General features: G+C 35.9%; 2 protein-coding genes and 1 long non-coding RNA gene across 3 annotated transcripts; 2 read left to right on the top strand and 1 right to left on the bottom strand.

The window, feature by feature from the left end:
• The first annotated feature begins 12380 nt into the window (after positions 1 to 12380).
• Positions 12381 to 28112, top strand: LOC127900717 (uncharacterized). The gene is made up of 3 exons (XM_052435921.1): positions 12381 to 12922; positions 25105 to 26182; positions 26559 to 28112. Exons 1-3 carry the CDS (start codon positions 12381 to 12383, stop codon positions 28110 to 28112), a joined length of 3174 nt encoding a protein of 1057 aa, XP_052291881.1.
• A 2616-nt stretch (positions 28113 to 30728) lies between these two features.
• Positions 30729 to 31934, top strand: LOC107177050 (uncharacterized). Its single transcript, XR_008053463.1, has 2 exons — positions 30729 to 30980; positions 31594 to 31934. It is a non-coding gene; the product is annotated as an uncharacterized LOC107177050 (long non-coding RNA).
• Positions 31935 to 60090: 28156 nt separating this feature from the next.
• On the bottom strand, positions 60091 to 60618 carry LOC127900718 (uncharacterized). Its single transcript, XM_052435922.1, has one exon. The coding sequence runs from the start codon at positions 60616 to 60618 to the stop codon at positions 60091 to 60093; it is 528 nt and encodes a 175-aa protein (XP_052291882.1).
• Between the last annotated feature and the right edge of the window lie 11471 nt (positions 60619 to 72089).

Genomic DNA, 72089 nt, shown 5'->3' on the forward strand with positions numbered 1-72089 from the left:
AGTTGACAATGTTCATACGTGCTCTAATGAGGTTTTGCCTAGTGGCTTCCGTCAAGTTAGGAGTCGGGTTGTTGGTCATCTTATCGCGGATAAATTTATTCAGGATAAGCGGATATACACGTCGAATGACATTAGAGCAGACATGCAGCAAGAATACGGGGTCCAATTAACATATCAGCAAGCATATCGGGCTAAAGAAGTAGGTCTTGAAATAGTATGAGGGAACCCTGCAGAGTCATACAACTTACTTCCCAAATACTCTCACGTTTTGACCAAAGCGAATGAGGGCACAGTGACACACCTCCAGCGGGATGGAGATGATAATTTCTTATACTACTTTGTTACGCTTGGATCTTCCATCAAGGGTTTCACACAGTACATAAGGCCTGTGATCGCTGTATATGGCACTCATTTGAAGGGCCTATATCGTGGAAGCATGTTTGTAGCAACATGTCTAGATGGTAAGAATAAACTGTATCTGTTAGCTTTTGGGGTCATGGATTCAGAAAACAATGATACTTGAGAATGGTTTATGACGAAGTTACACGGAGTGATTGGCGATAGGCCAGAGTTAGTATTTATCTCTGATCGATGCACTTCCATCAAGAGAGCCGTTTTAAAAGCATTTCACACTGCTGGTCATGGAATTTGTTTTTACCATGTCAAAGGCAACATTAAGTCTAAATTCAGGATGTCCAAAGCTATTTGGGATCAATTCGAGCCAGCTTTTATTAATGCAGCAAAGGTATATGGACACGAAGAATTTAAAAGACAACTTGAAGGGTTGTGGATGCTCCACTCGAGTGCGGCTGATTACTTAGAGAATAATGTGGGCACGTGTAATTGGGAAATGTCTGAATTTGAAGGTAGGAGATACATCATACTTACCACCAACATTGCGGAAAGCGTGAATTCTTTAATGAGGGAACCGCGAAAATTTCCTGTTACTCATCTTGTTGATCACTTTAGAAAAACATTACAGCAATGGTTTTATGATAGAAAAATTGTGGCTGAATCAATGAGCACTCGTCTAACAACGTGGGCAGATGAGATAGTCAGCGAAAAGAGAATTTTGGCCGAAAGAATGACCGTTCGGCCAGTGTCTCAATATCGATTTCATGTTTTGGGTAGTGGTATGAAGGAAATGATTGTTGACATTCATGAAAGAACTTGCTCCTGTAGAGTATTCCAACTCGATCAGCTTGTTTGTGCGCATGCAATTGCTACTTGTCTGACCGTCCGTGTGGATTACATATGTCTTTGCTCTGATTATTACTCTAAAGATTCATTGGTCATGGCATATGCAGAACCAGTGGAGCCGGTTGGGGACATGACAGATTGGGACATTCCAGAAGAAATCCAGGAAATCAGAGTTAACCCACCGATCGAAGCACCACCACCTGGTCGTCGTCCAGAGTTAAGAATTCCTTCTATCGGTGAGGATGTGAACCGAAGAACTGTGAGATGCGATCGATGCAACCAACCAAGTCATAACCGCAAGAGATGTAAAAATCCCATTGTGTCGAATCCAAACTGACTGTGTCATTGTAACTAATTATGGATTCTGAACTCTTATTATAATTAATATTACAATTATATGTAATGAGGTATATTATGTTATGTTCATTTGCATAATGAGTACTAAAGTAGATCAATAATTACTTATAGCTAAATATATGAATATATCAAAAGTTTATATCTATTAGAAAAACAATCTACATCCATACATCAAGTCTTAATACAATACAATGACTTACAAGGCAATATCGCCCGTGAATATATCTACATCAATTTTCTTCCTGAAGTAATGCCCGTGGCTACTATCAAAATTAAGTTTTAGCCCGAACATCAAATACATTGTAAACATCAACATAAATACACCGCAATCACCACTTCCAGCTTCTTGTTGGGGCACATCCTTAACGATTCTTACTTTCCAAGGGTCGGCACTCTGCAGCTCAGGTCGAATGTTGTAGAATCCAACATCTTAAAGCCATTGAGGGAAGACGACCTGAAAGGGTTTGAATTAACGCAAATATGTTTTGTCCTTGCAAAAGGTAACCAACGAGTCGTAAATCCACATCCTCCTCGCGCGAAGGTCTGCTCGAGCTAGTACCCAATGATCGCCGCCCAAATTCATAGGGATGAATATCTACATAAATAAATTGCTAAATTAGTATATTTTATACACAATTACCATAAGATTGAGTGATAATTCTTACCATATTGACGTCCGTAAACGGTTTGGACATGAGAGCTTCCTGCCCATCCATATAGCTATTCAAGTTGCTGCCATATTGTAATGGATGGACATCACAACTACCATTGTTCCATAATTGCTTTAGGAACACCTATTACACGATGAGTAGAAAATTAATAACATTTTGAGATATTTAAAACATCGAAATTATAGTTAATGATTATAGAGTTCGGAAACATGCCTAAAAGTATGTATCTGTATGCGTGACGCGCTGCGGTAGTGCATTTGGAAACCGCCGTTGCTTCTTGCTGATCAAGCGGTAATACGTGTGAATATGCTGTGAAGGGATTAAACCAAGTAAATTTATATCATTATCCACGGCAGTGGAAATATTGTTGTGTATTGTAATGTACTGACCATTAAACACACTTACCTCGTCACCAAGCCACCCCATCGAAGCATTGCCCATGAGTATTTCAAAGAAATTTCGAGACTGTTGGACAGGCCGATCCACGGAAATGTTGCCGGCAAACCACTGATCAAACTCCTCACATATCCTTGAGTCGTCTAGTCCCCTAAGCGAATTCATATCCACACTCGATCTTTCATCAATTTCATAGTCCGTAATGTTGAGTGCGGGTAGAGGCCTGACATTCCTAACTCTCTTGAAAGGAGAAATGAAGTAAGGATTGCCAAATATATACGACAGTCGGTACGGACGCCCAAACTTACTAACTCCGGGAGGTGCCTCCGTGAATATCTGTACACTGTCATCACTTATGTCCCCATATAGACTGTACAAGGACATAGGGGTGTGCGCGTCGTCATTACCAGCATCAGTATGCATAGCATAGCCAGCATCAATGTTCGGACCATAGCCATCTGGGGCCTGTTGTTTTGAGGAGATGAACATATTAACATAATTTTGGGTTTGAAATCATAATAATATAACGAAAGCATATGAAACTTGTTCACCGTGTGCGAGGGGCCAAACGGAGAATCACCGTACGCGCCCTTTGAAGCACCCACGCCAAACGAATTCATAAACCCCATGACCGTTGCTCTATATTGTTGTGCTTCTCTGCGTTCCGCCATAAGTTCTTACTTCAGTTCGTTAATGGAACTGTGTCCAGTCTGAAGTTCCGACCTCAACTCGTGAATGGAAGACTCTATTTTATCCAGTCGTTGAATGAAATAATCATTGCGGAACTTAGTCCTTGCCTACAATTTATGCAAATAAGAAAGTAATGACAAAATGCCGGATAGGTATATGTGCATTGTAAATGTTCAGGATAACAGAAGTTACCTCTGGCTCATTTCTATCATCTGAATCATGTACGGATTCATAATGGTCGTCGGTAGCACCGGCATCCTCAACAGGACTCTGCTGCAATCCTATTTGGCTCGTGGGGTCAGGATCCACCTCGTTTGGCCCTGTAATGGATGGCGCATTGATTGAAGGCTGGTGCTGTACCAAGTAAAACAGAAAACAGTAAATACCAAAAAAACAAACATATAAATGACTTTGCATCCGATTTTCAATGATACTGTAGAGGATACCCACATTACGGACCCAACTTGGCAAATATGGCACGTAATCCTCGATACTCTTCCAATAATTTGTGGCTCTCTCCTTTGCATCCGGTTTGAGGGTTTCGAAAATGGTGCCATCATGTCGTAAAGATTACCAAATTTCCAATTAGTATAACCATATATTATGTAACAGTTATATACAGACATACATATAAATGACTTACAAGACGCTCATTGAGGTATGAATACACTTCGCCGAAGTTAATATTTGAAGAAGCCACGGGCTTCCATCGCACGATCCGAGGACCCTTCCTCCTAATTTTATCCACCCACTCTAATGGTAGTTCTCCAATCGCTTTAAAAATCCATGCCTTCAACAAGGAAAGATATGAAGTAAAAAACGTGTCATTAAATATTTATTATAACAAAACTAAGTTATAAAAAAAATTCTTCACTTACATGCACTGCAGACGTAAAGCCATAAAAATTGTATTTCTCAATTCTATGCAAGGGATTTTCTGTGTTTGCCCTCTTAAATTTATTGGCTTTGCCGTTCAATGCATTATCAATGCCCTTATATATTGTTTCCCATGACAAACGACCCCACGGAATACTTCGAAAGTGATTTATGTCATCTACCTCATTAAGCAAAATGAAATTGATTTGACAATGATCCTTTCTTCCGTGTAGTACTCTATCAGCAAAGTAAAACATGGCGATTTTTAGCGCATCAGTGTCATTCATAGTCTTGAAGTCTAAGTTCATAAATCTTTCCTCGAACTGGCCAAGATTTAAATCGCGATTCCTGCCGCCAAAGTACTTATTAAGTAACCTATGCATTGTTTTATGCTTCGTCAGGAACACATTTTTGCCATAGCAAAGTCCAGTTACTAGGCACCACTCTCCAATCTATAGCCGTATCAAATGGTCACCAACTTGAAACCATAACTCATCTTTGCCTTTTCCATCGCCATGGGACACTTGCCGAAGTAAAATATTATGCACAATTACGCCACTGAACGGATAGCTCCGACACTGTAGGAAATGCCCAAATATATTGTCTTTGAATAGTTTCAACTGTTGCCTTGTTAATTTTTCCCGGATGGCATTAACAACGACATCTAACTTGCACATACTCGTGATACGGTTGGGAAAGTGATCAACATAAGGTATCTTCATCATTCCCGATTCTTTCATCGGTCCGGGTGGGTTATGCAATGCTATTTTTGATTTGCCCATTTATCTGGTACAAGTAAAAAGACATGTTAATAAATTATGAATAAAAGAAAAAAAATAAAGGCAACACCACGCACTGTCTCATAGTGCGACGGGCACCAAGAGGCAGCAACAAGAGGTGCTGCCTCTTGGTGCGACAGGCGGGCGTGGGATGCGCGAGCTGTGCGCGTGAGTTGCTGCGCGCAGGCTGGCACGCTGCGCGCATCTCGCGTGCGACGCAGCGCCTATTGTACGCGAGATGTGCGCGGCTTGGGGATCTGGCACGCGACGCAGCGCCTGTGGCACGCGAGATGCGCGCGGCTTGCGCATCTGGCGCGCGACACAGCGCCTGTCGTACGCGCTGCGCGCATCTCACCCACATGCATCTACAACACCACACCACCAAAAACCGCCATTAAACACCACATCACCAACAACAACGACATTCCAAACAACAACAACAACCCAAACAACAACAACAACAGCAACAACATCAACAACATCAACAACAACAAGAATGGCAATAACAACTCACCTAGGGTTTTCAATTTCAGCCGCTGTGGGTTGAAATGCTGCCGATCTACGCCGCCGCCGACGATCTATACAACTTCCGGTGATACGATTTTGGTGAGAGGGGGAGGAATTTGCTTGAGGGAAACGTGAGAATGAGGAGGGCAATTTCGTCCACAATTTGGTGATTTGGCTAATGTTGATAGAAAAAAGTTTGAGGGGTTAAAGTTGAAAAATGCCTAATTGTTTTGGCTATTGTTGTAAATTTCCCCAAAAAAAAAAAAGAATTGATGGTAACAGGTTAATTTGACCGGCAAATTTTTTGAAAATATGTTGTTGGTACTTCAATGGTTCAACACCTCTCATATACAGCTCAAAGTTACAATTTTTCATCCAAATGGCAAAATTTTAATAGTGGCATATCAATTGAGATACAAACTATCTTAACTGAGAAAGCATAATATTATTCTTATATTCAAGTAATAATATTATACTTACTCATTAGTTGAAATATAAATAAACTGTATAAATAACTTAATGAGTAAGCATAGCATAACTCGTACTCATCAAGACTTCTCTATATTAATGGTAGTGCTAATTTAAATAGAATTATAAGCTTACAAAGAGCTTGAACCTAACAGAGATCAGGAGTACAATTAGACTCTATCAATCCTGAAATAATATAAACACAACACAACAAATAATTTTACTGGATAAAAACACACTTTGATTGCAACTAAAGAGACAAAGCAATTAAAAATTAATGAAAGGAATTTAAAAATAAATAAAAAATCTAGAATTATTTTGGAAGACCGTGTCAAGGACATATAGAGTAAAAAAAAAGGATTTATTAATTCCGACAAGTCCAATTAAAAGATAAGTAAATAATTTCTTTTGTCAAATTAGCCCTTTTAATATATGCTTTTCAGCTTCACCGAATCTACCAAGAACAAACCTTCACAGCACGACTACAATTTTCCAACATCAATTTGAAAAACTCAATGCACAAGGATTGACTGAATTTTCTAAGAAGTGAGTGACATGACGTGCGAAGTAGATTCACATGTGATATACGGCCACAGCTATTATCGAGGGATTTAAATTCCCTGCATTATGAAGGGGTTGACTTAAACGTTGGATTGGAATTCAACAATTACTATTTATTATTTTTCTAAGTATTAATAAATATTATTTTTTAATTATTTAATTTAATTAATCACAAAACATTAATATAATACAATGCAACACTAAATATAATCTAATTAAAAATTAATACAATATAGTGCATTACCAAATATTATACAACATTGTTATAATACAATGCTAACGCAATACAACATAATACAATACACCAATATTAAAATAATGTAATACAACATAATATAATACAGTGTGCCAAACGCATCCTAATAGCATTTAAGCATTCATCATAACTTACAAGATTGTCACACTTATAAGAGAAATTTTCAGCGTTATCTCTGAGGTCTAGAGTAAAATCCGATTTATCCCCTAATTTGAGGACCAAGAATGTCAATAAAAACCGTGATAGAGAAATTACAAATTAATTGGAGTTGGCTACAACAGAAAAGCAATGAATATATGGGGCCCAAATATAAATTATACATAAAAAATACTAATTAATTAACATTTACAGAAAGGGGGGGAGTGTTCATTTTCCTGAACCGACAAATGTTAGAGATTGAGTGTAGTATTAGCAATTCAATTTTATCCACAATATATGAGCAATCTCTTACAAGAAGTCTTCAAAAAAGAAAAAAAAAAATTCCAGTTTCTTTAGAGTTTTTTTTTCTTTACATTAACTTATTTTTCTTTTTCCCTTTAAGAATTTCATAATTATTGAAATTAACAATAGAAAGAAAAGAAGGTTAATTTGTTTACTACCAACTATATTTGAAAAACTAACTGTAAAAATAACAATAAATTGAAATTTATAAAAAAAAATTAAATTTGAATTTCAAAAGTCATCTAAAATGAGATGCATATCTACTCAAAGGAAATTGTTGATTACATTTGTATATCCTATATATATATATAGATAGTAGTTTTCTGGTCCAGAATTTTAAAGTGCGGGAAAGTCTAGGAAAATTTTAAAACCGTGCGGTTTAAAATTTTTCCAGACTTTCCCACACTTTAAAATCTTGTATTAGAACATTTCTATATATATATGTTCTAATCTAAGAATCTTGGACTTTATTAAAGTTTAGGAAAGTTATTAAACCATGCGGTTTAATATAGTTTTTTCAAACTTTAATAAATTCATAATCTTATATGTGTGTGTGTGTGTGTAGAATCCTGGATTAGAACATATATAACACTGTATTATATATATATACATATGTATGTATGTGTGTGTTTGTGGGGGGAGGGGAGGGGAGGGGAGGGATGTGGGAGGAGATTGCCAACTTCCTCCCTACTGTTATCAAGCCAATCATCCCCTGACATCATAATTTTATAATTTTATCCTTATTTTTAAATACACTTTTATCCATATTTATTATAAATTAAATAAATCTTATGAATGGAAATTAAGTATTAAAAAATAAGAAATCTATGTTTTGACGTAAATAAAAAATTAATAATAAAATATTTTTTGTTCTATTTTATAAACTTTTTCTTATAATAAATATTTTACAATATTTTAAAATTAAATGTAAAAAGTACATAATATTATTCATTTTATAATAATTTTTATTTATCATTTAAGTTTTCTATAATAATTTTTTTGTCATTTTATAATATATTTATTATAATAAATTGTTTATAAAATAGAAATGTACAAAGACGTTTAGTATTAATATCTTTTCACATCAAAATATATATTTCTTGTTTTTAATTTTAATTTTAATTTTTATTTATATGATTTTTTAATTTATAATAAATATGACTAAAAATGTATTTAAAAATAAAGTTCATATTGTAAAATTATGCTATCGGGTGTTATTAGTTATTATAAAAATAATATAAAAGTAAATAGTATGTATTGATTATAATGCGGAAGAAACTGACAATCTCTCAATATGTGTATTGGTGCTAATTATGGCATTAAATATATATTTTGAGGAGCTGATTTAAGAACCTCTGCAAGGTGGTCGCAATGGTTTCCTGACATGTGGGGTTTCAAATTTCAGAAGCAAGTATCGGCTGCAACTAAAACAAGATTTATATAGAAATTAGATATAAAATTTAAGAGATGGTCGTTCAATTTTATCAAATAGGTACGTACGAGTGATTCGAAAAAAAAAAAGAAGGTACGTACGAATGTTCATAAAACATCAACATTACACAAACCGATATTATCAATATTTGTTTTTTTATGTTATAGATTAGTCTATATCAAATACATTTTCTTTTATTACAGTTATAGATTAGTCGATGTTAAATGTATTTTTTTTTTACAGTGATGAAATTGCATTCTTAATTAATTTAAAGTCACTTCCAGTCAAATCTTCAGGGTGCGTTTGGCACACTGTATTGTATTATGTTGTATTGCATTATTATAATACTAGTATTTTGTATTATGTTGTATTACATTAACACTGTATTATAATAATACTATACAATATTTGGTGTTACACTGTACTGCATTAGATTTTAATTATATTATATTTAGTGTTACAATTGTTGTAACATAAACACGACCAAAATAAATTGTACTAAATAATCTAAGTAAGAGTTCTGTAGTATATGTAATAATACTATTTATATTATTATTATTAATTCTAAATTAATATTATTCAATTTTATTCCTATTTAAATATGTATTATTAGTTTATTAAATTATTTAAAAATATTTAATTTATAGATATTAATTATTGTAACTTAATTAAATAATGTAATGTTATATTATATTTTTATATACTATTTAAGTATTTATTATTAATTATATTCAATTATAAATTTATTAATAAATTATAATGTAAAAATAAAAAAATAAAAATTAATATTGTATAATATTCTATTAAATTAAAGTTTTATTTTTTTATTACTATTATTATAAAGTAAAAAAAAGGTTCAAAAGTCAGTAATACAGCCTAATCATGAGGGGGGGGGGGGTGGCGCGGGTTTTGATAATGCGGCAAAAGCTGCATTGTAATGCTGCTCAATGCAATCCATTTGATCACCAAACACAGGTATATTTTAACTAATGTTGGGCCCACAAGATAATACAATGCAATACCACGTGCCAAACATACCCTCAATGACTAATGCAGAAATTGTTAAAAGTGGTTATTAATTTCCACTGAAAGCCCACAAACTACTTTTATGAGATGCTCAAGACTTTTTGACGGAGTTTCTTAGTTATCTTTTCCATATATGATTAAAATAAATTCTTTTATTTGAACACTCGACATTTATGTTTTTTTATTAAAAAAGAGAAAAGGACAAACATACCCCCAACGTTTAGGTAAAGGGACAAAAATCCTCATTAATGTTTCAAAAAAGATATTTACACCCTAATTTATTATACTTTTACCATTATACCCTTGTAGCATATAAAATAACTATTAGATTATCCAATTTATCTATATATTGTTAATAAAATTATAAATATACCCCCATTGCCTCATTCCTCTATTTAAATTTTTATTAATAACCAATTTTCAAAAAAGACATCTACACACTTAAAAAAAATTGTAAATAAATTATAATTTTAAAAATAAAATTGGTTATTAATACCATAATAAATAACATAAAAAATTGATTATAAATGTACAAGTTTAAATGATTGACATGTGGATAATTGTTAAATATACAAGTTTAAAGTTTAAAAAAAATTGGTTATTAATAACTAATTTTATTTTTAAAATTATAATTTATTTACAATTTTTTTAGGTGTATAGATGTCTTTTTTGAAAATTGGTTATTGATAAAAATTTAAATAGAGGAATTGGGCAATGAGGGCATATTTATAATTTCTTTTATAATATCCAATTAGTCTATTTATAATTTTATTAACAATATATAGACAAATTGGATAATCTACTAATTTTTTTTAAATGCTAGAAGGGTATAATGGTAAAATTATAATAAATTGGGGTGTAAATATCTTTTTTGAAACATTAAGAAATTTTGTTGTTAGCCCGCTTGCAAGTTGTGTTACTAAGATACAAGGAAGGCTAGTAAGATGTCTCTCTCTGGCTCTCTTAGAGAAACAGAATGAGAGTTAAGAGTGAGTCTACATGACTAAAGTTGTCACTCACAAAAGTTGGGTGTTGTTTTATTTTCTTTTTCCTTCTTTTTCCTAGGATCAGTCTTGTTTTTTAAGAATTATTAAAGATCTTCTCAAGTTCAGTAGCACAGTTGTCTTTGCACTTGTAATGGACACCGACGAATTGATAAGGAGATGCCAAGAAATATCATTGGAGGGAGAAAAAAGAGGTAGAGTATCTTTTAAAAACAAAATGAAGATGATGGGCCAGAAGTTAGCGGAGGGATGTCTGTTGGGGAAGGTGCTTTTGAATAGAGAAATCAATATAGGGGGTTTAAGAGCAGCCCTACACCTAGTGTGGAAAACCCTTCGAGAAGTGCAGATTGAAGAAATGGGGGAAAATGTTTTCTTGTTCAAATTCGGAGCAGAAGCAGACAAGAGGAATATACTAGCAGGGGGGCCATGGCATTTTGATAGAGCATTAATAGTATTAGTTGAGCCAAGAGGCATTGGTGAGATAAACAAACAATCTTTCACCCATGCGTCCTTTTGGGTGCAAATACACAATATCCCTATTCTATGTATGAATGAAGAGACAATCAAAGAAATCGGGGGAGAAATTGGAAGGGTGGAAGAGGTGGGAACAAACACTTTAGGAGAATGTTTTGGCAAGTACGCCAGATTGTGAATCTCAGTAGACATTACTAAACCATTGATAAAAATTTTGGAGCTAGAAGCTGGAGAAGATGCAGAAATGGAGCTTGCTGTAGAAAAAGAATCAGGGATTGTGCACACACAAATGGTAGACCTGGAAGCTGACAAAGAGGAAATAGGAACTGTTGGGGGGAAAATCATCCCTATGCCAGTGCTATATGAAAGGCTGCCGGATTTTTATTTTGTTTGTGGCTGTATAGGACACCAGTACAGGGAATGCAAGCAATAGAAAAACCAAACTAGAAAGGAAATGGCGTATGGGCCATGGATGAAAGCTCTCACAACGGCTGAAAAAATCAGGCTGAATAGAGGCAAGGAGCGGTGGAAAACGGAAGCCGAGAAAAAAGATGGTAGAGTCCCTAATAATTCCAAATCAGAGGATACAACAGAGATGATGAAGAACCAAACCAGAAGCAATGGCAGTGTAAACGAGGATGAAGATGGGCTGACCTGATTACAAACAGCTACAAATTTGGATAATCCGCAGACTAAAGGGGCAGACATCCCAAGGTTGTCAGAGGAAAGATTCAAAGAGTCAACGCAGCCAACTGACATTGATACAGTACCTCAAAAACAGAGAAAAGAAGTGGGAAACAAAAATTCAAATGAGAGGGAAGGAGAAATAAGAGGTGAGCAAAATGAAGAGATAGAAAAAGAAGCGGGAGAAATAGGGCAGAAATCACAAGTGAATGAGGCCCATGTAGAAAAGAGCCCAATAGACACCCGTGTGGTGACAAGCCTTGGAGAGGATGAGAGGTTGAATAAAACAAAGGCTAAAGCAACAAAGCATAAATGGAAAATCCAAGCGAGAACAATCGAAAAAAGGTCAGTGAACGAAAATGGGCCAAAGATTGTAAAGAGGCTCAAAGGAGATGCAAATGGGACAAGCCCAAACGGAAAGAAAAGGAAAATAGACAAAGCAAACTACATTGACAGCTCCCTGTTAATTGCACAGAGCATGACCAAATGGGAGACACAGCATAACAGAGAGGTAGAGATGATAAGGGTGGTGGCTGGTGACCAGCCCCGCCCACAGCAATGAAGGTCCTAAGCTGGAATGTTCGGGGTTTGGGGAATGACCGAGCATTCCGTGAAATCACAAAGATTCTCCAGTTGAACAGGCCTCAGATTGTGTTTTTGTGTGAAACTAAGATGCGGGTGATAGGTAAGAAGTTAAATTTTGAAAGCTGCTTTGCCGTTAGTTGTAGAGGTAGGAGTGGGGGGTTAGCTCTATTATGGAATTCAGAAGTAGTTGTGGATATAAAGTCCTATAGCAGCCACCATATTGATGTAGTGATCCACTCCGAAAATGGTAGCTATTGGAGAGGCACCAGAATTTATGGCCACCCTGAAATAGACCAAAAACAGCACACATGGACTTTAATGAGGAGATTGGCTAGCTTAAGCTCATTACCATGGATTTGCTATGGAGATTTCAATGAAATTTTACGGATGAATGAGAAAACGGGGAAGAACGAAAGGCGTGTATCCAATGTAAATGAGTTTAGAGAAGCTGTCAAATTCTGTGGATTGAGAGATATGGGTTTTAAAGGCCACCCTTTCACTTGGTCCAATAGAAGGTTCGGTCCGTGTTGTGCAAATTTTAATGTACTCGCAAGCGCACGAATCTATTGTAGTATAGACTAATGGTGACGAGTGTCGATCCTACGAGGAGGTGGATTTTAATTGTGTATAGAATTAATTTTGTAAATGAGTGGTTGGATTTTTTGGTGGAAATGATTTGGAATATGCTAAAACTTAAATTAAAATGGCGATAATAAATTATGAAATTGGAATTGAAATGACGAGAATAAATTGAAGCGAAGATCTATTGAAATGACGTACTTGGGTATCTGGATCCGTATCAACATGCATCATGGGCTAAATATTCCTTATTAATGCCAATTAAATCATGAGGGGGGAATCCACACCTCATGAACCACGCTCTAATCAATATGGTGCTAAGGGCTTATCGTGCCAAATAATAATAACCTTGTACTAGAGGGCTGGTGAAACCAAGGCGGTACTAGACAAGATTAGTATTATTTGTCGACGAGAAGTCAAAACATCCACAAAAACTAGAGGGGAAGAGAAAATAAATTTACCAAATTAAGCCCATGACACATGTTGAGACTTCACCTTCAACCCAAGCTTAAAAGAAAATTAGCTACTCATAATTGAACTAGGGGCAAAATGAGAATTTATTAAAATACGAAGAAAATACAAGATGGAGAGGGAATTACAGAAAATGGATCCCAAAAATGGATTTAGAGATATCAAATTAGGGGGGGGAGGCCCCCTTTTTATAGATACATGGAGTAAATCATGACCATCGGATTAAAAATAGTTTGGACGCTCAGGATTGCGCCACGTCATCAGTCAACAGTCCACGGTTTGACCACGCGGATGAACAGTAACACGGTTTGACCCGACTTTGAACAGTAACGCGGTTTGACCCGGATGAACAGTAACGCGGTTTGGTTGAAACTAATCCTGTGTGATGCATGCACCGTACGCGAGATTTTTCGTCCACTGATATACTGCCACATCACCATCAACAGTACATAAGAATTTTAGCCCAACAGGATCGTGACACCTCATCAGTCAATGCCACGTCATCAATCCGTCTATGTGAACAGTGCCGTGAACAGTAACGTATACAGTACTGTGTACGTGAATAGTACCGTACATGTGAATAGTGTCATTTTTCCTTTTATGGTCCTCCTAAGGTTTTCGACCGTCCTGAGTTCAAAAGTGATGTCCGTTTTGCCGTCTGATCTCTCCTTTATTGTGAAATGACTATAATGCCCCTAGAATACATAAATTACTTAATTAAAATAAAACACACGTAATTAAATCATAAGAATGTTAAATACATAAAAGTAAGGGTTGTTAGTAAGACTTGAAATGTAAAATGACGGTTTTCTCCTTTATAAATATGTATTTTCTAGCACTCAACACACCCCCCAACCAGCTTATTGCTAGTCCCTAGCAAATAAAGCGAAAACAAAATTCAAATTCGAAATGATTTTTTTTTTTGTTTTTAGAAACACTCGTGTTTATTCAATCAGATTAATGATAGCAATCAAATAAAAGTATAAGCATTATCTCTAGTCTAAAGCAACATCACACCCACATCAACCATCCACATGAATTAGCCCAGTAGACTTTGTTATAGCTACTTTCAAGAATGACATGTCAAACCCCAAAATCTCACTGGAAGTAGTGACACTCTCACAAAGAAATTAAAACCCAATAAACATAGTCACTCCAATCAATGGTAATTGAGAGAGAAAATAATAAAGAAATGATATCACATGCTCTCACCAAGATGAAATAAATATGCCCTCAGCTTAGAAATAATATGATCTCAAGTCAAATAAAATGTTAGTTAACCCACTTTATTTATGTCTTTTTTTTTCTTTTTTTTTTTTTTTTAAGCATCACTACATCTTTTTAGCCCATATAACTAGCTTCTACTTCAAACTATAGTTCCCTAAAATTAAGGACTTTTATTAGGACGTAACGTAGGCTAGGGATATGGCTAACAAAGAAAGGAAATAAGGAAAACAAAGTATATGTTTGAGAAAAATGCAGAGAATTTTTTTTTTTTTTTTGAAGTTGCAAGGTGTATTTCACCTATTGTTGTTATTTTTATTCTTTTGAAACAACAACTTTTTTTTTTTTTTAGAGGTTCAAAAAGGGTAACTATGGATATTTAATAAAAGGGATGGCTAGAAAGGCTCAAACGGATCAAAGATGGCCTTTCCATCGTCTTTTAGGGCTCTAAATAATTATCCATATCTACTAGTTAGATGGGCCTCCCAATATAGCAACACACATTTTTTTTTTTTTTTTTACCATTTTTTTAAAGGGTTAACTCAAAAGAAATGTAGAGATCGTGTATAAAATAATAAACTGCTAAGCTGTATAGAGAATGGGCAAAAGGGTTACTCTCCAAGAAAATGATAGGCTCAACAACTCACTTGGCACTTATTTATGACATGTTCATTCCTTCAAGCAACTCATATTTGTCTCCGACATCAACATGTAAAGTAGCAAACATAGCGTAACATCACTTAAGACCAAAGATAATACAAATAATAAAATTTGAAATTAATCATGTCATCCAATGTTAAAACAAATAACACAAATTTTTTTTTTTTTTTAACAACATTCTACCCCCCAACCTATTCTAAACATGAAAGAAAAATATGCATGCAGAAATGTGAAAATGATGTAGAAAAATTTATTAGAAAAAGAATTTTTTTTTTTTTAACTAAGAAGATGCGTTTCTAGAGGCACGACACTCCATATTTAGCCATCTTCGACTCAAAAATTGGAAAATATATATTTATAAAGGAGAAAGAGGAAGAAAACAATTTTTTTTTTTTAAAACGATGAAGATGCGTTTCTAGAGTAACTACACTCCATATTCAGCCATCTTCAACACAAAACGTTAGCAACAGTTAGTTTCTACAACAAAAAAATAGTAAAAACTTAACCAAGATTCCACAATTGTCGACTATTCCCTCCCCCCAACCAGAACGAAACATTGTCCTCAATGTTTTAAAGGAAAGAAGTAGAGTTTAGAAGACATCACCTGGGTGGTGCAACACAGAAGAAAATATTTACAGGCGGAGAGTTAAATCTAATTTGTACTTCTTACTGCGGCTACTGTTACCATCATTATTTGGTCGCTCCAACACAAAGGTCCAGGGGTCTGGCTCCGGTTTATAAGCTTGTAACATATCAAGTAGCTCATTAGCAGTGTGAGCACAAATAAAAAGTTTTTTCACATTAGAAGGAATGAAGTAGTTTTTTATTGCATGGTTAAGAAATGCGATAAAGCCATCATAAAAGTTATTGACATTTAACAAACCGATGGGTTTCTGGTGGATGTGCAGATGGGCCCAAGATGCTAGTGTCATAAGTGCCTCTAGTGTTGCAAGATCTCCTGGAAGGAAAACAAAAGCATCAGCATGATTAAGCATTTCAGTTATTCTTTCTTGCATACCTGAGACGACTAACTCTTCTCCAGTTGATGAGTCAGACGAACTGCCCAATGGTTTTAGGACTCTTGGGATGATGCCTAACACTTGACTTCCTCTGATAAAAGCTGCTTCGGAGACCATTTTTGATAACCCTCGGTTACCTCCTCCATACACCAAATGTAAATTTCTCGCTGCTATGCTTCGACCAAGATCTATGGCTGCCTCAACGAACTCTTTATGTTTGCCATAGGTAAATCCAGAAAGCACACAAATGTTCTTGAATTGTCTATTGGGAGTAGCTGCCATTGGAATATTTCTCAAAAACAATTTGTGAGTGTTTGACAAAAGAAATCACATTTAAGAGTCTTGGTGATAGTGGGTCACAGCTGTGAATGAGGTAACATGTTAGTGTCAAATAACGCATGAAGCACATGGCTCGCGAGTCAAAAAGAAAACAGTAAAAAGGAAAAAGCAAACAGTAATAAAATTATTAAAGACAATAATGCAAACAATAAAACAACAGTGAAATGAAATAAAATAACAGTAAAGTAAAAGGATATTTACACGTAGTTGCGACTGTGGCTCACATCTTCCTCTGGTTTTACGTCCAGAAACGGCTTGAACGCCCTCTATGGGTCGAGGATAGGCTTCCCATCCAGTTTTCTTATAAACAGGCAAACAGGGTCGTTTATAGTCAGATTCCCGAGACTATATCGTGCATGCTCTTTCTGGAATAATGGCCATAACTGGAGAATCGCTCCTTGCACATATCCACTGGGATGCGTTTCAAGAGATAAAAGGATATCATCCAATGACTCCTTATTCAAGCCATCCCTAATGAATTGAATCTTATCTTCTCTGTTATCAGACATCATTCCTAAAGAACATGGGTTTCTATCGCAAATCATTCTGGCACACTTGTGACAAGCAACAGAAATTCTTCGAGCTCGTCGTTTTCTTGCATAATTTCCTTTACCACAACCAGGCATGTATGCAATAAATTTAGGAGGTAACTCACCTGCTAATCGTACTTTAGCCTCGATTAACCAACGGATGTCTGCAGGTATGTTATTCCTCATGAGCAATCGCATGCGTTCAGATCGGGCTTTATAGATCGTAAGGAGGGCATTCTGAGGGAGTGAAGGGAATTGCTTGTGAAGCTTCGCTAGAATCTCGTTTCTGTCCATACCTTCACCTCAGAATATCAGTTATTATGGGAAACTGAAGTAACCGACTTGATTGTCACGGAGTACCGTTATCCGCCACTTCACCGGGGTAACAAACTAAAGCACACAAACAGAAAAACAAATTAAAACACACAAAGAAAATCAAAATCGTCCTCGTATTGAATTTACCTCAAGCTCCAACTGGATGTCGTAAACACTTCTCTCAATATCTCTGAGTTGGCTTTCTAAACCCTCAACATAGGCTACTAACTCTGGTGGTTGTAGAGCCCAAATGCGATGTGTTTTACAAAATTGAATCTGCCTTTTGAGATGAGTTTTGACACGTTGATATGGTTTAAGAATGTTCAGGAGGAACGGTCTAAGTATGGTACTCATGATTAACAATGATAAAAAACTTAATGGAAAAACAAACACACTTATGCAAAAATAATTTCAATTAACAAATAAAAAGAAAGAAAGAAAAATCAAATCAACGAAAAGAAAAAAATCAATTCAAATCTGGTGGGTCACTTAAATTTATTTCGGTGTCTTCTCCATGTGCTTGGTACTCTAAATATGGCTTTAATCTTTGACCATTGACTTTAAACGTGACACCGTTCTTTGGGTCTTTAATTTCAATTGCCCCATGTGGAAAAACAGTATGAACAATAAATGGACCAGACCAACGAGAGCGTAACTTACCTGGAAAAAGGTGCAAGCGAGAATTGAACAAAAGCACTTTCTGACCTGGAGTGAAAGATTTTCTCATAATGTGCTTGTCATGAAAGACTTTCATTCGTTGCTTGTAAATCTTGGCATTTTCGTATGCATCATTGCGAATTTCTTCAAGTTCTGCCAGTTGTAATCTTCTTTCTGAGCTGGCATGCTGCATATCAAAGTTGAACTTCTTGATGGCCCAATATGCACGATGTTCGAGTTCCACAGGTAGGTGGCAAGCTTTTCCATACACTAGCCTGTAGGGTGACATCCCAATTGGGGTCTTGAAAGCCGTTCTATATGCCCATAATGCATCATCAAGTCTTAATGACCAATCTTTTCTGTCTGGCCTCACCGTCTTTTCTAATATGTGCTTTATTTCTCGATTGGATATCTCAACTTGGCCACTGGTTTGCGGATGATACGGGGTTGCCACTTTGTGTGTGATTGAATACTTTGTCAAAAGTGCTTTGAATGCTTTGTTACAAAAGTGGGCACCACCATCACTGATTATTGCTCGAGGGAATCCAAAGCGTGAGACAATGTTGTTTTTCAAAAATCCTATCACCACCTTGTGATCATTGGTTCTACATGGAATTGCTTCTACCCATTTTGAGACGTAGTCAACACCAACCAATATGTATTGATGGCCAAAGAAGGGGGAAAGGGTCCCATGAAGTCGATACCCCATACGTCAAAAATCTCAACCACTAAAATTGGATTTAGTGGCATCATGTTCCTTCGTGTAATGCTCCCCATTCGTTGACACCTATCACATGAAGAACAAAAAGTGTAAGCGTCTCGAAATAGTGTTGGCCAATAGAAACCACATTGTAAAACTTTAGTCGCTGTTTTCTTAGCACTGAAATGGCCTCCACAAGCTTGTTCATGGCAGAATGAAAGGATATTCTGAATTTCATTTTCTGGGACACATCGTCTAACAATTTGGTTTGCACAATACTTGAACAAATACGGGTCATCCCAAAAGAAATTCTTTATTTCCGCAAAGAATTTGATCTTGTCTTGCTTGGTCCAATGCTCTGGAAGTTTACCTGTAATAAGATAATTAACTATATCAGCATACCAAGGTAATACTTCCACACTCATTAATTGTTCATCTGGAAATGACTCATTTAATATTAATGGCTCTGTAATTGTGTCAAAGTGAAGACGAGAGAGATGGTCCGCCACAACATTTTCTGACCCTTTCTTATCTTTGAATTCCAAGTCAAATTCCTGCAAAAGTAACACCCAACGAATTAGTCTAGCTTTTGCATCTTTCTTTGTGAGAAGATATTTAAGAGCAGCATGATCTGTGAACACAATTATTTTACAACCAATGAGATAAGATCGAAATTTTTCCAATGCAAACACTACTGCTAGCATTTCTTTTTCAGTAGTTGAATAGTTCAACTGTGCATCATTCAATGTCATACTAGCATAGTAAATAACATGAGGAATTCGATCAACTCTTTGTCCTAAAACTGCTCCTACTGCATAATCAGATGCATCACACATGAGCTCAAATGGTAAGCTCCAGTTTGGGGCCTGAATAATGGGTGATGATGTCAACAATTGTTTTAATTTTTCAAACGCCATGAGACATGAATCATTAAAGATAAAAGGTACATCCTTTGCTAAAATCTTTAATGAAACGTCTATAGAAACCAGCATGCCCAAGGAAAGATCTTACTTCTCTGACTGTTTTGGGTGAAGGAAGATTAGAAATGAGATCCACCTTGGCTTTGTCCACCTCAATACCTTTGCTCGAAATGATGTGACCGAGGACAATACCTTGTTTTACCATAAAATGGCACTTCTCCCAATTTAAGACCAAATTCTTCTCGATACATCTCTGCAGAACTAGCGTTAGATGATGTAAACATTGATCAAACGAGTCACCAAAGACAGAAAAGTCATCCATAAAGACTTCAAGGAATCGTTCAACCATATCAGAAAAAATGCTCAACATGCATCGTTGAAATGTAGCAGGTGCATTACATAATCCAAATGGCATTCTCCTATATGCAAATGTGCCAAAAGGGTAAGTGAAAGTAGTTTTCTCTTGATCTTTTGGTGCTATGGGAATCTGATTATATCCTGAGTAACCATCTAGAAAGCAATAAAATTCGTGGCCTGCTAATCTATCAAGCATTTGATCGATAAATGGTAAAGGAAAATGATCTTTACGTGTGACAGAATTCAATTTTCTATAATCAATGCATACACGCCATCCTGTAGTTACTCTAGTTGGTATCAATTCATTATCGGCATTCGTAACTACTGTGACTCCTGACTTTTTGGGGACAACTTGTACAGGACTGACCCATGAACTATCAGAAATGGGGTAAATGATACCTGCATCTAATAGCTTAAGGACTTCAGTTCTAACCACTTCTTTCATATTAGGATTTAACCGACGTTGCATTTCCCTAGTAGATTTAGCATTTTCATCAAGGTGAATGTAATGCATGCAGTCTACTGGATTTATACCTTTGATGTCTGCTATGGTCCATCCTAATGCTCCTTTGTGCTCTTTTAAAACATCCAATAACTTACCTTTTTGTTCATCATTGAGGGATGATGAGATGATTACCGGCAGAGAACTTTCTTCTCCCAAAAATGCATATTCCAAAGTGTTGGGTAATGGTTTGAGCTCGAGTTTCGGTGGTGATTCTGATGATGGGATGAGTTTCTTCTCTGATGGTGCTAGTTGTTCAACTCTTGACTTCAATTTATTAGTGTCCATAGATGGTGCTGAGTCAAGTAGGGCATTGACCTCTTCGACCGATCTGTCAATATCAAAATCAAAACCAAAGTGAGTTAAGCATGTCTGTAAAGGATCATCACTAAGGTTTGAAACAAAAGTGTCATCAACTAATGCTTCTATTAAATCCACATCAACAATTCCATCATCTGCATTGTGAGGTTGTTTGGCAATGTTGAAGATGTTCAACTCCATAGTCATGTTGCCGAAGGACAATTGCATATTTCCGGTCCTACATTGAATGTGAGCATCCGCAGTTGCCAAGAAAGGTCGGCCTAGAATAATGGGGATGTGCTTCCTTGAATCCTGTATTGGTTGAGTGTCAATTACAATGAAATCAACAGGAAAATAAAACTTGTCTACCTGGATAAGCACGTCCTCCACAATACCACGAGGTATTTTCGTGGACCGATCTGCAAGTTGTAACACCACTGGAGTTGGGTGTAATTCTCCCAGTCCAAGTTTCACAAACACAGAGTAAGGCAATAAATTTACACTAGCTCCTAAATCCAACAAAGCATTCTCAATTGTGTGGTTCCCTATACTACATGAGATAGTGGGGGAGCCTGGGTCTTTGCATTTTAAAGGAATTTTATGTTGGAGTATAGAACTAACGTTTTCTGTTAAAAATGCCTTCTTTTGAACATGCATGTTTCTCTTTTTAGTACACAAATCTTTAAGAAACTTGGCATAAGATGGAACTTGCTTTATAGCATCAAGTAAAGGGATGTTAACACTTACCTGTTTGAAGATTTCGAGAATCTCACCTGTAGATTTACCCTTTTTTTCCTTTTGCTAACCTCTGAGGAAATGGAGCTTTGGGAACGTATTCTCGTGGGTTGGCTTCTTCTCTCTCCTCCGGTGGTGAGTCCTCAACGTTCACAGGTACAATTTGATTTTCCTTTGTCACCGGCATCTCCACTTTGTTGTCGATTTCTTTTCCTTTTCGCAAGGTCATTATTGCTTTGACCTCTCCATGCTGCTGTGGTGAACTGGTACTCGCTTCATGCACTCCTTTAGGATTAGGCACTGGTTGACTTGGAAATTTTCCTTTCTCAACAGTCATTGCCAAGGTCTGAACTGAAGAAGCGAGTTGTCCCACCATCTTCTCCAGGCTGGAAACTGATTGAGCTTGTGAGTTGAAGCCTGCTCTCAACTCATTTCGTAGTCCATCAATGGTGCGGTTCTGTTGCTCAATCGTGGAGTGAGTAAGATTCTTGAGATTCTGGAATGAATCCTCCCATGGTCTGGGTTGAGAGTAATTCTGGTTTTGATTGTATGGTCTAAATGGGGGCTGAGAGGCTTGAGAATTTTGAGCAATTTGTTGCATTGGTGGAGCTGGAGCTGCTGGTCCATTCTGTTGGAATCCTTGAGACCATGAAAAATTGGGGTGGTCTCTCCATCCAGGGTTATATGTGTTGGAGTATGGGTTGTAATTCGATGGTTTTCTCATTACACCTATGGCATTGGCTTGATCTGAGTATGAGTCATGGTCATGTGCCTCTGTTGATTTAGCAATCGATAACGATGCTATTTGTCGAGAGAGACCTTCAATTATCGCTTTGACTTCTTTGATTTCTGAATTTGATTCGCCAATTTTAACCTCATTCACTCCTTTAATTCTTCTAGTATTCCTGAGTGATCGACTCCGTTGTTGGGAATTATCCGCTTGTCGCTGGAAAAATTCCCAAATCTCTGATGCACTTTTTGACATTGGCTCTCCTCCACTTGTTGCCATTAGCCATTCTTGCACATTTGGTAGTAATCCCTCCAAAAAGTATTGGCATTGGTGCCATTTCTCGTACCCATGATGTGGACACTTCAAGAGTAGCCCATTGAATCGCTCCCATGTTTCGAAAAACTGCTCGTCCTCTCTTTGGGTAAACTCCGAGATTTCCCTGCGAATAGCATTGGTTTTATGCACTGGGAAATATTTATTCAAAAATTTTGTTACCATTTGTTCCCATGATGAAATGCTATTAGCAGGCAATGTATTAAGCCATGAACGAGCTCTATCCTTTAAAGAAAATGGGAATAATCTGAGTTTAACATCATCGTCTGAAAAATTCTCATATTTAAATGTTTGACAAATAGCATGAAAATCATTCAAATGATTATATGGGTCCTCATTTTCTAAGCCATAGAATGTGGGGAGACAATTTAGCACACTAAGTTTTAGTTCAAAGCTCCTAGCAGCTACATTTGGGTATCTTATGCATGATGTGCTCAAATTAGCTAAGGGACTAAAATAGTCCTTAAATGGCCTCTCCTGTGGTGCTTGTAAATCCATTCCAAATTTATTTTTAATGTGCTTTTGTGTGCGAATTGTTTTCTCAAGTTCAAGGTCTATAGGTTCAAGATTAGGTAATAATGACCTACGACCATGCATGCAAAATAAATAAAATGAAAATGAAGATGGAACAAAATAAATACAAATAAAATAAAGAAGAGAGAGAAATTACAATACTAACCTTATTGCGCTATTACAACCTTTCTATAAAAATACACAAAAATAAATACGTGAAAAAAAATTAAATTAATAAAATAAACAAAAATTACAAAGAAAAAATAAATAAATTGAAAATTAAATTACAGAATTTTAAAGAAGAGAAAAAGAAAAGAAATACTAACCTTTATATGTAGATTCACTTTTTTTTTCTTTTTCTTTTTTTTAATAATTAAAAAAAATACAAGAAAACAAATAAAAGAAATTATTCACAAAAATTAATTCTATGAATTAAAATTACTTACCTCCCCGGCAACGGCGCCAAAAACTTGTTGTGCAAATTTTAATGTACTCGCAAGCGCACGAATCTATTGTAGTATAGACTAATGGTGACGAGTGTCGATCCCACGAGGAGGTGGATTTTAATTGTGTATAGAATTAATTTTGTAAATGAGTGGTTGGATTTTTTGGTGGAAATGATTTGGAATATGCTAAAACTTAAATTAAAATGGCGATAATAAATTCTGAAATTGGAATTGAAATGACGAGAATAAATTGAAGCGAAGATCTATTGAAATGACGTACTTGGGTATCTAGATCCGTATCAACATGCATCATGGGCTAAATATTCCTTATTAATGCCAATTAAATCATGAGGGGGGAATCCACACCTCATGAACCACGCTCTAATCAATATGGTGCTAAGGGCTTATCGTGCCAAATAATAATAACCTTGTACTAGAGGGCCGGTGAAACCAAGACGGTACTAGACAAGATTAGTATTATTTGTCGACGAGAAGTCAAAACATCCACAAAAACTAGAGGGGAAGAGAAAATAAATTTACCAAATTAAGCCCATGACACATGTTGAGACTTCACCTTCAACCCAAGCTTAAAAGAAAATTAGCCACTCATAATTGAACTAGGGGCAAAATGAGAATTTATTAAAATACGAAGAAAATACAAGATGGAGAGGGAATTACAGAAAATGGATCCCAAAAATGGATTCAGAGATATCAAATTAGGGGGGGGAGGCCCCCTTTTTATAGATACATGGAGTAAATCATGGCCATCGGATTAAAAACAGTTTGGACGCTCAGGATTGCGCCACGTCATCAGTCAACAGTCCACGGTTTGACCCGACTTTGAACAGTAACGCGGTTTGACCCGGATGAACAGTAACGCGGTTTGGTTGAAACTAATCCTGTGTGATGCATGCACCGTACGCGAGATTTTTCGTCCACTGATATACTGCCACGTCACCATCAACAGTACATAAGAATTTTAGCCCAACAGGATCGTGACACCTCATCAGTCAATGCCACGTCATCAATCCGTCTATGTGAACAGTGCCGTGAACAGTAACGTATACAGTACTGTGTACGTGAATAGTACCGTACATGTGAATAGTGTCATTTTTCCTTTTATGGTCCTCCTAAGGTTTTCGACCGTCCTGAGTTCAAAAGTGATGTCCGTTTTGCCGTCTGATCTCTCCTTTATTGTGAAATGACTATAATGCCCCTAGAATACATAAATTACTTAATTAAAATAAAACACACGTAATTAAATCATAAGAATGTTAAATACATAAAAGTAAGGGTTGTTAGTAAGACTTGAAATGTAAAATGACGGTTTTCTCCTTTATAAATATGCATTTTCTAACACTCAACAGTCCGCAGCTAGTGAAAGAAAGACTAGACCGATTTCTTTACTATAAAACTTGGGGGGGCATGTTTCATGAAGCAGCAGCTGAACACCTTGTAAACTGGAACTCAGATCACAATCCAATAGTGATGCAAGTTGAAGAAAGAGGCAGAAGCAGCAAGTTTAAGAGGAGAACTTTTACAAGAGTGCATTATGAGGACATGTGGAGTCCATATGAGAAGTGCCAAGAGATTGTCAAGCATGAATGGGAGGAGAGTAGAAGTTGGAATTGTGAAGATCCTGTCTCTCAGTTTAAAAAGATAGCCAAGGACTCACTTGCAGTGCTTCAGTTGTGGAGTAGAGAAGAATTTAGAGGGAGGACAAAGAAGCTGGGGAATTTGTTGGAAGATTTACAATCCTACAAACAGAGCAACAGCCATTATGTCAATGGAGATGAGATCAAGCGTCTAGAAAGGCAGATTGATGATTTACTCGTGGACGAAGAAATCTACTGGAGACAGAGGTCGAGGGCTGTTTGGTTGCGAGAAGGAGATAAAAATACAAAGTTCTTCCATTCTAAAGCTACAACGAGGAAAAGGAAGAACAGTATTGGAGGAATCTTAGATGAAAACAACAGATGGACTGAGGAACCAGAGGATATTGAGAGGATTTTTTGTGACTATTATGACAACTTGTTCACGTCCAACAAACCTTCTCAAAGCCAAATGGAGAATGCACTGAAAGATCTGCCTTGCAAAGTCACTGAAGAGATGAATGCCCAGCTAAATCATCCCTATACAGAAGCAGACATCACAGAAGCTTTGAGCCAAATGCACCCTATAAAAGCCCCTGGTCCAGATGGCCTTCCAGCTACTTTCTTCCAAAAGCATTGGAAATCAGTGAGTCAAGGTGTTATTACTACATGCTTGCAGGTCCTAAATAACAGAGGTAACCTTACTCCACTAAATCATACTTACATAGCTCTGATTCCAAAGGCTGAAAAACCTAAGAAAGTGGCGGATTTTAGACCGATTAGCTTATGTAATGTAATTTATCGGATAATTGCAAAAACCATTGCCAATAGGTTGAAACTGGTTTTGAACGATGTAATCTCACTAGCTCAAAGTGCCTTTGTTCCAAATAGGCTCATAACCGATAACATAATTATTGGTTACGAATGCTTACATAAAATAAGGCTTAGTAGGGGGAAAAAAACATGGGCTAGTGGCTTTGAAATTAGATATAAGCAAAGCATATGACAGGGTAGAATAAGACTTTTTGAAATGTACCTTAGAAAAATTGGGTTTCTCGCATGGCTTTGTTGAATTGATAATGCAATGCATAACTACCTCCTCCTTTTCTGTGCTGATAAATGGGGTGGCTAAAGGGCTAATCCAACCTCAAAGAGGATTAAGGCAAGGATGCCCATTGTCCCCATATCTTTTTATTCTCTGTGCAGAGACTTTTACAAATCTTTTACAGCAAGCAGAATCTCAGCAACTGATTCATGGGATAAAATTCAGCAATGAACTTTCCATCACTCATCTTTTGTTCGCTAACGATAGTTTGATTTTTACAAGAGCCACAAGGGAGGATTGCACAAACTTAAAGAAGATTTTTGAGTGTTATGCTGCAGCCTCTGGGCAGATCTTCAATTTCGAGAAGTCGTCTATGTTTTTCAGTGAGAGTACCAAGCCGGAGCAGATTTCTTCAATTACAACCATCTTCCAACTTCAGGTGGTATCCAGACATGCAAAATACCTGGGGCTGCCCTCCATGGTGGGTAGAAACAAGATGAGTTTTTTTAAGGATATCAAACTCAGAGTTCTTGGAAAGATTTCGAGCTGGCAAGCAAATTTGTTCTCTTGTGGGGGGAAGGAGGTGTTGATAAAGGTTGTAGCTCAAGCGGTGCCTGCATATGCCATGAGTGTGTTTAAGCTCCCCCTAGGACTTTGTGATGACATGCATAGGGCAATTGCTAGCTTTTGGTGGGGAAGCAGCCGAGATCACAAGTCAATCCATTGGTCGAAATGGAATAATTTATGTCAAGCAAAGAGTAGAGGTGGGCTGGGATTTCGAAACTTGTCCAGCTTTAATCAGGCTTTAGTAGCAAAGCAGAGCTGGAGGATCATCCAAGAGCCGGAGTCACTGGTAACAAGAGTCTTAAAGGCAAGATATTTTAAAAATTCAAGTCTGATGCAGGCTCGGTTAGGCTCATATCCTTCCTTTATATGGAGGAGTATTTTATGGGGCCGAAATGTATTAGAAAAAGGGTTGCGCTGGAGAATTGGAAATGGTGAGCAGCTGCTAGTGTATCAAAGTCAATGGATTCCCAGACCTATAACTTTTCAGCCAATATCCCCCCCATCATTGAGCCCAGATACAACTGTTGCAGAGCTAATAAGTGAGGAGCAAAGCTGGAAAGAAGCTGTAATTAGGCAACATTTCCTGAAAGAAGATGCTGATCAAATTCTGAAAATCCCTTTGCCAAGACAACCAAAACCAGACCAAGTGTTGTGGCACTATGACAAGAAGGGTAATTATTCAATAAAAAGCGGTTATCAAGTGGCTATGAAAATGAATTTTCCTGAGAAGCCAAGCTGCTCGGGGGAGAATGCTAAGTCTTGGCATGCTATTTGGTATCTGCAACTTCCGGAAAAAGTTAAAATCTTCATGTGGAGGGCAGCAAATAACTTGTTGGCAATGGCAGGAAATCTTTGGAAGAGAACAGTGGTGCAATTCCCCTGGTGCCAGAGATGTAAGTTATCAAAGGAGATTGTTTTTCACACTCTTTATGAATGTAAAGCCTCAAAGAAAATATGGAGGCTAACCCCTTTTGGTGAGGATATTGAGTTTAGCAAGGGAAGAGATATTCTAAGCTTGCTGCAGGATTTGAATGAAAAAAGGAGAAAATCTGAGATGGAACTGATTGTTGCTGTGTGCTGGAGCATCTGGCACTCAAGGAACCTTTTCCTTTTCAAAAACAAAAAAGAAGATCCCCAGCTATCAGTTTCAGCAGCAGAAGCAATGGTGTAATCTTATAGCAGAATCCAAATGCCCCAAATACAAGGTAGCTTCCAGCAAAGTACTGCTAATCAGAACCAATGGAAACGCCCTCCAGAGAGCTGGTTCAAAGTTAATGTTGATGCAGCAGTAGGAGTGGAACAACAAAGAGCTGGCCTAGGAATTGTTATAAGGAATTCAGAAGGAAAGTTTATAGCTGCAGCAATGAAGCCCTCAAAGTTTATTGGCAAGATTGATTTTGCAGAGCTGAAGCTATCAGGTTCGGGCTGGAAATAGCAGAAAATGTTGGATGCTTACCACTAATTGTGGAATCTGACGCCCAGGAAGTGGTGGACTTAGTCAATTTCAAGAAAAGCTCAAGAGCTGAAATATTCTGGGTTGCTTCTGAAATCCAAGACCAAGTAAAGAGGCTGAACCAGGTGAAAGTACAATATACCCCAAGAGGATGCAATACATTAGCTCACTCTCTTGCAAGGTTAGCATTAGTGCTAAATGATTTTGTTTTTTGGGTAGATAATATACCCTCAGATTTTTTGTACCTATTCACACAGTTGGATGAATGAAAATAATATTTTCTCTAAAAAAAAAAGGAAACATTAGGAAATTTTTATCCCTTTATCTAAACGTTGGAAGTGTGTTTATCTTTTTCCCTTAAAAAAATATAGGAAACAGTAAATTTTTATTTTAAATGTTATGAGTCTCATAACATTTAATTACGATTTCTATGGACATGCGTCTGACCGGGCGCACCATCTCTACAAGCTGAGATGGTGCAGCCGCCCCCACACAAGTCCGCCTCTTGATTTAATATATACTTGACAAATAGGCCCCAGAAACGCGCAAAGTCTTATTTTTCTTCGTACACGTTTACTTGACCCGTACGATGCATTTGTTGACAATTAAACAAACACCATCAAAGGGCCCAGCACCGAAAGAAAAGTTTCACATGACATACAAGTTGGAAAATTCTTAGTACTCACGCCACTAGCCTAAACTTTCTTTATTTATATTTATCAAAAAAATTTATTTATTCATATTTAAAAAAATTACCAAGTACCACAAAGTTTACTTAAATGATAACATAATCGCAATTAATATTAAAAATAATCATATGGACTTATTTTCTTACTTTTATATCATTTGACTATACTGAAAACTACTATAATAAATATAAATACAATATTATGATGAATATAATAAACAAAATAACACATATACTAAGCAAATTATTTTTAATATTAAACAATTATTAGTTTGTCCTAGCAAATTTTATTAATACTAAAATCTACTAATCCAAAATTGATTTTAAAAATTATACCACTTATAAATACTCGATAAATTGATAATCTCGATTAAATAATAATTTTTATTAGTCATGACTTAGTTCCAACATGGTGAACTAATAATAATTAGATAACTTTATGAGATAATAAATTTTTTAAAAATCCTTATGTTTCTATGGGACCCAACTAATATATAAATTAATACTTAATTAATTTCAAACTAAATACATATGATATGTCTATAATTTTCTTTGTTGTACTTGCATAATGTTTTAAGCATTTCATTGGTCATTATTGCTTTCTTTATACCTTTCAAATGAGAAGTCACTATTATATTCCACGTGCTATGTTAAGAGAAATAAGAGAGAGATTGGCTTAAAAAATTGCCCCCAAAAAGTGCCTTTTGATGAGTTACCAAGTAATGTAATGTAGCCATGCAATCCAATCAAAGGATTATCAAGCAGTTAATTCACTCAATCGAGATCAAGTCAGAATGATATAACTAAATTTTTTTATTATACTACCTCTATACCTTATATCATTCTAATTATACTACCTCTATATCTTATAGAAAATCATATTATGAATCTGATATTATCTTTATAAATTAATAATTACTAATTATCAATATAATAATATTACCTAAACTAATAAATTTTTCATGGTCACAAGGATATTAAATTATCGAGGTTCTATTGTAATATTAAAATATATTACAAGTTAAATAATATAAATTTTGTAAATTATTTTGTTCTATTGTAGTATTAAAATATATTACAAGTTAAGTAATATAAATTTTGTAAATTATTTTGAATTTTTTTATCTAGTTTCATTTATTTGTTCAAAAGCTAGGGGAGGGGCAAAACCCAAATCAATTTTTAAACCCCTACCTTTCCTAGGACTTGAACTTGGTTCAACAACCAAATAATTCTGCATTAAAACTATTCAGTCAAGCGCCTTTGGCGCAAAATCATTTTGAGTGTTACATATAATTTTTTAATATTATTAATCAAAAAAATTATTACATTAAAATATATATGATAAATTAATAACATTGAAATAATTTTGTTTAATATTCAAAATAATTATAAAATATATTATTCTATATTACTTCATTTTAGTATTATATTGGTATTTATTATAAACTTTTAAAGTCATTTTTTAGGTTATTATAATCAAAGGTATAATAGGAAAAAAGATGCATATGCAACCAATTTTGAAACTAAAAGGGTTAATGTAATCATTTAAGCAAACCTGAGGGTTCTGATGACATTTTCCCTTACCTTTTTTAAGCATAGCATAAATCTAGTTAAATTCATTATTAACTTATGTGAGTGAGATTTGAGCCCTAGACCTCTCACTTCAACTGATATAGTATCACCGACTAAATTAACAGACTTATTAAATCTATTATAAATAGAGTTAAGAAAATACCAGTATGATATCCTTCTCCAATAAATATTCCTCTATTATAAAAAGTTAATGGGCTCTAAGATTTTCCTTGTTTTTGGTCTTGTAATGGCTATTGCTCTTCTTTCTTCTTCCGGGGTGGCAGCTAGAAACCTGCTGGCTGAGACTTCTGCTAACATGCGAAAAGGTGAGCTTTCTCTGTATCATAACTTGACGTTTGCATAAAATAACAATAAGATTATTTGTTTCCACAAAAATAATTTGTTTGGCAAGGTACAATACTTCAAATCTCTTGATCGCCCAAATATTTGAAAAAAGTTCATTTACCTTTAACACGTTATATTTAGCACCAGTTTTTTGTATTGGTATCTGATATCAGTAAGTGCAATATTTTTATGTTGTAATTTTTATTTATTATAATTATGCTCCGTAGTTGAATCTTGTACGAATTATATTTTCTAATTATGTTTTAGAATTTGTATTTTATTGAATCTAGCTATGAGGTTAATATATTGTTTCTTGATTAACGTTAGTTCTAATATTGAATTAAGTATGATAGAATTAATCAATCACTCATTCATAATTTTAGTATGCTGGATTTCATTTCACCGTGCGATGGTCAATGGTTAAATGTTCGTTCTAGTGATAATGTTGTTCTGTGTTTCTTGTTTTAATAAATTTGTTTCTACTTTGAAGTCTGCTTTAAGAAAAAATTAATTAATAATTGTCTTGTACCGTTGAATTTGATTTAAAATTAATATAAATAGATAAATAAATATCATGTTGCTATACATGTTCAGCTGAGGCGAACGCAGTTGGTTGTCCCTATCACAGACTGAGACCCCAAGGTGCTATTATTGGATGCCCTCCTGCATAAGTCCATTCCACTCCCAGTAATGGAGTGTATATAATATATAATGAATGAAATAAAGAAAAAATTCAATCTAGAAATTCTGGATTGAAATTTTTTTCATATGCATACTGTGTGTGTATGTATCCAAATGGATTCCTAAAAAGTTAAGATATTACTTTTATGCGTAATTAGCTACTCTTTCCGATGCTTCATTGTATTAAATAAAAGTTGGGTTTATTACCCATCATTAATGACATGATACTACGAAACTAATTATTTTCTTTATAATTGAATGTCATGTTAAATATCACATAACTAATTATTTGTTTCTGAATTTACCCTCTATTGATGATATACAGTAAACTTATTTTCATTCCAAATACCTTTTATTATTACTATTATTATTATTATTATTATTATTATTATTATTATTATTAGTGGTAGTAGTAAATTCATTCAGAAAATTCGAAAAAACCGCTATTTTCCTACAATGTTTTATAGGACTGAAGATTGAAAATGAACCGTATAAGAAGATAAATTGAGAATAAGTTCGAGGAAATTACGGCCATCAACAGACAGTTGATATTTTTTGCTTTTCTTTCACAAGACTGAAGGATTATTTATACTCAATTCAATTATGTTGACTCAAAATAACAAAGGTCGGCCTTCTTCTTCTTCTCCTTCATTTTTTTTCCGTTAAAATTAAGATTTCTTTGTCTTGCAATGATATAGAAAAGAAGCTCGTAATATTACTAGGTAGTAATGAACTAATAGGTCACTAACTTTCGTGACTTTGAGTCAGTTTGGGATTGTAGTTGCTAATGAAGTAAGTGCTTTTGCAGCATAGATGAAATAAGTTGTTGATTAAAAAAGCAGCTTGATGTTTGATAAATTGTGTAATTGTGGTTGCTATGAATTTGAAAAGCACAGTATGTGTTTGGTAAATTTTATTACGAAGGTATGACCAAATTATACACAGGTTTAAATTATATTTTAATTATTTGCATATTAGGATTTATGGAAAAGTAAGACATAATTATTTTTTCTTAAAATATTAAGATTATAACAGAAACTTTAAAAAGGTGTTGATGCTTATTTAATAAGCAGCTTATAAAAGTAACCTTCTACCTGCTTCTAAAAGATGTTGTCAAAATGTAGAAACTTATGAAATAGGTAGCTTTAAAAAAAATTATCAAACGTTTTTTTTTTCAAAAATTATGAAATAAAGTGTTTATAGCATTTCAACCACAATTCCAAGTGAGGCCTTGGACCTTGGTTTAATTTGGAAGTGAAGCCTCATTAGGAGAATTGTCCCAACAACTATAAAAAAAACTTACCAAACACTATTTTTGTCAAAAATTACAAAATAAATTACTTACAGCATTTCAACCGTAATTCCAAATAGGACTGGGCTTAATCGAGTTTGGATTGGGTTTAGATCAATCGATCGGATTTCAGATTAATTGGGTTGAAACAAAATTCACCTGAACTCAACCGAAATTTGTAACCTGATCGAAATATGTTTGAATCGAATCAAATCAAGTTAAAAAATTGGATTGAGTTCGAATCATATGATATTCAGGTTAGAAATGGTTCGAGTCAATTCGGGTGAAATAAGGTCGGGTGAAATTGGGTCGGGTGAAATTGGATCAAGGTCAAAGTCGGGTCAAATCGGGTTAAATAAGGTAATAGCAAATTTGAGATTTTTTTCTTATTTTGGGTTATTAAGATTGCTTTTATGTAATTTTAGTCTTTTTCTACCAATTTTCAATCCTAAAAAAAAAAGGAAAGCTACTATGTAATTAAATGAATAAAAGTTAAAATTAACACACAAAGTCCAAATTAACTTAACAATCTTTATCCAAAGCACAACGTCCAAATATTAGTCCTTAGAACACAAAATCAATGTTTAAAAATAATTAAATGGTTTTCAAAACACAAAAAAAGTTTCTTTAAAAACACAAAGTCACAACTAAATAAGCTTCCTCCATTGCTCCATGCAAACACTTGGACAAGTTCCAACTTCAACTTCTTGTACTCCAACTTGGTGCATCGATCCCCTAGAGAAAAATTGAAGAAATAATATGGAATAACTTTCTTTAAGCCGCGTTGCAAAAAAAGGCACATCAAACACAAATATAAATAAATAAACCGAATTCATGTCTTTGATTGAACAAACCATAACTATCATTTGAATTCAAATTGAATGGCTAGTAGTAAAGCTTACATATTTGAGCAAAGAAAGGGCACCTATAGTTTAAAAGCAAAAGGGTTGTCACAATCTTTCTAATTTCTATTATATCATTAGGATCTAACATGTTTAGCAAATTCTTCAAAAAAAAAAAACATATATACTTGATTAAATATAAAGAAAAATAATTTAATCATGGCTTGTTTTATGGCATTCATCACCAAGTCAAGTTAATAATAATCCTAGGCAATACCATATTACCATTCTACCAACTTCAACTTGCCTAGCTAAAACAATTAAAATGTTACAATTAGACTTAAAACTTAAAAGCATAACAACTATAATTATAGTTTAAATTGCAACCTAAAATTATAATATGAAATTATGAATAATAATATCTATTAAGAGTTACCTTTCTAATACCAATAACACCAATGTTAGCACTTGCTGTTGAAACCATTGAAGCTTGTGATCTTACAAACCCTTTAAAATGCGAAAAAAAAAATTGAAAAAATTGAAGTTAGTAAGTAACCTAAGTGCATGTGGATGTTAATTATAAAGTTATAATACATTTTACGAGAAAAACATTATCTTCTTGTAGCCCCGTATGAAACATCTGCTCCTTAATCTTTTCTTGAAGGTTGTAGACAAGATTGGAAAAAAGTTTAGATTGCAACTAATTTTTGGTAAATATCAATGTCTCAATCATAGAAAGAATCAAAGTACTCCTACAATCATCAATAACACGGCACCTAGTGCTGAAGGCATACTCAGAGGCCATTGTGGAAACTTGAACAACGAGGATATCTCTTACAATTTTTTCTAATATTGGTACTTTGATCCATTCTCCTTAGATATTACTTTCTTGCCCTCATTTTGAATAGAAACCTTCTTAGCATATCTAAGGAAAAAGCGAGCAACTCAGATAGCGCCATCACCTTCACCACCACCAGCCTCCACCAAACTAACCGCAATTATATTATGTGGAGAAGAACTTATACCACCATAACCACCACTAGGAATACTCTCACTAGATATCGATGGTGTGGAGCACAATGCACAATGGGTGCATTTGGCACACTGTATTATATTATGTTGTATTGCATTATTTTAGTATAAGTGTATTGTATTATTCTGTATTGCATTAACATTGTATTATAATAATATTGTACAACATTTGGTGCTATATTGTACTATGTTAATTTTTTAGTTATACTATGTTTGGTGTTACATTGTGTAATATTATTTTTTTGATTAATTTAAATTATATATTTATAAAATAATATTTATTAGCACTTAAAAAAATACTAAATATAAAATTCTTAAATTTTAGAAATTTAACATTATCGTTTTTAGTATGAATGTTAAAAAATCAAAATTCTTCATAAAAATCGAAGCTCATGGCCGTAAACTTTCAGCAATAAAACATTTATTTTCTCAACATTTTCCAAATATATAACCCGTGAAATAAAGATTGAAGCTAATAATTCAATTAAATAGCAAAACAATTTACTCAAGCATGTTAAAAGTTTTCAAAATTATTTGCAGTTTAAAGCGAAGTGAGATTAAAAATTCTACCATTTTTTGTTTCTAAAAGAATGTCATTATGTCATCAATACAATAAAATGGCAACCAAATATGTTCTCTGTTCAGCCACTAGGCCCACTACCTTCAAATCTATTTCATTCAAAAGAACAACAATGAAGAATTAAATGGCTTGCAATAAACACTACAAATGCACTTCTTTTCTTTTATTACTAGAAAATAGAACCGCGCTTCACGCGGCTTTGAAAAAAGAATTTAGTATTATATTTTTTTTTACTTTACACTTGATGAAACTGATAAAAAATATGAATTGATTTTTTTTTAAAGATAAGGCAGCCTTATAAAAAACAGAAAAACTATTACCAGCAATACAAATAAAGAAGCAACGCAAGATAAAGAATAAAATGAGAGAATATATTATAGAGTGATTTTATTCATTCCAATTGTGTGTGTACAAAACAAAAAGATGAGCTCTCCTTTTATAATTACATAATCACTCCATGAAATTAATGAAAAATTATGGATCATAATTCCTTGTGAGATAGTGGGAGTTATAGGGAAGCTAAAGGTTGCTAATGGGAGATAGTGGGGAGACTAAGAGATATATGTTATGAACATCCACATTTATTTTAATAAATGTATAACACTCCCCCTTGGATGTTTATTACAAAGAATATGCCTCATTAAAACCTTTACATAATTGTTATTGTGTAATAACAATCAAATTAATTATGAGAAGATGAAAAGCCAAATCTAAAAGAAAATTTCTCTATTTATTAGATAATAGAGAATATACAAAGATGAGAAATGGTGATGCCACGTCACCTCCTCAAGTTCCAGCTTTATATATATACTAGAAAAGAGAACCGCGCTTCGCGCAGCTTTAAAAAAACAAATTTACTATTATCTTTTTTTTTTTACTTTGCACTTGATGAAACTAATAAAAAATATGAATTGATTTTTTTTAAAGATGACGTAGCCTTATAAAACTAATCTTATTTATGAAAGTTAATTATTTTTTTGTTAACTTTAAAAATATATATTAATGTGTATAGTTAAGTGTACACAACTTTTTCATCAATAAAAATTATGTTCACACTAATCAATTCTCCATTCTTCTTGGTATTAAGAGACTCTTACATCCTCCAAAGCCTAACTCTTATCATCCAACTATCTTTATCATTATTCAACTTATGAAGAAAATAGTACTCCATGAAGCACACAATACTAAAAATTCAAATAAGTCAAAAAATGAAAGCACAAGAACATTTCTAAAGAGGATGTTGGTTAAATAATAAAAAAACCTAAACATAACTAATCCTAAATACTTAATATTTATAGAGTTTAAAGAAGCCAAAAGACACTAAACAAAAGGTTGCATAATTAAATATGAGATTATGGCATTAAAATTAGGCCCTAGTGGCATTGGTGAGGGAAGATGAAGGAACCTTCTTTCCTATATTAATTAGTTGATGTATTTTAAACTACTAAAGTTTAGTTGTTGGCTTAATAAAGTAAATGAATGTTTCAAAACTTATAATTAATTATTATTAATGGTTACATATTGTTGAATTTAAATAGAAAGAGGAAGAGACATGTAATCTTTTGTAATCTAATAATTATTTTCTATTTATTTTCTATTTTTAATATTTTGTAATATAATTATTTTTTAATCTCAACCAATAAATTAGATAATAGAGAATATAAAAAGATGAGAAATAATGATACCACAAATCTTAACTACTTAATATTTATAGAATTTGAAGAAGCCAAAAGGCACTAAACAAAAGGTTGCATAATTAAATATTGGATTATGGCATTAAAATTAAGCCCTAATGGCATTGTTGAGGGAAGATGAAGGAACCTTCCTTCCTATATCAATTAATTGATGTATTTAAGCCACTAAAGTTTAATTGTTGGCATAATAAAATAAATGAATGTTTCAAGACTTATAATTAATTATTATTAATGGTTACATATTATTGAATTTAAATAGAAAGAGGAAGAGACATGTAATCTTTTGTAATCTAATAATTATTTTTTATTTTCAATATTTTGTAATGTAATTATTTTTTTAATCTCAACCAATTTATTAGATAATAGAGAATACAATAAGATGAGAAATAGTGATGTCACATCACCTCTTCTAATCCCAGCTTTATATATATAATAGTAAATAGAACCGCGCTTCGCGCAGCTTTGAAAATGTCAAATTAAAAATTAAAAAATTGATGAAATCCAAATTTCTTGAGAAATCGTACTAATCTCTTCTCAAAAGGAAGATTAAACAAGTTAATTTTGTATGTTTATTTCAATAATAATAAATATCGCACAATAATAATAATAATAATAATAAATATCGCACATAAATTGTTTAAACCATTTAAAATATTTAATCTTTAAAATATTGTTAAAGACTTGTGTTCTTGTTGAACATTGTTTGTGTGGTGAGTGTTTACCTCTGGGTGCCTTGGTAGCATTTGGTCGTAAGTCCCGATTTGGTTGAAGGGCAGTAAAACCAATTCTTAGCCTTAGATTGTAGCCATACTTACAGGACTAAAACTAGAATATAGGTTTTTTGTCCATGGATTCTCTACTCTGTAGAGCATCATCCTTTTCTAGTTTTTCTTCCGGGAAGACTAGTGATTCTAAGAATGTTGTCAATTCAGAAGAATTTGTTATTGAAGACTTTAATAAAGCAATTGATAATTGGGAATTACCAAAGATTTCTAAAGAAATGATTTACAAAACAAAAAAGCTTGATTTGTTAAAGAATGATTATGTCATAAAAACTAAAGAACGTGACATAACCCTTTCAAAGCCATTTGAAACTATTCACCTATTTTCAAAACACTCCTTAAAGAAATTAAAAGATAAAAATTTTAATTATGTTCACATCGGCTTAATACAAGTTGGTATAAAGCCCTTAACAAAAGAAGGTCTTAATACCTCTATTCTTGCTGTCTTAAGAGATGGGCGATTCATCTCTTTTGATGATTCTTTACTAAGTAGTATAAAATCAAGTCTTTGCAAAGGTCCCATCTCATTTAGCTGTTACCCGAACATAACAATTTCTCTAAAAGACAAAAACATTCTGAAAAGCATGATCTTGCAAATCAAGACCCATAATTATCACATGATTGATGGATCAGTCCCAGTAGCCTTAATTTTTAAAATCTCATACAAAGTCATGATTTTTGCGTTTAGTACGCAACATAAGTTCCAGTCAAAAAGAGATGAGACTCTTCTCTTATAGACTGATCTGTCTAAAGCCAACACCGTTATTCCAAAACCAATCCAATAGAAAGATGTCAATCTTCCAGACGAATGGATTCTTGAAGGAGCCACTGCACCAGTGATTCCAAAACAACTTGAGCCTAATACAAAGTTGCAAAATGTGACTCAGTATTCAAATGAGAAGGTTAAACTGTCCTTTAAGAGATCCACATCTTCTAGGTTCTCTGATAAAGACTTAAGTACGAATATTCCTTCATTAGAAAGAAGATTTTCAAAAATTCCTTCAGTTATAAACCTCCCTTTCCAACCAATAAAAAACCAACCTAGGTTTTCCACATCGAATATACCTAGTTCCTCTATCCACTCTGTTGACTATACCACTAGTGTTCCTCACCCAATCTACACTAGCAGTCAACATGAACAAAGACAGGAAGAGAAGGAATCTTCTCCTCCAACCTCTCCTACATTTTCCGCTGTCACTGAAGATGTAGTAAATGTTCTTGAAAAAGATTTTGAATTAGATAAAACTCTTCTTCATAACGACTTTTATTCTGATTGCAATAAAGAAAAAAGACTTTGGTTCTTCAAAAATTTCTTAAGCCAAAGAAAACAAATACAAGAAATTTATTATGAATTTGTAAATCTGCATAAAGTTCATATTTTATTCTTTAATTGGTTTAAAATGTATGCCTCTGATAATAACATTGATTATCCTTTTAAAGAATCAAATCCTATTATTATTAGGAAAAAGAATCCTGAATGGAATCTTACTGATAGTGATCGAACCATAGAATCTGAACATCCACCTCTTAGGAGTTTGACCATTGAATATGGTATGCCTCCTGTTGAGATTAAAGCTTCACCCTACAAAATCCATAAACCAAATGATCCAGAGATAAATTTAGGCAGCATTATTCAACAGAATAATTTCTGTAATGCTAACCTAAACACATTAGGAAAACAGTTGACTAGGATCGAAAACCAATTCCAGAAGTCTACCATAACTGTTTCTCCTATTACTTCAAAATCGGATTCTAACAAAAAGCTTAAAGAGCCTATTTTCAAACCCTTTCAGGTTTCGAAAACTAGTCAAAAGCTTGTTCAAGAGTCAAAATCAGATTTTGCTAAAGCTATTAGAGAACAACTAGATAGAATATAAGCTTCTTCTTCTTCGTCTAGTAAAATCCAAATAGCCCCTGATAGTGCCCAATCTAGTAAAATTGGAGTACTAGAACAAGATGACATGTCTATAGCCTCTTCTGATATAGAAGCCTTTAAAGAAGAACTTGTTTCTAAAGCCAACAAAATTCATTGGGAATTAGCCCTACCTACTGTCAAATCTCCACCTGACTTAGCCATAGACAACAGACCTAGTGCATTAAACCAATCACGCTTTAATGCATCCTCTGTCTATGAGTGGAATATTGATGGTATGTCTGAATATAACATTCTAGGATTGTTGCAACAGATGACCATGGCAGCTAATGCATATAAAACTCAGTCGGGAACTTCTGACAAACCTATTGCAGAAATTTTCATTGCTGGTTTTACTGGTCAACTTAAAGGTTGGTGGGATCATCTTCTCATCAAACAACAACAATCAGATATCCTAAATTCAATTCAAATTGATGAGAATGGAGCCCCCATCTGTGACGAATTAAATGACCCTATTCAGGATGCTGTTGCTACTCTAATTCTGACTATATCCTTTCATTTCATAGGTGATCATTTACACCTTAGAGATAAAAATGCTGAGTTACTACACAACCTGAGATGTAGGAAACTTAGTGAATTCCAAAGCTATAAAACCACTTTCTTTACTAGACTCTTCCTAAGAGATTATGCAAACCATATCACTTGGAAAGAAAAATTCCTTGCAGGTTTACCAACCCTCTTAGGAGAAAAGGTTAGGAACTCTATTAAAGCCTTGTATGACAACCGTATTCCTTATAACGAACTCACCTACGGTGAATTAGTTGGTTTTGTTAATAAAGAAGGTTTAAAGATTTGTCAAGACTTGAAACTTCAGAAACGTCTAAAATGGGAGCTTAGAAAATCTCAGCAAGAATTAGGCAGTTTCTGTAAGCAATTCAATTATGATCCCTTTAAAACCTCCACCTCTAAAGATTGTAATGGTGAGTGTTCTTCAAAACCTTACAAGAAACATTACAAATCAAAAAGCCATAAAAAAACCCTTTCAAGATTTTAGAGAACTTTCTTATAAGAAACCTTCAAGGCCTTATAAGAAGCCCAGATTCTCTAAGAAGAAGGATTTTAGACCCAAACAAAAAACCCCTTTTAATTACAAAGAAACCACATGTTACAAATGTGAAAAGAAAGGCCATACTGTAAAATTTTGCAGGATGAACAAAAAGCTCAATGAGATTGGCCTTGACGAAGAAATACTTTCTAAAGTTTCCCCTTTACTTGTAGAGTCTTCTGACTCTGAGTCTTCCATGACGGGAGACAATGACCCCCTACAAATTGATGAGTTGATGGATTCTGATACTTCAGAATCTAGTAGTAGTGATTCTAACATAGAATCTCGTTTAAAGAAAATCAATGTATTAACTAAAGATCAAGAAACTTTTCTTGAATTAGTCAAACACATTTCTGACCCTACTCTTCAAAGAGAATACCTTGATAAACTTCTAAAAACCTTAGAAGTAGGAAATAAAACAGAAATTTCTAAAGCCCCAATAATTAAAAAGAATACATATGATCTTACTAAAATTTTGGATAAAAAGAAAACAAAGAAAACAACGACTCCTAGCATTCAAGATCTTCAGAAAGAAATAAAAGATATCAAACTCGAGATAAAAGACTTAAAAGAAAAACAAAAAATGATTCTGATACTATCCAACTCCTCTTACAAAGACAATTACAAGATAATTCTGATAAAGAATCAGAAGATAATGGTGATAATGGAGAACACAGTTTAGAAAACATTGAATCTATACCCAATGATTTTCTTTTCGTATTAAAACAAATCACCACAAGAAAATATTTGATCAAAATCACCTTGATCTTTTCTAAAGATTTTGAAATTGACACCATTGTCCTCTTTGATACTGGTGCTGATTTAAATTACATTAAAGAAGATATTGTCCCCAGAAGGTTTCATGAGAAAACAAATGAGAGACTTTCTGCCGCTAATAATTCAAAACTTAATGTCAAATCTAAAGTTGACACCTCTATTCATAACAATGGTTTTGAATTCAGGACTTCTTTTATTCTTACAAATGACATACACCATACTGTCATTTTAGGAACCCCTTTTATCAATCTCATTACTCCTTATACTGTCAACTATGATAGTATATCCTTTAAAGTAAACACCAAAAAACTTGCTTTTCCTTTTATTGAGAAACCTAAAACAAGAAATTTGAATATTGTTAAAGCTTGTTCTGTTTACCAGAACCAAATCAATACACTCCTCAAAACAAAACAAAATGATTTGATTTTTTTAAAAAATGATTTGAGTTTACAAAGAATCGAAAACCAATTACAAAATGAATTTGTAAAAAGAAAAATCTCTGATCTTAAAGACCTTATTGAAAAAGAAATATGTGCAGATCTACCATCTGTTTTTTGAAACAAAAAACAACATTTGGTTGATTTGCCTTATGAAAATTCTTTTGATGAAAAGCAAATACCTACCAAAGCCCGTCCAATCCAAATGAACATGGAATTGGAGCAACATTGCAAAGATGAGATAAAAGATTTAGAATCTAAAGGTCTCATAGTCAAGTCTAGGTCTCCTTGGTCTTGTGCCGCTTTCTATGTCAATAAAAATTCTGAGATAGAAAGAGGGACACCCAGACTAGTCATAAATTACAAACCCCTTAATAAAGCATTAAAATGAATTAGTTATCCCATACCTAATAAAAAGGATTTGCTCCAGAAACTACATGCTGCATTCATTTTTTCAAAATTTGATATGAAATTTGGATTTGCCAATCCATCTAAAAGACCGTTATAAAACTGCATTTACTGTTCCTTTTAGACAGTATGAATGGATTGTTATGTCTTTTGGATTAAAGAATGCACCTTCCGAATTTCAAAGGATTATGAATGATATTTATACTCCTTTATCTGAATTTTGCATTGTTTATATCGATGATGTGTTGGTTTTTTCTCAAACGATCGACCAACATTTTAAACATCTAAAGACACTTTTCCTTGCCACTAAAAAGGCTAGTTTAGCCATTTCTAGTTCTGTCTTTAAACACAAAAACTTTATCCTATATTACACTATCCTCCCCATGCTCTGATACCAGTACGACCAAGATCGTGGAGTATGTGTGTGTGTTCAAAAGATTAAATATTTTAAAGACAAAATAATAAGCAATATTAAATTGGTACGTGGCATTGTTTTACCAGATCAATGCAGAGCTTAATCTGCCTTAGGGACCAGATCTGACTTAGAACATATCAATATCCCGCATGTTCAGGTTTCCAGCTGATATACCAAAAATTTTTAAAATTCAAATTCTTTATGCAATTAACGTAAAGGCTCATGGATAGTACTAGATCTGGATCCCAGAAATAGTACTCTGATTGAATGGAGGGAGAAGAGAAAATACGACTAAGGGAAGAGATTAGGCCTCTGTGCCTTAGAAGAACGTAGCAGTTTAAATATGCATAAACTTAAATTGTAAAATTAAACATACATTTAAAGCTTTAAATGAATTATAAATTCTTTAAAGAAATATTGAATACTTACACGATTTGCTTGAATCCAAAATAAGTTACAGCTTGTTAAGAAAGGAAAATTACAAGACAGGAAATGTTTCCTCTAAGTCTTGATCCAGATTTCCCGAAGAGAGAGAGAGAGAGAGCTCCCGAGCCTGCCCTAGGATATGCCTTTTGTCCTTCTTTTAAGGGTACAAGAAGGAAGGCTGTTTGCTGTAGCTTCACATGCGTTGGAGGAGAATGGGGTCAGCAATAGTTAAAGCAGGATGTGCTTTTTGAAATATGGGAGACAGCATTATTGAAGGCATCTTCTGCTAGGAAAGCTTCACGTGGAGAGATGCTCTATGAGGCAATAATTTATACCTTTTGAAAACATGGCACATGTGCGGCCACACTTGTGTCTCGAAAGACATTTTCAAAAGATATTCTTATCAAATTCTTTATAGGATGCTTTTGACTTCTTTCTGGACGCGGCAATGAAGGCTTTAAAAGATTGGAAAATTACAAAAAATACAAGCGATAATTACAAATAAAAATTACATAAATGGAAAATACAAGGGATAATAAAATTACAGAGAAAATACATAAATAGAATTACAGAGAAAATACAGAAATGGGAAATTACTTTTTAAAAAAAAATCAACAAGCTTTAAGTATGCTTTAATGGAGGAAGTATTCTGAAGCAATCATCTTCATTGTCATCTCCAAGGGAGATGAAAGGCTCAGCATCATCAGAAGAACTTGAACTAGCAACGGATGGTTCTGATCTTGATGCAAGGAGCTGCTGCATGACTTGAAAATATTCTTCCTCCGTCTTTGCACTGGCCAAAAGTGATTGGGCCTTTGTCCTTTGAGCGAGGAAAGTGCTTTGGGCTTTAACATCTTGAATGCTCGGGGTTAGGAGGCCTTTTGAGGAAAGCCAAACCTGGACTGTGGCTTTCGATAGTTTGGATTGTTCATCAAACTTAGACCACTATTTTACCTTAAAGGTTCTTTATAAAATGAGTTGGGTATCTTGAGTATGGTAATTGAAGTTCCACATCCAGACCCAAGGAAGAAAGAAATTTGTACAGAAACAGAGAAAATGAGAAAATCTCTTCTCTAACTCAGAAGGGACATAATGGGCTTTAAAAAGGTTTAAACAATTTATGGCATTTGGGGTTAGAATGTCTAGGCTTGGCCCAAAGTAGTTCCACCATTGTTGGAACCAATTTGGAAGGCTTTGTACGGTTATTTTCGAGTTGAAGAAAAATAACCAAGAATGGGTCTTTTTGGGGTTTTGAATGAAAAATGTGTTAAACCAGGCCTGTTGGTAATCCCAGTAAGAAAAGGATAAACAGTGGTTTAGACGCATTTGAAAATTGGCAGGAAAGGTTTTGGGTCTGTGAAGTTGGTCACCCCATTGTTTTGGGCTTAAGACTTTTAAGATGGTAGCTGTGGAATAGGCTGGCTCAGAATGAGCTTCACTAAGAAAGAAGTGGTTAAATTTAACAGACTCGGTGAACTCAAGAATGCTTTGATAGAAAGCCTGGGGTTTTGATAAATCCCATGGTTTGAAAAATCAGCATTTCGGGAAAATCTTTGAAACTGCTTGAAATGGATCAGAGTGATAAAACCTATCTTCCATTGATAAAACATTTTAATGATAGGTTTTACAAATCCAATCCGAAGCTTTTTGTGAAAGCTTTGATTGAGGAACAATAATTTGAGAAGAAGAGCTTTCACAAGAAATGACTTCTTTAGAAGAAGAAGGTTTTGAAATTGCTTTAGAAATAGTTTTTTCTTTCTCGGGAACTTGAGAAAGAGCTTTATTTTGGGAAATATTTTGTAAAGCTAACATAAGCTCAGGAGACTTTGTAATGGAGTTCATCCATTCTTTTACTTGCTTATCGGAGGCAATGGCTTTAGACTGTGCTTCTTGTTCATCGACCATGTCAATCCAAGATTTAATAGGCATGGCAGAAGAAAGTAATTTTTCTTTAGGAGGGTTATCTGAGTTTCTTTAGAGGTTGTTTGAGGTTCAGGGTCTTTAATGATACCCTTGCCCTTGTCTCTTCGTTTGGGCGGCATTATCTGTTTTGAAGAAATTCCCTGGTTAGAAAATCAGGGAGAGAATTTGTATCTCCTTTAATTAATTCAATGTCAAAATCAAAAACACTTAAAATGGCTTGCCATCATGCAAAAATCTGTTTTGATGTAATGTTTTGAACATCCTTTTCTAAAACGTGTTTTGCAGCTTTGCAGTCAATTCTAAGTAAGAATTTTTTATTTAACAGATCACTTTGAAATTTAGAAATGCATAAAACAATAGAAAGAATTTCCTTTTTAATAGTAGAGTAATTTCTTTGACATTCATTCCAATGAGCAGAAACATATTGTACTATTTGTTCTTTATTATTTTCTTTTTGCTTTAATATTCCTCCATATCCTAAATTAGATGCATCAGTTTCAACAATCTTAGGTAATGCATGATTAGCAAAAAAAAAGCATGGAATATCTTTAATAGAATTTTTTATGAGCTTAACAACTTTAGTGTGTTCATCAGTCTACGCAACAGGATTTTTCTTTAATCTATCATGCAAAGGTTTTGAAATTCTATTAATATTAGGACAAAAATCAATGACATAATTTAAACTTCCTAAAAATCTTTGCAATTGGGTTTTATCAAGGATTTTATCAGGAAATTTGTCAACAAAAACAAGAGATCGCTCAATAGGTGTAATGGTTTCTTTGGAAATGTAATGACTAAGGAACCTGATTCTTGTTTGAAACAAGGAACCTTTAGAACTAGAAATGGCTAAACCAGTTCCCGAGAAAGAAAAAACTATTTCTAAAGCAATTTCAAAACCTTCTTCTTCTAAAGAAGTCATTTCTTGTGAAAGCTCTTCTTCTCAAATTATTGTTCCTCAATCAAAGCTTTCATAAACAGCTTCGGATTGGATTTGTAAAACCTATCATCAAAATGTTTTATCAATGGAAGATGGGTTTTATCACTCTGATCTATTTCAAGCAGTTTCAAAGATTTTCCCGAAATGCTGATTTTTCAAACCATGGGATTTATCAAAACCCCAGGCTTTCTATCAAAGCATTCTTGAGTTCACTGAGTCTGTTAAATTTAAACACTTCTTTCTTAGTGAAGCTCATTCTGAGCCAGCCTATTCCACAGCTACCATCTTAAAAGTCTTAAGCCCAAAACAATGGGGTGACCAACTTCACAGACCCAAAACCTTTCCCGCCAATTTTCAAATGCATCTAAACCATTGTTTATCATTTTCTTACTGGGATTACCAACAGGCCTAGTTTAACACATTTTTCATTCAAAACCCCAAAAAGACCCATTCTTGGTTATTTTTCTTCAACTCGAAAATAACCGTACAAAGCCTTCCAAATTGGTTCCAACAATGGTGGAACTACTTTGGGCCAAGCCCAGACATTCTAACCCCAAATGCCATAAATTGTTTAAACCTTTTTATGGTGAGTGTTTAAATTTAAAATATTTAATCTTTAAAATAGTTTTTTCTTTCTCGGGAACTTGAGAAAGAGCTTTATTTTGGAAAATATTTTGTAAAGCTAACATAAGCTCAGGAGACTTTGTAATGGAGTTTATCCATTCTTTTACCTGCTTATCGGAGGCAATGGCTTTAGACTGTGCTATTTTAGGAACCCCCTTTATCAATCTCATTACTCCTTATACTGTCAACTATGATAGTATATCCTTTAAAGAAAAAACCAAAAAACTTGTTTTTCCTTTTATTGAGAAACCTAAAACAAGAAATTTGAATATTGTTAAAGCTTGTTCTGTTTACCAGAACCAAATCAATACACTCCTCAAAACAAAACAAAATGATCTGATTTGTTTTAAAAAGGATTTGAGTTTACAAAGAATCGAAAACCAATTACAAAATAAATTTGTAAAAAGAAGAATCTCTGATCTTAAAGACCTCATTGAAAAAGAAATATGTGCGGATCTACCATCTGCTTTTTGGAATAGAAAACAACATTTGGTTAATTTACCTTATGAAAATTCTTTTGATGAAAAGCAAATACCTACCAAAGCCCGTCCAATCCAAATGAACAGACTGTGCTTCTTGTTCATCGACCATGTCAATCCAAGATTTAATAGGCATGGCAGAAGAAAGTAATTTTTCTTTAGGAGGGGTTATCTGAGTTTCTTTAGAGGTTGTTTGAGGTTCATGGTCTTTAATGATACCCTTGCCCTTGTCTCTTCGTTTGGGCGGCATTATCTGTTTTGAAGAAATTCCCTAGTTAGAAAATCAGGGAGAGAATTTGTATCTCCTTTAATGAATTCAATGTCAAAATCAAAAACACTTAAAATGGCTTGCCATCGTGCAAAAATATGTTTTGATGCAATGTTTTGAACATCCTTTTCTAAAACGTGTTTTGCAGCTTTGCAGTCAATTCTAAGTAAGAATTTTTGATTTAACAGATCACTTAATAATAATAATAATTGACACCTGGCGACGCTGAGGCTCATGAACATTCCAAAAAATATAAGTTTCAATTGTATCGAACCTTCCATCTTTTGCCTTCTGTATAAGATCTGGCCACATCTGCACAAATACAACGCCTATAGAAATAAATCATATAAAAATTTGCATATTTAAGGAATAACAATGTTATTTGATCTAAAAATATTGCCCATAATTTTTTCTAAACATGAAAGCACACCGTTTTGAATGTGGGATCATGTTTGGCTTGTTAGGAATAAAAAAAAATTAAGATAATATTTTTGCAGCAAAGTAGCATTTTTTTTTGGGTTAAAAGAAGAAGAAAATGTGAAAGTGCAAGTGATTTCAGAAATTGTAAATTAATTATTTGCATGCAGTACTTGTGGAGTGCTGCGAGGATATAGTGAATTGCACCAGAAAAGATAACTCGTCGTTCTCAATTAATTATAATGGCAGTTGCATCATAATCGACTTGTGTTGCTGATGATAACAAGCAAATAAAACTTAAATTTAGAATAAGAAGAATTAGGCTCTGGTGGCATTGTTGAGGGAAGATGAAAGAACATCTCTTCCTATGTTAATTAATTAATATATTTTAAGCCACTAAGGTTTAATTGCTAGCATAATAAAATTTGAAGAAGCCAAAATGCACTAAATAAAAGGTTGCATAATTAAATATAGGATTATTGCATTAAAATTAGGCCCTAGTGGCATTGTTGAGGGAATATGAAAGAACCACTCTTCCTATCTTAATTAATTGATGTATTTTAAACCACTAGAGTTTAATTGCTAGCATAATAAAATAAATAAATAAATGTTTCAAAAGACTTATAATTAATTATTATTAATAATTACATATTGTTGAATTTAAATAGAAAGAGAAAGAGACATTTAAATTAAACTTAGGCCCTAGTAGCATTATTGAGGGAAGATGAAAGAACCTCTCTTCCTATGTTAATTAATTGATGTATTTTAAGCTACTAAAGTTAAATTGCTAGCATAATAAAATAAATGAATGTTTCAAAAGACTTATAATTAATTATTATTAATGGTTACATATTATTGGATTTAAATAGAAAGAGGAAGAGACATGTACAAAGAATATCCACCAATATTTTAGATATTTGAGGAAGAGACATGTACAAAGAATATCCACCAATATTTTAGATAATAGAGAATATAAAAAGATGAGGAATGGTGATGCCACATCACCTCTTGGAATCCCAGCTTTATATATATATATATATATTGTTCTTGTTCTATGTTTATCACTACACTATGTTTTATATATAACAATAAGAAATAAATACAATGAAATCTCATTCTAAGCATGCATCAATTTCATTAAAAAATTCATGTAAATTTAAGGACAATTCTCTAGTCAGCACTTTTCTCAAACAATTTAATAGCAAGTGCCAAAAGCACCAAAACAAAAATAATCCAGAAGCTAAAATCAATTATAATGTGAATGGAGTGATTGTATATAATTATAAAACAAGTTCAACATAATCAAACATCAAATTTGATGCACAGTTTAACCAAACAAATAAATAGAAAAAATTAAAGTCATTGGAGTTAATCTTTGCTCGCTTCAACATCAACATAAACTTGTTCCCCTGTATCCCATGACAATTTGCTGCCCTCTATTTGTTTGCATCAATTATATTAACATCTTGGTAAAGACAACTAATGGCAAGTACAATGGGAGAGAGAGGGAGAAAGACAAGGGAAAGTTTACAGTGCAATGACACAACAGGATATAGAGAACAACCAGTGAAAAAATAGCACTGAAAGTATGGAAATCATTAATCTTATCTGCCCTATGACATTGGCATAATGTTACAAATATTGCCTATCAAAACCTTGTGTGAATGTTAATGTGAACGAGCCAAAAAGCACAGTCAAACACAACTCAAAGACATCGTCCATGCAAAATTTAGCTTATAATATACACATGACAGTTGTTTTACTAGAGAGGATGTCTGGTGTCAAACATCAGAATGTAGAATAAAGTTCAATTACATATGAACAAGGCTTTGAATTTTCCAGAAAAGAACTTAAGAACAAGTCTGTGACCATTTTCATATGAAGCAAAACCTTTTATTGTTGGACCATCTTAGTTTCACACAAGAATATGAATGAATCAATTTTGAACTAACTATGTTTGACAGCATAAGTTTCAAGCTGACTGGTAAATAAATATCCTGAAAATTTTATTCATTAGGCAAGCACTTCTTCTAGCTTTCAAAATCCCCCAATTTGTACAAGTCAATATGGACCAGTCAAACACCAAACTTAATAGATTAAGAAAACAGAAAATCAAGTGAATAAATTATTTAGGACAACAAAGAATAAAAAATTAAACAGAAAGAATCTGACTATGAAGAAAAATAATGGTACTACTATCAGTGGTCAACCTTCGCCGTTGAAGTTGAAGTTTAGTTTCTCCAGCACTACTGATAAAACCATGTACCCCACTTCCTTTCCTGCAATTCATATCCACATACATCAAAAAATGATCTAAAAACTGCAGTTTATTATAAGCACACACATGCAGGGCAGTTTATTATAAACAATTACCACTACACTATTTTATATATAACGAAAGAAAAAAATATGATGAAATCTCATTCAATGCAGGCATAAATTTCATAAACAATTCATGTAAATAAAATCCTTGAGCTTTAATACTTAGTTGTAATTTCCACAGAGGGTGAAAGTCAAGAAAAGAAACATAATGGTAATATAATAATGAGGAGGACCAAATAATAGATAATGCTGCAAATTGATTTTAATAAAAAGACCAATTAGTGTTGAAAAAATAGCATGTATATATGCTAATTTGAGGGCACATTTTGAGTGGGTCCCACTTAACGAAAGTGAAAAATATTGTGAGGTTCGGATTCTACTCCGTTGATACTTTAAAAGTATAATCTTAATTTCTCAAAATGGTGCTTGGGTGAATGAGAAATTGTCTCTCAAAGTTCACCCTTAAAGTTGGAAATTTGAAAGGAAATGAGGCTTATCCCACATGGGAAAAAGAAGCGTAGTGATTAGTGTTTATATATAAACACTTGACCATGCATGAGTAAGAATTACAAGGATAAAGGCTCTCTTTACACGCGCGTGCGCAGGGGGGTGCAAATCCAAGACCGATTTGGTTGAACTCGTGTGTGCCCGCGCATCCTGCGTACGCGAATGTCAGCCCAAAATCATCCATGCAAGCTTGGCACGTTTTTAATTTCTTTTTGAATTTTTTATTTTAACAGTTTCACGTTTTGAATTCAAAGAACTTGTAACAGCTTCAACAATTATTTTTTGTAGCTGTTATTCACGTTTATTTTTTGAATTCAATTTTGAAATCAATTAATTGAATTGATTTGGCTGTTATAACAATTAAACATATTGAATTTTCTGAATTCAATACAAAGCAGCTGTTACATCCTCACATGACTATAAAAAGGCATATCCTCTTCTGTTTTTGATATACTAAAAAAACCAGCACACTTGTTTTCCTTCCTCCATCTTCGTAGTCTGTTTTCTCTGATCGAGTTCACTGTTGTGGTTCGCCGGAATTTCCAGCCAGTGCTTAGCCAGAAATTTGTGCCCGTTGTATCCTGGGAAACAGATACTAGCTGACCTTAAAGCACTCTAAGAGGTGGTAAATCTGTTTTAAGGAAATTTTCCGCAGGCCTCGGGTTCTATTTTATTTTTCTGTTTCGGCTTCATCTATCTTCTGTTTTGCTTTCTGTTTTTCATTTCAATTTTCCAGTAGCTGGTTTTCGTTGTTCAGCTACTGTATAATTTGTTATCTCACTGTTGTGTTTGTTTTTTCTTAGATTCTTAAAACAGATTTTAATTATCATTGAGATGGCAACTGAAACCGTTGATGATATTCCGTAAGTCCCAGTTTCATCTTCTATTGCTGCACCAACGTTTGTGAAGGAACCAACCTCTGTGGCAATTCCCGTTAATCATACGGAAAGGCCTGAAAAATTCAATGGCCAGAATTTCAAACGTTGGCAGCAAAAGATGTTCTTTTACTTGACCACGTTGAACCTTGCGAGGTTCTTGACCGAGGATGCTCCTAAACCCAAAGAGGGTGAAACGGATATTCAAGTTGCAAGTGCAATTGATGCATGGCACCATTCAGATTTTTTATGTAAAAATTATGTAATGAATGGCCTTAGTGATTCCTTGTATAATGTATACATAGGAAAGAAAACAACCAAGGAGCTATGGGAATCTTTAGACCGAAAATATAAAACCGAGGATGCGGGTACCAAAAAGTTTGTTGTTGGTCTCTTCCTAGATTATAAAATGGTGGATTCTAAAACTGTAATAAGTCAAGTACAAGAGCTTCAAATTATATTATCTGAAATCCTTGCAGAAGGGATGCATCTAAGTGAAACTTTTCAAGTTGCCGCAATTATTAAAAAATTGCCTCCTGCTTGGAAAGATTTCAAGAGTTGTTTGAAGCATAAACGAAAGAAGATGAATATTGAAGGGCTAGTTGTTAAGCTCAGAATTGAGGAAGACAACAAAAATGCAGAAAGAAGAGGGGTTATTTCTATGGCAAAGGCAAATTTTGTTGAACATGGACTTAAAAATAAAAATAAAAAATTAGGCCCGAAAGGAGGAATTTCCAAGAAACAAACAAAGTTTCAAGGAAAATGTTATAATTGTGATAAGATGGGTCACAAGGCTTCGGATTGCAGGTTGCCTAAAAAGAAGCGAGAGGCGAATGTGGTGGAAAACATCACTCAATATGTTTCAGACATAAACCTCTCTGCAGTGGTTTCAGAAGTGAATCTGGTTGGCTCTAATCCAAGAGAATGGTGGATAGATACAGGAGCAACCAGACATGTTTGCTCGGACAAAGGGTTGTTCACTTCACTTGAAGCAGTTACCAATGGAGAGAAGCTATTCATGGGGAATTCGGCTACGTCTGAGATTGAGGGTCAAGGGAAGGTGATTTTGAAGATGACGTCTGGGAAAAAACTGACTCTGAACAATGTGCTCTATTTGCCAGAAATTCAGAAGAACTTGGTGTCTGGATCGCTGCTGAACAAACATGGTTTCCGAATGGTGTTTGAGTCAAATAGGGTAGTTTTGTCTAAAAATGGGATGTATGTGGGAAAGGGTTATGTTAATGATGGGCTATTTAAGCTCAATGTAATGACTCTGAAACCAACAATTAATAATAAAGCTATTTCTTCTGCTTATTTGCTTGAGTCTTCTAATCTTTGGCATGATAGATTAGGACATGTTAATTTTAATTCTTTGCGTAAATTAATTAACATGAAGCATATTCCCAATTTCCAAATTGATTTGAAACATAAGTGTGAAACTTGTGCTGAGGCAAAACTAACTAGGTCATCTTTCCAAATAATTAAAAGAAACACCGATCCACTTGATTTAATACATAGTGATATTTGTGATTTTAAATCCATTCAAACAAGAGGTGGTAATAAATATTTTATTACCTTTATAGATGATTGCACAAAATATTGCTATGTATATTTATTGAAAAGTAAAGATGAAGCTTTGGAAAAGTTTATTCTCTGCAAAAATGAAGTTGAGAATCAACTTAATAGAAAAATCAAAGAATTAAGGAATGACCGTGGTGGTGAGTATGTTGTTCTGTTTATGTCACTATGTGAACAAAGTGGAATCATACATCAAATCACGGCTCCATATTCACCTCAATCTAATAGGATTGCAGAACGAAATAATCAAACTTTAAAGGAAATGATTAATGCAATGTTGATAAGTTCTGGGTTACCCCAGAATATGTAGGGAGAAGCTGTTTTGTCAGCTAATTATTTGTTAAATAAGATACCCCGAAAGCAAGAAGATAAAACCCCGTATGAGCTATGGAAAGGTAGAGCACCTTCATATAGATTCTTACGAGTGTGGGGGTGTCTTGCTAAAGCAGTGGTTCCTTTAAATAAAAAAGTGAAAATAGGACCAAAAACTGTTGACTGCATTTTCATTGGTTATGCACAAAACAGTAGTGCTTATCGATTTTTGGTGCATGAGTCTAAAGTTCCAGATGTCCACAAAAATACGATAATAGAATCAAGAAATGCATTGTTTTTCGAACATGTGTTTCCTTGCAATTCTAGAGTGGAATCGAGAGAATTGCGACAATTTCACGAAACAACAATTGAAAATGAAGAAAATGATGAAGCATCAGAAGAAGAAGAACAAGAAATTGAGGTCAGACGTAGCAAAAGAGCTAGAATAGAAAAGTCTTTTGGTCCAGACTTTCTGACGTATTTGCTAGAAAGTGAACCTTAAAGCTTCAAAGAGGCTGTAACTTCAGCTGAAGGCACTTTATGGAAAGAAGCCATTAACAGTGAAGTTGAATCCATTTTACAAAATCATACTTGGGAGCTAGTAGATCTTCCTCCAGGATGTAAACCTTTGGGGTATAAGTGGATTTTCAAAAGGAAAATGAAAGCCAATGGATCAATCGATAAGTACAAGGCTAGGCTTGTAATTAAAGGTTATAGGCAACGAGAAGGCCTTGATTACTTTGATACTTATTCTCCTGTTACGAGAATAAATTTCATTCGGATGATAATAGCAATTGCAGCTTTACGCAATCTCGAGATACATCAAATGGATGTAAAGACGGCTTTTCTAAATGGAGATTTAGATGAAGAAATCTACATTGAGCAACCTGAAGGTTTTATAGCTCCAGGACAAGAAAAGAAAGTTTGTAAATTGGTAAAGTCATTATATGGCTTGAAATAAGCACCAAAACAGTGGCATGAGAAATTTGATCATACGATGATCACAAGTAGCTTTAAGATCAACGAGTGTGACAAATGTGTTTATGTCAGAGAAATAGAAAATGGCTATGTCATTTTATATTTATATGTTGATGACATGCTCATTGTTGGGAGTGATGATGACATGATTAAATCTACCAAGAATATGTTGAAGTCTAAGTTTGACATGAAAGACATGGGTCTTACAGATGTCATTTTGGGAATTAAAATCTCAAGGGCTTCTAATGGACTTATTCTAAGTCAAACTCATTATGTAGATAAAATTCTTGGAAAATTTAATAAAGATGATAATACTATGTCTAAAACTCCATTAGATACTAGTATCCATCTATCGAAAAATAGAGGAGAGTGTATTTCTCAAGTAGAATATGCCAGAATAATAGGCAGTCTAATGTACTTAACAAGTTGTACCAGACCAGATCTAACCTATACAGTAAGCAAACTTAGTAGATATACGAGTAATCCAGGAACTGATCACTGGAAAGCTATCGTAAGAGTACTTAGGTATCTTCGATACATTCGTAATTATGGACTGCACTATACTAGGTATCCAGAAGTAATAAAAGGATTTAGTGATGCTAACTGGATATCAGATGTAAAAGATTCAAAATCTACTAGCGGCTATGTATTTACACTAGTAGGTGCAGCTGTATCATGGAGATCTTCTAAACAAACAGTAATTGCCAGATCTACAATGGAATCTGAATTCATTGCATTAGATAAATGTGGTGAAGAAGCATAATAGCTACGCAATTTTTTAGAAGGTATTCCAAAGTGGCCAAAGTTTGTGCCTACAATTTGTATACATTGCGATAGTCAATCAGCTATCGATAGGGCACAAAGCAATATGTATAATGGTAAGTCTAGACACATACGTCGTAGACATAATACCATTAGACAACTTATTTCTACTGGAGTTATTTCTATTGACTATGTGAGGTCAAAAGATAACATTGCGGATCCGCTAACCAAAGGGTTAAATAGAGAGCTAGTAGAAAAATCATCGAGGGGAATGAGATTAAAACCCATAGAATGATTAGTCAATAACGAAGGAAAACCCAACCTAGTTGACTGGAGATCCCAAGATTTAGGTTCAATAGGACAACCTATTTGTTAAAGACTAAAGTTGGATCACTGTGGGGGTCATTCTCTTGAGAGGATTACCTCATTGACCATTCCTATGATGAAACAATGATGCCCGCGGGGAATAAGGTTGAGCTAGGCTCTTAATGATTCTTATGCGTCGAAAAATTCGAGCAGAGTAATGCGAGTTACTCTTAATCAAGATATCACCTATGTGAGAGAGAAGTGGGGCCGCTTCAAAGGGAGCTATTATGGGTTCAGCTCTTAGAAACTCTTGCAGAACCAGGTAGATGTTCAAGGCCAAAACGAATATAACCATGAGAACTCAACAGTGTTAGGAGAAATACATATGTGTAGTATATGATCGTTTACACTAACGGTCGCACAGTTCAAAGACATTCCTGATGATATATCCCTTAGGATTTCAAGAAAAAAAATTCTCCCAGCCGGCCTCCCAGGGGATACGTTACTCTTTTTTTGGAAAGTTTTAAGTTTGGGATGAGGTGCCCCCTACAACCCTATTTTGCCCGAATGCTTAGTGGGTTAAACTTAGCTCCTGGTCAACTTAACCCCAACGGGTGGAGGGTACTTTCTGGTCTGTTTATATTGCGGAACAGATGCTGCCAGAGTGAGCCCACAGTTGATGAGGTAAAGCACCTGTACCAGTTAAAGAGTAGCCCCAAAGACGCCGGCTGGTATTACTTCATGTTGAGTACCAAGACCAGGAAACCCATAACTGAGCTTCCAACTGGTGGTGGTGGGAATTGGAAGAAAAAATTCTTTTTTGCTGGGGGTCCCTGGGGTCAAGTTGCACAGATTAATGGGAAGAACTATCATGTCCCATCCCATTTCGTGGTCCCAGGTTGCCTGCTCGCTTTAGAAGTCTTGTATCCCTAGTTGTTCTCATTTTTTGTTTAACTCTAACCCAATTTTTGTTCGAACTGCAGGTTCTTAGGGTGTCCACTACAAGCTTAAACTTGAACCACTCAAGCGGGCCGAGGTTGTGTTAGTCAATTCCTGCTTGAGCCAAGAGTTGCTATCTACTTACAACTTCTTCGAATCTCGCCTGGTGTCCACTGATCTTAAGATGGAGGATGCTGTGATCGGGGCTTTGAATCAGAAACGTCCTCGACCTCATGCTGCTAAGCGAGACTAGAATAAGGATGCTCCCTCTGCGAAACGGGTGAACATCGCGGAGCAGTTCCCCCCCTTGAGGACTCTACCACCTCCTCATACCAAAGTCGGCGAAATTAGTGGAACAGCCACTGATCCCACCTCTCCTCCTTTATCAACAGGTTCGAAACCTCATTTGCCCGACAATCGAGCAGAGCATCTGGTCCTCTATATTAGTGAGTTTTCTAGGCTCGTGAGCAAAAAAGACTTGGAAGACTTTGACGGCAGCACTTTGGGCGAGCTAGTGGAGGCTATGCAGTATAGTGCTTTTCATCTCGGCTGCATGGCCACTTCCTATAAGGCAAAGGTCGGCCGCTATGACTGAAAGATGAGAGAAGACGTTCAGTTGGCCAAAAACAAAGCCGATGCTGCTGAGAAGAAAGCCGGAGATCTCAACCTTAAGAATACGAAGTTGATAGAGCGGGAGTCTCTCGCGCAGGCAAAGGCCATCACTCTTGACGAGGAGCTTAATAAGGTCAAGGAGGACCTGCAGAAGCAAAAGGCTACTTACGAGGCTCAGCTCAAATCTCTTAAAGATTCCCACCAGGTTCAAGTTGAAAACCTAGAGAAGGAAGCTGACAACCAGTATGACCAGGGGCTTCGGCATTCTTATCGTTGCATCATGGCCGTCTTAGGGAAACAGCATCCTGATCTGAAGATTGACGAACTTGCCGCTGGTGTTGCTCAACATATGGATGAGGAGGCAGCCAAAGAAGATGTCGAAAAGTTGGGGCTAAATGCAACTGAGGAGGGAACCTCTCCTCCTCATGCAGTCCCTGATGATGTTGCCGAGGCAAGTACCCCCCAGGTGCAACTGGCGAGACCCCCCTGCTCCTGAGGTGGACCAGCCAGCGGAGATGGCTCAGCTTACTGACTCGCCGTCCTCTTGAATGTACTCTGTGTTGTAGGTTTCTTTTTTGGAACATTGTATGTTAAAACTAGCAGCTTTTCATAATCGTTGGCAGATTAATAAGAATGTTCTTATTTGCTTTCTTCGCTTCGAGCTCTTGGCAGATTATTTTATTTTTTATTTACTTACATTGTGGTTGAGCAGGTGCCAAAAAGATCGGCTTCCTGTACTGCCATCGAGCAGGCCTGGAAATTCATGGAGTTGTTCGCCTTACATTTGATGGTTTGCTCGCCTTTGCTTGGTCGAGCAGATCCCGGCATGCTTGGCTTCTGGTCTCGCCATAAATTAGGCTTTGAGACTTAGTGAGCCTTTGCATGCCTTAGAAATTTTTATAACATTTGAGGGTATGCTCGCCTTCGCTCGGTCGAGCAGATCCTGGCATGCTTGGCTTTTGGTCTCACCATAAAACAGACTTTGAGACTTAGTGAGTCTTTTCGTGCCTTAGAAATTTTCATAACATTTGAGGGTCTGCTCGCCTTCGCTCGGTCGAGCAGATCCTGGCATGCTTGGCTTCTGGTCTCGCTATAAAACAGGCTTTGATACTTGATGAGCCTTTGCATGCCTTAGAAATTTTTATAACATTTTAGGGTCTGCTTGCCTTCGCTCGGTCAAGCAAATCCTGGCATGCTTGGCTTCTAGTCTTGCCATAAAATAAGCTTTGAGACTTAGTGAGCCTTTGCGTGCCTTAGAAATTTTTATAACATTTGAGGGTCTGCTCGCCTTCGCTCGGTCGAGCAGATCCTAGCATGCTTGGCTTCTGGTCTTGCCATAAAATAGGCTTTGAGACTTGGTGAGCCTTTGCATACTTTAGAAATTTTCATAACATTTGAGGGTCTGCTCGCCTTCGCTCGGTCGAGTAGATCCTGGCATGCTTGGCTTTTGGTATCGCTATAAAATAAGCTTTGAGACTTGGTGAACCTTTACATGCCTTAGAAATTTTTATATATGACGACTGACTGAAATTCCTCCACCTTTCATTAATTATTGAACTTGGCTTACAAGAAATATATAAACATAAAGTGAATAATAATAACAACGAGTAGAAATAACTCTTAAACATGATTGAGTCTTACTGGAAATATTTTCTGAGGTGCGCTGCGTTCCAGGGGCATTTCACCTCGTGGCCATCTGCGCGAACGAGCTTATAGGCCCCAGGTCCAGCGACCTGCTTGACCCTATATGGCTCCTCCCAGTTTGGACCGAATACTCCTTGTGTCAGGTCTTTCGTGTTTTGATTCACCCTCCTAAGTACTTAATCACCGACCTTGAACAATCGTATACGCACCTTCTGGTTGTAATAACGAGCAACCCTCTGCTGGTAGACAACTGATCGCTTCGATGCTTGCTCCCTCTTCTCAGTCAGCAAATCCAGATTTAAGCACATCTGGTCGTTGTTTTCCTGTTCATCGAAGTGATCTGTCCGGTGCGTGGCCGGCCCTATCTCCACGGGAACAACAGCTTCATGTCTGAAGGCCAAAGCGAACAGAGTTTCACCGGTTGTTGTTTTGTGGGTTGTCCTGTATGCCTATAATACACCTGGTAGCTCATCAACCCATGCTCCATTCTTTGCTCCTAGCCTAGTTTTCAAAAGCCTCTTGATAACCTTGTTGGCTGCTTCTACTTGTCCGTTAGACTGAGGGTGAGCAGGCGAGCAAAACTTCAGCTCTATCCTTAGATTCTGGCAGAAGTCTCTGAAGTTATGATTATCAAACTGCCTGCCATTGTCTGCTATCAGGGCATATGGGATCCCATATCTACAGACCAGGTTTCTCCATACGAAGTCAGTCGTCTTTTTCTCTGTGATCCCGTTGAGGGCTTCTATCTCAACCCACTTCGTGAAGTAATCAATCGCTACTATTACATACGTTGTTGCCCCCGGTCCTTTGGGCAACGGTCCAATCAGATCAATTCCCCATTGAGCAAATGGCCATGGCGAGGCCATATAAGTGAGCTTCTCTGGTGGTTGGGTAGAGAAATTTGTAAAACTCTGGCAACTCATGCAACTCCTGGTTTTCTCCTATGCATCTTGGTGCATCGTCGGCCAGAAATATCCCTGCCTCAGAGCCTTGTGGACAAGGGACCTCGCACCATAATGGTTTCTGCAAACTCCCTCATGTACTTCTCTCAGTACGTAATCTGCATCGTCCTCATCCAAACATCGGACGACTGGTACAGTGTATCCCCGCCGATATAACACCCCATCAATCATGGTGTATCTCGACGCTTGAGCTTTGATCTTGCGAGCTCATAACTTATCTGGTGGTAATACCCCATCCCTGATGTACGAGGCTATCGGATCCATCCATGAGCACTTCTGTTCTACCCTCAGTACCTCCAGATTCTACTCAATGTTGGGTCTAGTCTTCACCTCCAAAGGGATTGACTTGGGTAGTTTCGGATCTACTACAGCAGCCATTATAGCCAAAATGTCTGCTCGATAATTCTCCTCTCTTGGGATTTGTATCACTTCTACTGACTCAAACTTCCCTATCATTTGTCTTACCTTCATTAAGTATTGTTCCATCTTCCCATCTCTCTGTTGAAATCTCTCACTGACGTGGTTGGCAACCAGTTGGGAATCAGTTCGGACTCTCACTTTATTTGTTTTCACTGCCTTAGCCAGTTCTAACCCCGCTATTAAAGCTTCGTATTCGGCCTGGTTATTTATGGCCGTGAACTCCAATTTTACAGTGTAAGAGATCTTCTCCCCTTCTGGGCCTTCCAACACAATCCCTGCTCCGGACCCCTGCTCCCCTGAAGATCCATTCACCGACATATGCCATACTCGATCCTCGTCGTTGACTACAGCCATATCCAGCTCGTCCAAACTTACTTCGGGCTCTGTAAATTCTGCCACGAAGTCTGCCATTGCTTGGGCCTTTATTACTGCTCAGGGTTTGTAGCTTATATCGAACTCACTCAGCTCTATAGCCCATTTCACTAGCCAACCAGAAGAATTCGGCTTGTTTAAAGTTTGCCGCAACGGTTGGTTTGTTATTACCAAGACAGGAAATGCCTGAAAGTATGGCCTCAGCTTTCGAGCAGCAACCACCAGAGCAAGTGCCCATTTCTCCAACGATGGGTATCTGGTCTCGGCATCGAGCAGGGCTTTGCTTGTGTAGTAGATCGGATACTGAACCCCTTCTTCATCTCTTACTAGAACCGAGCTCGTAGCATGATCTGATACTGCCATATACAAGAACAACACGTCCCCCTCTCGTGGCGTGGACAGCAAAGGTGCTCGCTGCAGATATTGTTTCAAACTCTGGAAGGCTTCTTCGCATTCGGGGGTCCATTCCGTTTTCTTTCCTCTCCTTATTACTTGGAAAAAGGTCTGGCACTTATCTGTCACCTTGGATATGAATCGCTCAGTGCTACTAACTTCCCAGCAAGGCTCTGTATCTCCTTCAGGCTACTAGGGGACCTCATATGCACGATTGCCTGAATTTTCTCAAGATTCGCCTCGATTCCCCAAGGAATTTTCCCGCTTCGACCCCAAAAGCACACTTCTCCGGGTTTAGCTTCATCTTATACTTCCTCAGAAGCCCAAATGTCGCTTCGAGGTGCTCGACATATTTGCTCGGGTTTTTCGATTTGGTTATCATGTCGTCTACGTACACCTCCATTGTTCTTCCAATCAGCGGCTTGAAGATTTTGTTCACCAACCTCTAGTATGTAGCACCCGCATTTTTTAGGCCAAATGGCATGACCCTTTCTTGGTTGAAGCATCTTCTTTTCTGTCTTATCGGCCGAGCATCTTTCCTTATTGCCAACCTATGGAAAGCCACCTCGGGGTCGATTCTCGGCATATCTTCATGGGTCCAAGCAAACACATATGTATAAGCCCGGAGGCAATGAACCAGCTCCTGCTTCTGTTCTTCCCGAATCACCCTCCTCCAATTTTATCGCTTCCAGCTCCTCAACCGGCTCCTGTCTGCCATCATTGACTTCCCCCCGAGTGTCAAACGACGTGATATGCATTGTTTCTCTCGCTGCTGTGGAGTAATAGCTTCGGGCTATTCTCTGGTCTCCTCGTACTACCCCCACTACATCTTGAGAGCCAAGTAATGATTGGAGAGCACTGCCTTGCTCATCCTTAGGAATGAACGGCCTAGAATCATCTGGTAAGGACCATCTTCATCGACAACCACAAAGTCCAGGATCATAGTCTTCTCTGTTGGGGAGCTTCCAATTGTGATGGGCAGCTCGACTATGCCTAGAGGGACTAGCTTTCCTCCACTAAATCCCTTCAAGGAGGTGTTGGTGTGCTCTAACTTCAGGTCTGCTATTCCCATTTTCTCCAGAGTTGACTTGAACAGGACATCGACCGAGCTTCCCGTATCTACCAGAATCCGATCGAACTTCTTGCTGGGAGCGATGGCTTTAATAACTAAGGCATCCTCATGTGGATATAGAATTCCCTTTTCGTCCTCATCTGTCCACATAATCGGGACTTGCCTGATTCTTGCTCGTTTGGCTGCTGGGGTGTTGAAGAACACTTTTTTGCTAGTCATGGCGTACCTAGCGTAGTTCTTCCTCGATCTGTTGGAGTCCCTGCCAACGTGGGGCCACCCTTGATTACCCTTACTATCGGCTGCTCGTGGCCATATTTCTATTACTCTGCTCTCCTTCCCCTGACGAACTCACCATCGAGATAGCCCCATCTACGAACTCGTTCAGGTAACGATTTCTCACTAAATTTTCAACCTGAGTTTTGAGATCCCTGCATTCGTTAGTGGTATGACCGTGGGTGCCATGGAATTTACAATACCGTCCCCTATCTCTCCTGCTGGGAAGCTTTGTTATTGGGGTTGGGGGGTATAGTAATCCCCGATCCTTGATTGCCTCATACACCTCGTCCAAGGTCACCTTCAAGAAAGTATACCGCCCATAACTCTGGCTCTGATCGATCATGTGCACCGCCCTTTCCCTGTGGTTGCCATTCTGAGCTGGGGGGGTATCGGTGCCTCTGGTTTGCTGGCTCTACCACCGTGTGGGTGTGGGTATGGCTGACCGTATGTCTGGTCATGCCTTCGCCAAGAATCCCTGGCTAGTGAGCGAGGAGGTTGCATCCTGCTCCGCTGATATCGGGGTGGCCTTTGATGAGGCTGGTAAGAAGTGACTTGGCCTCCTCCCCTACTTCCCGAGGTGTGGTGGTCCTTCCTCTTAATTGGGCCACTCCCTGGAACGGTTCTCTTTTCCTTCCTCCTCAACCCTTCCAGCTGGTCTGTTTTTATCTTGGCCACCTTTTCCTCTTCGATCTCTATGTCTCTCTTGGCCTGCTCGTAAGCAGCAGAATAAGACTGAATGGCTGGACTCCTCAGATTGTACCACAAGCGCCCTATCTTCACCCATTCTTTCAGTCCTTTCAACGTCTGGGGATTGTTGAAGGCTCCCAAATCGAGGACAGCGCGATGGAACCTTTTAATGAACTCCCGAAGTGTTTCCTCATCTCCTTGCTTCATGCTCGTCAGCTCCATCATATCATCTTCAGGCCCCATTGCCCCACGAAACTGCTCTACAAATTCTTGGCACATCTGCTCGAAGGATTTAATACTCCCTCGTGGAAGTTTTCGGTACCACTCACGTGCTCGTCCCTCTAGGGACAACGGGAACACCCTGCATCTTTGAGCATGAGATAATCCATGCACCCCAGTTATGTCGTTAAAGCGCTCTATGTGCGCCAACGGATCGGTTCGCCCCGAGTACCTGAGGTCTGGGAGGCAAAAATCCCTCGGAATGACCGCACTCATGATTTCTGTCGAGAGCGGAGATTCTTCGTCCAACATTATCCTCCAACCAGGTGCTCTGCTCCATCCTTGCATGTCATCTATTATCCGTGCTAATCTGCGCACTTCCTCTTCCAGCTGTACGGCACGACCAGGGTCACGTGCTTCAACCTGATCTCGTTCTTGTTCGACATCATGCATGTGTTGTCAGAGTTCTCTTTCCTCTGCATTTACCACTCAGTCATCATTATCGAAGGCCTACCTTCCCGGGGATTGATCTCCTCCTCCATGGCTTTCTCCTCGTAGAGATGAGTTACCCACCTCACCACCAAATCTCCTGGTGGTCCGACCTCTCACCATATTATCATTGTTCCTTCTGTCGATGTGCCCTGGTGTCATTCCACCACTTCTCACCCCATCTTCGTGAACTCCCCTTCGTTCACTTCTCATCTCGTGTAAGATGGTTGTCAAGGTCTTCATCTGTTTCTCCACTCATTCCATCCATTCATACATTGCTTTTTCCCTCGCCTCATTGGCTATTTCTCTCAACGTCACAGACTCGTTAAGCCTCAAGTCGCCTCCTTGTGCACTACCTCCGCCTTCATCCATTGTCACCTCCCTTCTTTGCCTCTTCTTCTTTCTATTAACAGAAGCTTTTTGCTCAACTCCCCACAGACGGCGTCAAAATGTTGATGCGAGATTCTGGTTTTCTACTCGTCCACGACCAGGATCTCTCCTCAAATAACTCGTCCACGACTAGGATTTCTCCTCATAAGACTTCCTCTCTGCAGACTCCTGCGTACACAGAAACAGGTCAGAGCACGCCGGGTGTTTTCCTGGCGTAAACCCTCCGACGCTCAAGTCAGAAACGTAGGTTTTGCCTTTCTGGGAAACACGGCCACTAATATTATGGCTTTTTATGATATCTCAATAGAAAGCTCTTTTCCTAAGTTCTAATCTCAAAAAGTCTAACCCCTTTACCTTCGTTGGTTACCTTTTTATAGCCTTCCTTTGAATCCGGCCTTTCCTACAATCCACGTCCATCACCCCCCTCAACTCTCGGAAGTGGGTGCTTCATTATCGTAGTTGTGGCTGAGTGGACGTCGTGCCTTGATTCTCGGGCAAGAGTGTACGTCTTGCCAACCGAGTCTACCCACTTCAACCTCTAGCAGGAATGGCCTTATGTTCCTAGTAGGAGGCCAGCACCCACTGTGGTCCTATGGAGGGTTCATTCGTGAACGAGCGGAATTATCCTGTTCGTGGACACCTGCTACCAGACTTCTGCAGAATATTCTTGTTCATAGAATCCTGCTACCAAACATATGCTCATCTGCTCCATTATAAGGAGGCTGGCTCATCGTTCAGGGATTGGCTGGTCTTGTCGAAATACATCCCCCAAATAGCACCCTTCTCTCATCCTAAACTACAAAAAAATTCCGTTAATTTTGCTATTTATTTTATTGAAATTTTTTCGACAAAAACTACTCATTCTGGTTTTCCTCGAATTCGTCAGAAAAGCTCCTCTAGTCCATTTTGTTTTTCCACCCATTACAAGTCGATTTAAAACTTTTGAGAGCAAACGCCATGACTTCACTTTCATGTTGTTTAATTGCATTTTCTATCACATCTGTTAATTGCCAAACTAATCCATCATTTATGATGTGCATTAATGCTAAACGAGCAGTGAATCATCAATTTGTTTCTGTAATTACCAAAAGGGATATCAAATCCAACGTGACAGATTAATTTTTCAACTAAATGGACTAGTATCGACAATAGGTTCGACGCCATTGAAATTTAAAGGAAGGCAACAAAGAAAGCAAATAATTTGGAGTCAAATTTCCATAGACCAATTCATTCCAATTTTAAACTTCAAAAGAATTTATCTCAAGTCTTTTTGTTAATCAACCGACTTCCAGCACGTAACATTGACCAATATTGCTGAGCATTAATTGGTCTAAATTTTTAATCGAGCAATAAGAAATAAACCAAAAGATGTCAGTATATGCATTAAAGAACAAAATCAAACCAGATTGTGTAGTGGTGGCGCGGTGGGGTGGTGTTGGTGTGCGGCGGTGGGGTGGCAGTGGAGCTAGTGTTGCGTGGTGGCGTCGCGCAGCCAAGGCAGATCGTGCCGTGGTGGAGCTGGTCGCGTCGAGGTGGAGTACTTCGTGGTGGAGCTGCTGTCGCGCCGTCGTCGCTTCGCGTTCGAGCTGCTGTCGCACAGAAGTGGTGGAGCTGCTGTCGTTGTCGTGTGTTGAAGCACACCAGTGGCTATGGGGAGTGGCAGTGTGGAGAATCTGGAGATGGCAGGGAGAACGCGAGAAAGAAATTGAATTTCTTTTTTTTTTTACTCTCAAAACAAAACTAAAACCGCATAAACCCGACTCTCACACGGGATTGGCTTTGAGGGTTTGACAGGATTACAAGTTCTTTTGATTACATTATAATACAACGAGGAGCCGTTAGCAAACATGATATCGTAATAGTTTAGTACTGCGAGGAGTGCTGATAGCCTGATACCATGTAATGTGAGTGGCCAAATTTATCTCTCAATTGCTTCTGTTAAAGTGTGTTTGGAAGAGCGGCAAATCTCTGAAATTAATTTCCCAGCTTAACGACCTCTGCTATAAAAGGCTTGTTATTGGCATAACTTCATGGATCACTTCGTAACTTTAGAAGCGATTGCAGTGATATTTCTTATTGTAAATTTTTCTATGTAAAGTTTTTGACATTCATGTAATCTTTAGATTGTTAAATCAATAAATCAATTGATTTGTCACTTGCATGGAAGTAGGCCACTTGGTGGCTGAATCATCAAAATCTGTGTGTGTTCATCTTCTTTTCTTGATCTATTTTGTTAATTCTTTGTTTGCAATTGGGGTTTCCATGTCGTTTTTTAGATCTTATGAGTGCAATCTTGGTCTAATGACGCCAATGTTTATCTTTTTTCAAGTAGGACAAGGCAGAGGCATAATAAACTTTACCCTATAAACATGCGTGAGACAGAAGTTATAAGGGAGAAAAGCAACAGGGAAGATGGAAGTAGAAAGAAAAGATCGAGCGGAAAATCAAACTGACATGCTGCTAAAGATTCAGCCAGCGTCCAACTTCAAATTGTGAGACTTTGGAGTCAAAAGAAATTAAAAAATAGTTAACTTGGCTGATGTGACAGTAAGTTTTAGGGAAGCTGTGAAGTTAGTTAAAACTTAATATAAAGAGCAACATTGTTCCATATGGCCAACATTTGTGAACTGATTCCTTTAAAAATATGTTAACACAGTAGACCAAAGGCAAAGAAGAATGACAATAGAGCTTTTAACAGGATTAAATGAACGTTCAAAATTAACTGAAACCAGTTCAACAACATAATTGTTGCATATCGGAATTGGCAAGCAATAAAATTATGTATTTGTACTCTAAAAAACAATCTCATGTTGACATACACACCAATTCAAAAGAAATATAAATCGATTAAGATAGTTTATCCACAAAAATGCCAAATGGCGGAGCAATTATTTGATGGTACGTACTGAAAGCAAGCATCTCAGCTTTATGAAGTAGCCCTCCTTGGATTTTTACTCAAATACTTTGGACAATAATCGACCAGAGGCAAACACGATGGGCCAAAAAAATACTTTAATCGGAGAATCAGCATGTTGGCGAGCAAAACCATAAGTAACTGCAGCAAAAATGCACTGACAGCTGAGAGCACATAATAGTCCAATAATATCCTTGAAGTTACCAAAAGGCCTGTTACGCGGATGATATAACCAGGTAATGTACTTATCCATCTCCACTCAACTTTTTTTTCTTTTGCCATGTGTAAATGATTTCTACAATGCATACAAAAAGGGCTGCAAATGACATTTACATACTCAAAAGCGCATACTGAGGTTTCCGCATAGAAGAAAGTTGGTCAAAAACAGCTGATGGAAGCTCCATCACAAAGTTGGTGATTACGAAGATCCACTCTAACTCAATCTACACCGAAAATACGAAATTAATTTTGAAGAAATTAAGAAAATTGAATTGAGTACCGGCTACAGTCCTTGCTCTTCCTACACAGCAGCACACTCCATGATAATTATGAGTGATGCATTTTATGTTTAATTGCCTCATTATTAATCTATTTTTTAATTATTTTTATGATATATATGTTCCTTTACAACTGAAAAATAATACACTAATATAAAAAGCACACTTAGATGTGGACAAGTAAATTGACAATATCGTCAAATGTTCTTATCTCATTATAAATTCCGTCTCCACATAAAAACTCATATGAACGTCCTCACTTAAGCATGATTTTTAATATTAAAAACTTTCTCAAAGATTATATACAAATCCAAGAGTAAAGTTATCGTACGTAAGATCTGATTTGCTGCACTCAAGACTCATAAAGGCTCACCTTAGTTAAACTTACATCTCTATAATGAACAAAGGACAATGTGCTCACATAACCGGCCCAAGAGAGTAATTATCAGAAAATTTCTCTGCTGACTAAAATTATGTAAATCACCATTTCCACATTGTTCCTTGGTCAGAAAGACAACAAAGAGATAAGTATAATGAAGCCACATTTTTCTTTAGCGTAAATAATTATTCTTCATTTGTATAGGGATTAGGGAACTTCAAACATATAAGAAGATAAATGCCAATGACTGAAATATTTTTCTCTGCAACCTAAATACATAATGATATAAGTACACTTACGGATCCAGTATCCAATAACTACGCCTCTGAAAATTAGGATTTCCCTCGCCATGTGCATAATAACAACTTACCGCTTCAGTGTTTCTAACCTTACAATGAAGATAAAATTAATGTCATACTTCAAACTGAAACAAACAGTAGACAGTACAACATTCTTGTCGGACCACCACTGAAGTGAAGTAAGAGAGAATGGCTTCAAAGAAAATATTTGTGCATGCTACCCAGGTCCTAAGGCTCTATTTGGCATTGTGGTGAGCCTGACAAATAATGTTGTGAAATAAAAATTTATTGTGTCAGTTTGGTAAACATACGACTTTAATAATTTTGAGCAACCTTGAGTCGTTCATGTGCGTCTCCATCAACGGTTGTTCCATCTTTCTTTTTACGCCATTTGTAACCATCCTTACGGAAAAATCGAAGGACTCTATTAAACAGAAACAAAGATCTGCCTGTTGAGAATGTATTAGAAACAATTAAAGTTGACAAAGGAGAGGTTTATGAATGAATTCAATTCTTAGTGCAAAGTTTACTTTGTTTTTAATTGTTATTTTTAACTCAGGCACCTGTTAAAACTCGAATTCAGGACCTGAGTCCTATGAAGATTACCTTGTTTTCATATAGAAAGCTTACTTACTAGGTGGCTTTTGAGGGGGCTACTGCGTAAAACCGAATTTCTCATGATTTTTTAATTCAAACAGCATCTTCTCTGGCTTCAGCCAACGTGATTGTGCTTCTTCGAATAAAACGTCAATCTCATATTCTGAAATCATTTCACACACAAAAAAGGCTCTATAAAACTGACTTTACACCAAACGACGTCGTTACCCCCCACAAATTTCATCCGATTGGCATGGTGAAGTATAAATTATACATTATCTACTTTTCAAAGGGTGATATTAAATAATTTCATTGAAGAGTAATGTGGGGCTGGGCAATGAATAAAGTAATGACAATGAAATGTAGAAACTTCTATGAGAAAAAGAATAATTCATGTACCAATGCAGGGACGATAGAAAAATAATTCTTTAATTTTTCTAAAATTCTGTTACCCAAACTTTACTTTTGAAGAGAAATTAAAATTAAATTTGGACAATTATTAAGAGATTTTGACCAGAAATTAAATTTGGAATCCCGAAGCAGATGAGCATGTATGGCTGTGCTATTCAGATTTTTATTAAACAAAATTATATTCATTAAGAAATTTTTTTTTACGATTCCATTTCGTCAACTATACCATGTAGTGAGTCCAACACAGAAGAAAATATATCACATTATGAAATAAAATATTGCCCTACCCTTACAAGAATATTTTTGCATATGAAACAGTCGCGTCCTAAAATGAGGGAGGATCAGAAAATGAATAGAGTATGTGGTGGGAAAATATATTAGATATTGCCGGTGTTGCCCTTGCTAGACAATAAAAAAAATTGTTATATAATTAGACACCCATTGAGCTGTCAAAATAGATAATCGCCCAATAAAAAAATTGTTGTATAATTTGAAATAAAATTCGAAAAAAATTAATTTCTTTTTAAACCCACCCAATAATTTCTCGGAAGCTGCCTTATATTAGCTGCAGAGGAATTTTGTTTGTCAGGTAATGCTGTGAGTTGAAACACATGGATGCTTTACTTCACTCTTCACTAGGAGTTTAATTTTGTGATTTGTCTACTTTTTAAAGTTAATTGAAGTGCGTGAGATGAGAAAATGGCAAGAAAAGCTGCAAAAGGAATTATTTAGGCACACTAAACGGCGGACAATATTGCCGCTGGCATGGACTTGGTGTCCAGAGAGCAGAACACAGTCGCGGGAAAATGAAATGGTGATTGAGGCTGAAGTGGGCTCAATGGGCTCAAATAACTTGAAGGGAGAAAAGGGCCGAAAAGAATCAACAAGGAATGAAGGGATGCTTGGGCCAGGAAAACTTATAAAGGCTACGGGAAAGAACGTAACTAGCATGTGTGTATTTTTGTGTGCTTGGATGCGCTTTAAGTGCTTCAACTCCAACCGGAATATGTTGTGATTGTTCCTTGCTGTAAGTTTGCTTCAATAGGTACAACTCTTTTAACAATATTTTCTTTTATAAATGTTTCAGTTCGGAATTTTAAAATGCGGGAAAGTGCAGTAAAGTTTTAAAACCGCATGGTTTTAAAAGCTTAAAATTGTAAGTCTTTAAAGCCGTGCGGTTTTAAAATTTTCCCAAACTTTCCTGTATTTTAAAATCTCTGACCAAAAAACTACTATATTTTCTTTTTATTACTTATATCTAAACTTTGGTTATTTGATAATCCTTGCCTAATATAATCATGTATAACACTATCCAATTATGGGTTGGAGGATTTTATGTCTCCAACTGATGCTTAATAAAAAATATGTATGATTGTACATGTGATACTTTGTAAGCCGATGTTCTAAGAACATATCTAATATGTGTATTTTTGTTGCACTTCAACACTAGTTATTTTATTATTTGACCATCGTCATTTAGGGTGTTATGAAATATACTGCTGTGAAATAAATATTGTAGTTTTTAAGTAAAATTAATGAGTGTGTAGTAAACATTAAACACTATTAAGACTTTATTTAATATTGAGATTTGAAAATTGTACTTTAAAAATTTGATCTTTGGTAAATATTAGTTGTAAACACTATTAAAACTTATAATATCTTCATTTTTTTCAAAATTATTATTTAAAAATTAAATTCATTATACACTATTATATTTTATTTCATAATAATATATTTTACCTCAATACGAAACGTCTAAAGTTGATAATATTTCTGTGAATGAAAGTTAAGATTATTATTTTTTATAATTTATATGCACTAATTTATTTATATTGATTAGTATTTCGCTACTAAAATTAATTAAAATATTGAAATAAAATCACAATCGCTGGCGAACTGCCACCAAGTAACCGCTCATGGCTGTTATATGTGATGCGGCATCTTAAATCGTTATTTGACGAAAATATCAACACCATTCAACAGATTGTGTAATTTAAGTGCAATGCTGCTAGCTGTGAATTTACAAATATTTAGTGATGTAAAAAAAACTATCAATTTTACATTTATTAATTTCCATATTAACTAACAATAGATTTCAGTTAGTAGCAAACTTTAGTCATTATTGAATTAATAAATTTCGGTTTTTGCAGTTAAAAGGTCATAGGGGCAGGGCAAATATTTCACCCACTGCTGTGGGCTAAAAAGCAGATGGGCTCCCAAGAACCCAATTGAAAAGTGTTATGACAGCCCAGCTGCCTCTCATCTATCCACAACAGGCCCGTAACTTAATTCCCGAGGTCTCGGCTGTGGGTAAGTGACCCTATGCCAGTGTTTCGCTTTCCTGCCATCTTTCATTTAACGAAACAATGTAGCAAATTGCAGTTGCTAATTTGTGCTCATTGTGGTACCTGATGGGAGGAATCAAAATGGAGAATTGGTTTTAATTATGTTGTCTAAAATTCAGTATGGCTAATTTAGCAGTAAGTTGAAAGGCCGCTGCGATTGTGAAGACATTGTTGCATTGGCGCAAACACTAGTGAAATAATTCATGTTTCTGAATACTATAACAATTTAGAACACAGGAAAACAGAGGCAAAGAAGAGTGATGACCGAATATAGATTTTAACAAATTATCTTAATGAATTAGCATTCTTGCAACCTTTACATAAACAGCTGGGCATCATGCAGATAATGTTTTCAAAATGCATTCAAGTAGTGCTATGATGAAATGATCGTACAAACTAAAAAACAGGACGAGGACAAAAATTTAGCACTGCTCTCATACCAACGAATCGATCTCTTAAGGTTTTGAAGGCGGGTTACGAAGAAGTGAAGGCTGGGTTTTGAAGGCGGGTTACGAAGAAGTGATTCAAGGTGATCAAGCTTC

The sequence above is a fragment of the Citrus sinensis genome, chromosome 3, assembly GCF_022201045.2.
Source record: "Citrus sinensis cultivar Valencia sweet orange chromosome 3, DVS_A1.0, whole genome shotgun sequence".
Taxonomy (NCBI): Eukaryota; Viridiplantae; Streptophyta; class Magnoliopsida; order Sapindales; family Rutaceae; genus Citrus; species Citrus sinensis.

Coding starts and splice junctions, on each gene's coding strand:
- LOC127900717 (XM_052435921.1), top strand. CDS start 12,381: ATGAAGGTCCTAAGCTGGAATGTTCGGGGTTTGGGGAATGACCGAGCA. Junction 12,923..25,104: donor TTCACTTGGTCCAATAGAAG/GTTCGGTCCGTG, acceptor AACACTCAACAG/TCCGCAGCTAGTGAAAGAAA. Junction 26,183..26,558: donor TGAAACTGGTTTTGAACGAT/GTAATCTCACTA, acceptor AATCTTTTACAG/CAAGCAGAATCTCAGCAACT.
- LOC127900718 (XM_052435922.1), bottom strand. CDS start 60,618: ATGGCAGACTTCGTGGCAGAATTTACAGAGCCCGAAGTAAGTTTGGAC.